Below are 72,089 nucleotides of genomic sequence, written 5' to 3' on the forward strand. Positions count from 1 at the left end.
GCTCCGTACAAGCGGTGTCTCTATTTCCTTATCTTGTACTTTCTCCCTAATATAGTGGCAATCCACTTCTATGTGTTTCGTTCTTTCATGAAACACCAGATTTGTTGCAATATGTTGAGCGGAGTTATTATCGCAATACATCTTCATAGGTTGATCGAGTTCGATGCTCTTGTCTCTAAGTAGTTGTTTGATCCATATTAATTCGTTTGTGGTGGATGTCATGGTTCGATATTCCGCCTTCACACTAGATCGAGCCACGATATTTTGTTTCTTACTTTCCCATGTGACTAGATACCCACCTACATGTAGAGAAATGATTGTTCCCTTTGATTAGGCTTAAACTGCGGAAAGACCGTAAAACAAAAAATTTACTTCTAACTCAAGCCAATGATTAAAAGAGGTTCATCAGAAAGACAACCGAAAGTTCATTTTCTAGTCTTTCCTTGACAAAACCATTTTAATCCTTTGAGGATCTACTCCCTGATTGATTTCTAAAAACTAAATCTATTTAACAATTAAATAAATTAAGATAACATTTATACTATGTTTCCAAATTTCAATTGAATAAGTCTGACTCGTCGCAGAGCACCAGACATCTAATGCCTTCATAGGTTATCCAACAGGAACAACCAGAGAGCGGATGTTTCTTTTGCCAGAAATATTCAACCCACCGTATTCGCAAAAACACTATTCATAGGGGGCATAAAAACACTATTCACAATTCATGGAAAAACTAATTCACAACAATATGCAAAAATAGAAATACTGCGACTTTTGCAAAAATACTATTCATAGTTCCCCGCAAAAATACTATTCAACAACTCACAAGAATATACGTGGATTACGTATAACTTTCTTTTCTAAACCAAAATACTATTTGGGAGCAAAAACACGAGAGAGAGAAAATAGATATTCGAATAGATCAGACACGAACTATCAGAAGTGAATTAGTAATTTTCTCTATCACCCCCACATGGCTATTTATAACCATTAGGGTTGGTTTTTCAAATTACCAAAAGACAAAAATGCCCTCGCCCCAATTTTAATTGATTAATTTGGGCTTTGACTTTGAGCTTTTAATTAAATTCTAAATATAATTAAGGCCTAACTTCAAATGGACTTTAAGCCCAAAGTATTAATTCATAATTAACATTTATAATCCATCTTATCTCCTCTATATTATGCACCTTAAATTGAATTGTCTATCCTGAAACTCCCACGGTTGAGATTGGTTGATTTAAATTCAGATTGAATCTGAACCCTTTAGTCAAATAATATGTTTTCCTTTGATTAAATACATCCTTGATATGTGTAGAAGTCTACATTTAGTTCAAATTAGTCCCGCCACATGTATAGCCACACGTATTACCACATGCATTTTCACTCTGAATCGTTGGATTTGAATCAAAAATCGTGCAGATTAAATCTAAGATTTGTAAAAAAATTCATTGGAGAGCTCGTGAACGGATGCGCCTCTCCCAGCGATCCCTTCTTCCCGAAGCAAACAAATCTCCGATACCTTCTTCTCAAAGGGAAAAAAACCCTAATCGCCTCAGCCATCTCTCTCTCATTACTCTTCGCCATCTCTCTCGCGCTCTTGCCTTAGCCCGCGCCCAGCCATCTCTCTTTCTCTCTCGCTCTATCAGTATTACTTCCCTCTCTGCGTTTGCTCCCTCTCTGCCTCCAAAATAGTTTGATTGGTTCGCAACCAATCGCATTTCCTCCCTCTCTGCCTTGATATTACCATGTCACCTCGCGCCTCTTCACAATCCCCTCGACATTCCCCAACTGCTCTCTGATTTTGATATCGATATAGTCTCTAAACCCTGAACCCTAAATTATTTTTTAAGATAACTGTTATAAGATTGAGATATGTTTTATTTTCTTTATATTTATTGTATATTATTAGTTCTTTTCTTCTCATAACTGTTACGTTACGAAATTTTTATAATTAATTTCAAATGAATTGAAAGCAAGAATCAAAAATCGTGCTAACAAAATAGGAGTTTAAAACCTTAATTAAGGTTCATCTAAGTAAGTAAGTTAAGTGTGAATCGAAACCGCGTTGAAATTTCGAGATTTTAAAACTTTATAGTGCCGAGTGCGGATGGGTTGACCTGCACTGCGGGTGGGTGCGTCCGCACTCATGAATTTTTGTGTTGAACTGAATTTTCTAAAATCTTCTAAGTACTGAGTGCGGATGGATTGACCCGCACTGCGGGTGGGTGCGTCCGCACTCATGAAATTCTATGTTATTCTGAAATTCTTCCAAGTACTGAATGCGGATGGATGGACCCGCACTGCGGATGGAATGCATCCGCATTAGGCTCGGACTTTTTCCTGAACTCTTGCCTAAGTCCCGAGTGCGGGTGAGTGACCCGCACTGCGGATGAGTGCATCCGCACTCAGAGATTTCTGTGTTAAATTTTCTGTTCTGAAAACCGACTAAGTGCTGAGTGCGGGTGAAGCCACCCGCACTGCGGATGGGTGCGTCCGCAGTCAGGGTGATTTTAACCCTAAAACTCAAATCCAATTTCTCTCTCTCCCACTTCATTCCTTTCCCCATTTTCAAGTGATTTTCACCCGAGAGAGAGAGAAAGAGCGAGAGAGTTTCCCGTTCCTCTCAAACCCCCGATTGTTGCGAGAAATCAAAACTGGAACCGAGTAAGCGCCCGTGAATCTCTCCCAACTCCCTGATTCGGTATTCTTTTCTCTCATTTTCACTTGCTAAACCTCAAATTTTCTCGATTTCTCAGATTCTCGTTTTAAACTCGAGATTTGTGTTCGAATTGCTCGAGGATTAGTTCCTCTACATTCCTTGCTTGTTTATTTGTCAATCTTTTCCCCGATTTCTTCCGATTTGTGGATTATGATTTCTAGGGTTTCGTGCCAAAACTGAAATTGGGCATAATCGTGAATTTATTTGCTTAACCCAACCAATTAGACTTGTAATCGGTAGGGTTGCCTCTTGATCTTGAATTGTTAGAACGTTTAACGGTTAATTTGAGGTTTTGACCAAATTAGGGTTTAACCAATCAGTATATCGAATTGTTACGAGAACCAAATTGGTGGACTAGTAAGTGAATTGTTACCCAATTGAGAGTTTGTATGGTCCCGAGGACCTAGATGAGATTGTGTGAGGTTTTAGAGAATTTTGGTGAGAAATAATGAACCGAACGAATTGGTACCAAAGGATAGGAGATTAGTTAAAGTATGAGCCCTAACACAACTCGATTAAACTCCTCGATCATGAACCAAGGTTAAAAACCTAGTATACGTGTAATATAGGTGTAGGCTCGGTCGAGCAAGACTTCGCGAGGCAATTCGAGACGTCCAATCCTTAATTAAGCGGTACGCTCGTCGTAACCAGGTGCGGGATTCTTGGACTTGTTTGATACTTTATTTTCAGGAATTAAACTGTTATTTGTTTGTCATGTTGAATCTCATTGATTGCATCATTGAATTGTGTAAAGCATTTGCATAGCCCAATCAAATTAAACTTGAATTGATATGACTTGAGTGATTTGCATGCCGGTATGGTTGTAGGTTATGTCGATCTATTATGATCTGATTTGATTGAAAGTCACCACGATTTGATATGTATGTGAATGGATTTACGAAGTTAAGCACTTGGATCCAATGAATTTGCAAAGTCGGGCTGTATGCTGGCTTTGATTCCCAAGATCCTAATGGCCTTAGGTGAACGGCCCTCGATGTTTCCCATTACCGGTTGGGACGAGGGAGGGTGATTATGTTATGATGTGTGAACTGGAATCGTGGGTGACTAGTGTGTAACGTCTATGGCTCGGTGGAATTCTCCTACGTGTTAATGTATTTGGAAGGTCAATTGAATATTACGAATATGGGAAACGATTCTAAAAAGGATTTTCTTTATGTGACTTGAACCAGACCTTAATAACTGTTAAGCCAAGCAATTGCAGATGGGTGTCAGATAAAGGGTCCAGCTCGGTTGGCCATCTGTAGGTGTCAGTAACCCTACAGATGTGGGTTTGATAAAGGGTCTAGCTCGAAAGAACATCTGTAATTGCTACAAGCCCTAATGAGTCGAGTTAAGCCAAAATATGTGTTGTGTTTGAAATTCATCTTGGAAATTCCGTAAACTGTGATTCATCTGCTTAATTGTTGTCGAGCATTGGCATTCTGTTATTTATGAATATATATATCTGTTTGAACTGTTGTGGTTTGGGTTTCATTGTTGAATATAGAGTTTGATTGCAAGTCCAATAATCTAAACTGTGGCAAATTTTGCACTGGGAATTTATTCTCACCCCCACCCTTCGGGTTACTTTACAGGTACTGGTGCGACTGATTCCAGAGATGCATGAGAGTAGTAGGCCTTAGTAGCTCACCACTTCATAACCCTAGATATATTTTGTTGTATAGATTTAGGGTAGGCCTTATGGTTGGTATCCGGATGTGATACTTTTGTCGTATTAATTTATGTCCAGACTGTGTACTCTGATTATATATCTATAAACTTGGTTTTATATTTAATTGTTTGGTTTGAATTGTTAATTGCCTTGTAAGCATACACGACGTTGTATGCTTACGACGGGGGACTGTTACGACCCATGGCCGCGGGGTGTGACAATAACTAAGGAGTAAAAACCAGTATGAATGCCTATTTACTGGTACACACAAATTTGTGCTACTGCACTCACACTATTACTATAATTTTATTTATGTAATTTGGCATAGTTCAAATCTTTTCTGGAACTCCTTTGATATTGGTTAATCTTATAAACTATTTTTTTGTTGTTATGTCTGATAGTATACCAAAATATTTTTCATATATATTTTAATTCGTGACATTTTTCAACTTGAACAGTATAGCGTATGTGGATCCACTAAATTGTCTCATATTTTTTTTGTAAACAATGTTCCGATTGATATGTCAGCAAATAATGTATTGGAAATTTTAAATTTTGTTCATCTTCTGTCACTTGCATTTTTGAATTGTTCAAATCAAATAAGCTTTACAAGCAATTAAATTGTGTGTTATACATGTCTTTTTCAGGAAAGCAGAAATAGAAGGAAGAGAAGATGCTGTCAAAGTTTGAGAAAACTCATCTGTAGGTATGTTTTCCTTCCCTTTCTAAGACTAGCTCCTATGGTAAATAGGTATATTTCATTAATGTATTTTCTTTTTCATAACTGTTGTGGTAAATATAGGAGAAGAATAAGTGCATTTTAATGTGGATTCCGAAGAGAAGCGTAGAAGGATGCTTGTCTTTCATATATCCAGTGGTTGTAAAAGAAAGCTTTTTTTTATCAGTTGCAAGAAGAGTCCCTAACGAACCAGAGCCAGCATGTAAATCCAGTTCGACATGTCACCACGGTACTTTGTTTTTATTAGTTTGTGACCACGGCATGTAAATTTGACATCTCGATCATTTCTTTATTAAAATATGGTTGTGCCCTAAGCTTGATGTTAATTGTGGGTTAAGACATTGAAGTTATGCTTTTATTAATATTCTTAAAATTAACTTCATTCCTTTTTTTTGTCAGGTCTCACTTGCTTCTGAAATCAAATATGATCCTCCCTCAAGATATTTCTATGTAATTAAGGTTAGTATTTGTTTCTAATGTAACTTCTCAATTTCTTTTTTTCTTTCTCGCCTTTTAGCATAAACAAAATGACTTCTTCTATATAAAATGCACGTGTAGTAGCGGAAATTTGTCATTGGTCCCAAACATCTCAATCTATATATATAGATTCTTGGTTTACTACTTGGCTATATTGAATTATAAAAGACTATTTCACCCCATAGCATAGCACTGATTGTGCTATGGGTCAAGATGTATGACCTGCAATAGCCGGTTGGAGCGCTACTGCATTTATTATTCAAATGCCAGTTTACCAAGGAGGTTTGGAGTCGCATCTCATTTATGTTAGATGACAGAATCATAAGGCAAGGCTCATCCTTTCAGGAGATATGGGACTTATCAAGTTCACAAAATCAAAGAAGTTCAGGGGTGCAGAAGCAAAATTGGACTGCCCAATTTATTTGTACATGTTCACCAGGAATGAATTGGGTACCAACATAATATGACTAAACAAGGTTGTAAAAAGACTTGAATCATCCTTCTTTTATTATAATGTTTGAGGGTTATTTTTGTTTTACAGTGAAATATAAATGGGTTATTTCCCAATAATTTGCATGGCTCAGGAATTTTTAGCATTAATTGCGATGCTCTCATGTTGTTATTGTGTTACTGGAAACCAATAGACCAGTACGATATTAGGTAACTTTGGTACCAGTGGAAACCCACTACTCGAAACTCACTACTGTCGCCATTATGTTTTATGCCTTGGATGCATCTATTATATTTGGGATTAACTTCAAACCCTCTCTTAAAAATATACAAATATGCATCAAACATGACTATGTAAAAGGATAAATGGAATTACAGCCCTGGCTAGATAATTTATAATACAACATACCGGCTAGATAACTTTAAATTGTGAGGTAACGACATCAGCATTTACAACAGTAAAAATTTATGTTAGTATTAGTGTTTTGCTTAGTAAATTAAGTGTTGTTCATGAATTCTGAGCACTGGTACAGATCGTTACCCATCTCTTTTATGTTCTGGTATGTTGTTTTGGTTTTTTCAAGGGCATTTATGTAATTTTCCAGCATTTTGCACAATTTTTCATTATTCTGCAACATTCCAGGGACTTTTATGTAAATTTCCAGTATTCTATACATCTCTGGGTGAATTCTAGTAAATAACAGGATTTGTAGTGGAAAATTTTGGGTCTGACAGTATTCAAGGACTGAACTGTGATAGAAAATAAATTTGTTTTAGAAAACAATCCCTGGATAGGGACCTTTTTGTGACAGGATGAAAACAAATGTAGAATAAGTCCTTTCTAATGGTAATGTCATGAAGATAATAGTTTTAAAATGAAGAAAAGTTTAGCAATATAATTTTAAAACACAATTTGAATTGAAGAAAATATTATTTTAAAGAATATTATTTAAAGAGAGAAAAGACAATTATACTTTGTAGGGCCTATAGTTTACAACTTAAATTTCAATTAATGCAAGAGAGAGTTTTAGATTGTTATGAGATGATTCAAAACAAAATACAGATGCATCTCAATGCAACTAAGATGAGTGATACGTCTATTTCATTCGTACCAGAGCCCAATTGCTATACTGGAAGTGCCATGTCTGAGCCCAATTCAACAATTCCACAGTTGCCAGTATATGCAAAATGTTTTGTAATATCTTTTTATTTTTAAGTGGAGTAAAATGTCTTTTTATTAGTCATTGTTTTTTTATTGTTATTTATTATTTGGATTTTTGATTTTTTTCGTTTGTGTTTTTTTTCATTTAAATATATATTTTTGTAATTCGATGTGAATGTCAAACAAAAATATTTTTTTATATTCTATTCAATCTTATAATGTCCCCGTTGCAACGCACGGGTACGATACTAGTATCTATATAATTGTTCTTAACAATTATATTTCTTGCGATTGTTGTTTCGGTAACTTTTATACAACGTGTCGTGCACGCTTATAAAGTTACTCTGTTTAAGCTTGTCATCTTTATGACATTTATATTAATTATATCATGTATAATTAATTATAAACTTTTTATTATTAATTATAACAAATTTATAATTAACCATAAGATTCTCTTATTACTTCATATGCGGTGTGACCTGGCAGGATCTGTGTTATATTGGTAAATAGAATTAAAATTGTTTTAACTTCTACAATATCATAAACGGCACCTGGCAGAATGCAATATGACCATCCAATTACACAGATGATCTTGTACTGTACAATATCATGATCCAGTAAACTATTTACTCGTGTTAATTCTTTCGTCTCATAGTTATCATATTAGTTTCAATATAGGTGTGTATCATCCTTACAAACTTAATCTTTTCTTGATCTTGAGTAGATTATCAAATATGATTACTCTTATAATCATACCGCATGCAGATAACCTTACTCTATCAAGGGGCCCTGTTCGCACAGAATATATGCTACAAAGTTTCAGTATAGCAAGCTATATCTTTTAAACCTTTGTTATACTCTGTCAAATCAGATAGCAAGTGCACTATCCTATCGATGAGTATGCTCAGGTATCGATCCACAGGGACGGAAGAAAATGACCGGACTCGTCTTAAAATTACTTGAGATTCTAGAAGTGAGAGAAATTGGTTTGGTTTGGTTCTTAACAATTCTAATGATTTATGACAAGTTTAAAAAGCAATAAAAGAGAATTAAAGTTGTTTCCAATTGATAAAAAGGTGTTTCCAGGGTTCAGATTTCATTTCTGTTCAGCCCCGAGGCATACGGCCCGTACGGATTCCCGTACGGCCCGTAGGGCACCCCGAGTTAATGCTGCAGCTACTGTTTTCTGTGTTGATACTAATGTTTAGGGTTTCTATCGACCAGATCTAGATACCTAACCTCAACTTTCGCATTTTGGCCTAGTACCCGATTACCGGACTCAAATACTTCCCTCTTAGATGCGTTAAACCTCAACTTTCGCATTTTGGCCTAATTTATCCAAGTTACTTGTTGGTTTACTAAAAGTATCCAAGGACTTTCGCCTCAAGGAAAGTTTCACCTTTCGGGTACTCCTTGGTTTCACCCTACTTCATATACTTTATTCGGTTGGATTAAATGTCATAGACTTGGCTCCTAACACTTAGATGTGCGCATTCATCTAACGGGATGACTAATCAATTCAAGCAAGCACAAATAAAGCAATCAAAATACTACTCAACAAGGTAAAAACAAAGCATTTAACACAAAATCCAAGTAGCATGCAAACAAAACCAAACTAGAAACTACATCTTAACCCTAGAAACAAAGTAAATTAGCTACTCATGTTCATAAAATAACACAAATAACAGAAAATAAAAGAGTTCATGACAAAACAGTGGAAAAATCCGAAGATCCGTTGCAAACTCGCGTTTTTCACTTCTCTTCCTCTTTTCCTTCTCGTGTCTTTTGCTCCAAGGAAGGTTGTCCAAGTTCCAGTTGTGAATCCCTCTTTTTTTGGTGTGTAATTCTCTCATTTAATGCCCCAGATCGCGTCTGCAGAGGCTTCCTTTTCGGCCTCCTTGATTTCAGCTGATTTCATATTCCAGCTGGATTTGCCTATTTAGCGTCGTACGGCCCGTAGGGGACCCCGTACGGGCCGTATGCCTGTGATTTGTCTTGGAGACTTTGTGTCTCTGTTGTGGAACCTTCTGTGTGGTTGGGCAGATCCTGTACGACCCGTAGGGAATATCATACGGGCCGTATGAAAAATTGTCAGATCCAGTTTTTTCGCCCTTTTTCTTGCAAAATACCAAACAAAACATAGCAGTACCACATTTCTTCGAAATACAAGTAAAAAGTCCACATTTATAGGCTTTAAAACACAGGTTTAAGTGCAAATTAGGGCTGTAAATTAGACATAATATGGAGATATCAGGCCCAGTGATACTATTACTCGTATAGTAATATGAGGGACAATAGTATTCTTGGTGAACATCTCTTCCTCCGCATAAGTCATGTATACTGAAATGCCACCGTTGTAGCTACCTTTTACGGACAACGTTAGACAACACTCACGAATATACACTTCTTATGTAGGAAAGACGAATACTTCATACTTTAGAACTTAACACTAAATAAAAACATTAATAATACGAACACAATTCCATTTAACGTTTCATTTAGGGTCTGTCAAATAGCATGTTTTCATGTATCTATGTGATTAAAATGATATCTTTTTGTCTATGGTCCGTAAAACTTAATTATTTTTTAATCCACATACTGACCTTTTAATGGTCAATTAGTGTTCCTGCTAATTGCCACGGTTAGAGACTATTAAGAGTATTTATCATCTATATTATGAAGTTTCACAATTCCAGTCATCAATCTATGGTATATGGATTTACACCTATGGTATAGATTTGTTGGATTGGACCACAGTCCACCTGTCTGTTTGATTAGATTTGCAAAATATATATTAATTGAATTTTACAGTTTTGTTGTCTTGAGATATTATGCAGGTTCATGACCATAAATAATATGATACATGCATCAAGGATGAATGAACAACTTCAATACATATCAAGGATGTAGTCATGAAGCACTGGGCATTGGACATCAGAAACATCATCCCAAAATTTGGAATAAATATTTGTAATATTTGTAAAACATACTTGAGATTGACCTAAGTAAGGCCTACCATTGTAATGGTCCAGTGATCATTACAACGGTCAATTAATCAGTCGCACGACGAATAAAATAATCTCATAACGTTAAAAGTAAGTTGGCACCCCCAAAAAGTCTAGTGGCCGACCGTGATGGGACCGTTATAACATAGATACTTTATTGATGAGTCAAAATCAGAGCTAATAATATTTATAATCCTAATTGTCTACTATACTAATAATTCGCAAGCTCACGAATTAGTTCGTATAGTATAGATCATGGTGTCGATCCGCATGGATGGTGTATTAAGAGATCTAATCGCAAATCAAGTCTAAGTTATCAATTCGTTTAGGTTAGTTGATTGTGTTTGATTGATTGTTTGTTGGTTGTTTGGTTGTAATGCTGAGTTACAATAGTGAAATAATAGTATATTAAGTGTTTAGAAGATGGGCTTCTAGGGATTCAGACATTATATCATTCAAACTCGTCTAATCTAGGTTCTGGATAACTTAGCAGTCGCATGCGGTTCTGTCACCATTCGCATGCTATTGCACAAACAGTACACGACTGGTTTCCACTCCAGTCGGAATCGCACACAGTTTGATCAGAACCGCACATGCCCTGTACTGGTATCAAATGCAATCTGAGAGTTGTCAATCCTGTTTTGGTGTTAGTCACTGGTATGCTATAATACCCTAATTGAGTAGGACTAGTAAAGGTACCTAAATAATTGCATGAAGATTAATGATAAGTCCTAATTACTAATAATAGAAAGGGTCAAGTTCACAATTACGTTCTTCCTATATGCCTTTTATAATAATAACAATTAATATTACTCCACTATTAGTTATAGAGTGTGATGTTTGTCTACTAAACTATATCCTCATAGGTTTCTAATTGAAGTTCTGATCACAATTGTCAACAATTATGTATATTCTACTTGGATCTAAGATAATTCTATCATTTGTCTATTGGTCAACCTCTCATGCATACCATGGAGTGTACATCTCAATGTGTATACGAAGTTTGTAGCAAAGTTAAGTAAGAATACAAATAGTAAATCTCAGAAAGAATTCAGATCATAAAGCAAATGATAAATATAAATAAACCTTAGATTAAACTCATAAGAATTCAATATTACATGTCTTCACCCTAGAAAAAGGGTTGCTTAGCCGCTCATGGCGGGTTCAACAACAAAAGAGACAAAAGACATAAAGAAATGAAGCAATAGAGAGAGATGGTATGAGAACACCTATGCTCTCTTCTCTCATGCACACCGTCTTCAAATCTGCCTCTTCCTTCTATTCTAATGAAGACTTTGCTATTTTACTAATCTATCATTTGTATAGCCTCCATGAGAGAAAACCCTAGTTCTAACCTAATTCTATATGCTCTCTGGTATGGAATGATTAATGGATATCCAAAGATATGTTCTCTAAGCATCAAGATGCTTATATAGGCCTTAGTTGGCAAGTTAGAGCTGTAACTGCTGTTATGGCAGTTTCTGCGTGCGGATGCCTAAGTCGTATGCGGTTTGGGTGTAAACCGCACGGAGGGCATAACTTCATGCACATCTTTTCTAGGTTGCATGCGGATGAGGGCATCAGAATCGATTGAGACATCGCAGACTGAGGTCGCACGATTGTGCATGCGGTTTCACATGTAGTTGTGCTCCATCCATGCGCGATCGAATGTGCGGTTTGGCTCATCCATGTGTGGCTGGGAAGGTGGTGGATATGGTGCAGATCTGCTTTGGCTTCGGTTGCTGCGGCCTGATCTTTGGGAGGACTCTTCATATGTTCTTCCCAGACTGTGTGAGGAGATTGTCATGGGCGCGATATCATCTTCTCCCTCATCGTTCCCAACTTGGTGGTGAGAGTTGTGATTAGCGGGGACATAGTGGTCAGTGTGGATGAGCTTGAAGTACTTGTTGGCCAAGAATAGGTAGTAGTTTAGATCACCCGTGTGCTGGTCAAAGGCCATCTTCACATGTTTGGTCCTGCTCAAGTAATATATGTTGAGACGGGTTTGTCCCAAGACTTCGCGCTCATGGCTCACATGGATGTTGAGGTATTTGCATATCATGGTCACGATCCCTCTAACGGCAATGACTCAGTCCATGCGTAAGTCGGTGGCTACCGCGAATAAGTGCTCCCGAACAAAGTATCCAATATTCGGTTGCCACATCCAAGTTATTTAATGATTGTTATTCAAAAAGAATTATCAATAAATGTATTAGAAGGATCACAATATTTTCTGTATTACCTAGAAGTGACTTTTGAACCGCGATCAATAACTCAGAACCCAAGCATTTTTATTTTTTTTCAATAACACACAAAGAAGTATGTTAATTTTTCTTACAAATGTGAAAAATCCGGGCTAAAAAATGTTGATCCGGATTATTTGTCGCAGTCTTTCTAATAAATCAAATTATATAACATTTCATCTATTTTCAAAGAAATATATTAAATATTTATAATATTTCAAAATAAAAAATAAATAAATTATAAATTTTTCTCTTAGAAAAAAAGACAAAAGCGCAAAATAATTTTTGCGAAAAGAGAGTTTTGAAAGAAAAAACGCAAATAATTTTTGCGGAAAGTGAGTTTTGGAAAAAAAACCGCAAAAAAAAATTGGTTTGGAATTCCAAAACCACAAATTTTTTTGCGGTTTAGATAGATTTCAAAATTACTCGAAAAGCTAGATAGTTTTTTAAATATTTTTTTTTTTTGGATATTAATAAAAATTTTGGTCGGGCAGAATTACAAAATGTACCCGCTGATGTCGAAAGATGTCAGCCAATCTTTAATTTTTCCACAAGTTTTTATCTAATTTTGTTTATAAATTGCATTTTTTATCGTAAAAGCTATTATCCAAAAATTGTATAATCCAAAGAGAAATTGATTCTATTGATTACAATTATACAAGATTAAATCTTTTTCTTTACTAGTTAAGTGCCCGTGCCTTGCAACGAGGAAACAAAAAATTTAGTTATCAAAACAGGGGAAAAAATTACAAATAAAAATTATAAGGACACAAGATGGCCATGTCTTTTCTTCGTTCCAGTTTCTTAGGTTTGAAACTTTTTTCATTTATAAGGACACAAGATGTGTCTAAATTACAAAAGTTAACTAAAACAGAAAATTATTTGAAAGTAACATATTATACATGGTAAAATTGAAGCCATCTTTGCAGTTGATCTTAATAAATTATCAATTTAAGATGGTTCCATGAAACTGAGCAACAATGCCTTTTGATGCAACCCAGTTGAGTCTCAATTTAGCCATACTTTTAAAATCAAGCACCTAAGTTAAAACAATGAGTGGAGAGAGAAGCATCGGGAAGGAAAAAAGGAGGTCCACGTGAGTGCGTATCCTCTGAGACATCTCAACTTTTGCGTGACCAACGTGTCCGGTGCCTATTCGATGATAACGCAGGAGTCTATATTATTTGTGCTTTGCGATTCGTGTAGAACGTATTTAAACGGTTGGGATTTTCCATAAAGTCATGCAAAGTTTGAGATATCTCAGAGGATACGAATTCGGTCCGGGCGAGAGAAAAAGGCGACACAATTTGCACGTGGCTTTTCATGTGGTTTTTTATGTAGCAAGTAACTGGTTAACTAAATTTATACTTTTATATATTTGGAAGCATGAAAGAGACATAAAATAAAAATTAGTTATTAATGGCTGAGATTGAGATTTACTTTTGATGAGCGGCTAAGATTTATTGGATGAACGGCTGCGATTCTTTCTGGATAGATAGGTGATTGGATCCCAAAAAAACCAACGTGGTATTATAGTAGTAGAGGATGTATTTCTCATCTCCGTGAAAATTTTGTCAACCAAACACAATTACAAATATATATATATATATATATAGAGAGAGAGAGAGAGAGAGAGAGAGGGAGAGATAGGCTAATATGCTTTCGGTAGCATATGGGCCGAAATACACACGGTCCAAATTTGAAATTCCAAAATTCAAAAAGTCGATCTGAACCATTCATCTTGTTCTCCATATTAATATGTGCTTGGAGACCAAATTTTACATTTTTCTGAATTTTTTTACTATTTATTAAGTCACTTTGAAAATTGCTGATCCAACGGTGGCTTAACAAAACAGTAAAACCGTTGGACCAACGATTTTCATAGTGGCTTAATAAATAGTAAAAAAAAATCAGAAAAATGTAAAATTTGGTCTCCAAGCACATATTAATATGGAGAACAAGATGAATGATTCAGATCGACTTTTTGGATTTTGAAATTTCAAATTTTGACCGTGTGTATTTCGGTCCATATGCTACCGAAAGCACATTAGTCTATCTCTATATATATATACTAGTATCATACCCGTGCGTTGCAACGGAGACATATTATAAGGAAAAAAATATATCAATGAATATAAAAATTATCCAAAAATTAAGACACATGTTAATAGAAAATTTATATGATTATGTATTTTTAATTAACTTTAATCGTGATCTCTGATAACAATTTGATGATGTGATGATTCTTTATTTTTTAAGTTCCAATGATATAAAATAATAGCTCGATTCAAATCTAAAATCAAATATCGTACAACAATTCAATATCGACATATAATATGATATCAAAAAATATAAATAAAAAGTATTATCGTGTATATGTATAAGATATATATTTATACACACATACATATTATAAGAGAAATATATATTCACACACACGTTGCAATTTATATTCTTCTTTGTTTCCAATTTATATTTTTCTTCTTCTTTAATTTGTTTCCAATTTAGAATACACACACACATTGATACATTATATATTAGAAATATATTATAAATTGCCCACAACAATATGTATAGAAACAAAAAAGAGAAATAAGGAAATATAAAAAAAATATTTTTCATTGTGATCCGTATAGAAACGAAGAAGAAGTAAGGAAACAAAGAAATAAGAAAATGAAAGGTGGAGTCTTCTCAATTGAAGAGGAGAAATATGGAAACAAATAAATATTTCGCTAAATTTCATAGTTATTCAATTTTAATTGTAACGTATCGTGTGACAGAACATGTGGTGAGTATGTTTTTAACTAAATTTAGACTTCTATATATAAAACAGATGCATTTAATCAAAAGAAGACAAATTATGTAATTGAAGGGCTGAGATCAAATCCGAAGTTTCACCTTTCAATCGTAGCCGTTAGAGGATCGGGCACCCAACGTGCTTAATAATAGAATGAAGATATATATAGGATTTGATCTCAGCCCTTCAATTACATAATTTGTCTTCTTTTGATTAAATGCATCTGTTTTATGTATATAAGTCTAAATTTAGTTAAAAACATACCCACCACATGTGCTGCCACACGATACGTTACAATTAAAGTTGAACAAATTCTGAAATTTAGCGATATTTTTATTTGTTTCGTTATTTCTTTGTTTCCATATTTCTCTTCTTCAATTGAGAAAACTCCACCTTCCATTTTCTTATTTCTTTGTTTCCTTCTTCTTTGTTTCTCTTTCTTTGTTTCTATATATATTGGTGTGGGCAATTTAGAATATATTTCCAATATATAATATATCAATGTGTGTGTGTGTGTGTGTGTATTCTATAAATTGGAAACAAATAAGAAGAATAATATAAATTGCAAACAAAGAATAATAGAAATTGGAACGTGTGTGTGAATATATATTTCTCTTATAATATATGTGTGTGTGTATATATATCATATACATACATACGATAACACTTTTTATTTATGTTTTTTGATATCATATTATATATTGATATTGAATTGTTGTATCATATTTAATATTAGATTCGAATCGAGCTATTATTTGATACCATTGGTACTTAAAAATAAAGAATCATCACATCATCAAATTGTTATCAGAGGTCACGATTAAAGTTAATTAAAAATACATAATCATATAAATTTTCTATTAATATGTGTTTTAATTTTTAAATAGTTATTAGTTTTATTGATATATTTGTTTCTTATAATATGTCCCGTTGCAATGCACGGGTTTGATACTAGTGTATATATATATATATATAGAGAGAGAGAGATAGGCTAATATCAAAACGTTTGCACCAACCCCTCCCGTGCAACCAAGTCATTTTCCGATTTTCAAAGTCCAAACGACCGATCCGAACCGTTAGATGTTTAATCCATATTGAAATGTGCTTGGAGACCAAATTTTACATTTTTTGCTATTTATTAAGATGGTTTGAAATCGCTGTTTTCCAGTGGTGCAGAATTTTAATAAAAACAGCGATTTTCAAACCATCTTAATAAATAGCAAAAAAATTCCAAAAAATGTAAAATTTGGTCTCCAATCACATTTCAATATAGATTAAACATCTAACGGTTCGGATCGGTCGTTTGGACTTTGCAAATCAGAAAATGACTTGGTTGCACGGGAGGGGTTGGTGCAAACGTTTTGATATTAGCCTCTCTCTCTCTCTCTCTCTCTCTCTCTCTCTCTCTCTCTCTCTATATATATATATATAGGTAAGGCTACGGTGCTACGGCTCAATATTCGAGTTTTCAAAATTCTAACGGTCAATCTGAACCGTTCATCTTGTTCTTCATATTAATATGTATTTAGAGATCAAATTTTATATTTTTTGAAATTTTTTACTATTTTTTATATAGATAGAAAATCTATCAAAATGCACCATTCATATATATATATATATATATATAGAGTTAGGCTGGGGTGCTATGGATAACATAGTGGCCTCCCGTGCTACGGCTCAATATTCAAGTTTTCAAAATCCAAACGGTCGATCCGAACCGTTCATCTTATTCTCCATATTAATATCTGCTTGGAGACCAAATTTTATAATTTTCTGAATTTTTTTACTATTTATTAAGCCACTTTGAAAATCGCTAATCCAACGGTTTTACTGTTTTGTGCAGCCACCGTTGGATCAACAATTTTGTAAAATACTTAATAAATAGTAAAAAAATTCAGAAAAATGTAAAATTTGGTCTCCAAGCAGATATTAATATGGAAAATAAGATGAACGGTTCGGATCGACCGTTTGGATTTTGAAAACTCGAATATTGAGCCGTAGCATAGAGGCCTCTATGCTATCCATAGCACCCCAGCCTAATTCTATATATATATATATATATATATATATAGAGTTGGGCTACGGTGCTATGCGTATATAGTGTCGTATGGTGCTATGCGTTTTTCAATCCTCAGATGGATCTCAAGATTCGTGCAAGAGTTATAGACGCTAATTAAAATTTAACAGATATAAACGGAGATTTCAATTCCGTCTCCGTTAACATTAATTGATGCCTGTCCCACCCCCACTCCCCGCAAAAGAAAAAGAAAACCCCCCCTCCCAGCAAAAGAAAAATAAAAACCCTGGCAACTCTCTCGCAACTCCTCCTAGCCGCTGTCTCTGTTTTCGTTGTTCTTTCCTGTCGCTCGCTCTCCGTCGCGGCCTTCTCTCTCTGAATAATGTACTGTTTAGCTCTCACACGGATAGCTCTTCTAGACTTCTACCCTTTGGATTCGTTGTCAGCGAACGAAAATGAAAAAAAGTTCGAACTGAATTTTGAAATCTTACCGATTTTGTTTTAAGAATTTTCAGAATATTACAATTAGCAAATTTAATGTGTTTCTTTTTCTTAGTTTTAATTGAGTCAGCGGCAGTATTAATTGATATTATATGCTAGGGCAGCGAGAGAAAGAGGGACTTTATTTAATCAGCGATAATAAAAACTTCTATCTCCGTTTCTCTCCGTTAAATCTAAATCAGCGACTAATTCTTGCACGGATCTCGAGGTCCATCTGAGGATTGAAAAATGCATAGCACCATACGACACTATATATGCATAGCACCGTAGCCCAACTCTCTCTCTCTCTCTCTCTCTCTATATATATATATCTATTCTATTATTAAGCACATTGGGTGTCCGATCCGCCAACGGCTACGATTGAGAGATGAAACTTCGGATTTGATCTCAGCTCTCCAATTACATATTTTATCTTCTTCTGATTAAATGCATTTGTTTTATGTATAGAAGTCTAAATTTAGTTAAAAACATACCCACCACATATGCTGCCACACGATATGTTACAATTAAAATTGAATAAATTCTGAAATTTAGCATATATTTATCCGTTTCCTTATTTTTTTTTGTTTCCATATTTCTCCTCTTCAATTAAGAAGACTCCACTTTCCATTTTCTTATTTATTGTTTCCTTACTTCTTCGTTTCTATACGGACCACAATGAAAATCATTTTTTTTATTTCCTTATTTCTCTTTCTTTGATTCTATACATATTGGTGTGGGCAATTTAGAATATATTTCTGATATATAATATATCAATGTGTGTGTGTGTGTTCTAAATTGGAAACAAAGAAGAATATAAATTGGAACGTGTGTGTAAATATATATTTTTCTTATAATATGTGTGTGTGTGTGTGTGTGTCCTATACATACACACGATAACACTTTTTATTTATGTTTTTTGATATCATATTATATGTTGATATTGAATTGTTGTATGATATTTGATTCGAATTGAGCTATTATTTGATATCATTGGTACTTAAAAATAAAAAATCATCACATCATCAAATTGTTTTTAGAGATCACGATTAAAGTTAATTAAAAATACATAATCATATAAATTTTCTATTAACATGTGTTTTAATTTTTAAATAATTATTATTTTCATTAATATATTTATTTCTTATAATATGTTCCCGTTGCAACGCACGGGTATAATACTAGTATATATATAAAATGATATCCTACTTTGCAAAGTAAAAGTCCCTCTGTGCTTTGCGTTTTGGTCTCATAGATTTTCTTAAAGATTCGTGCAAACTCAATCAGATCAGATTCAAAAATTCGCTGGAGTTTAAATTTTTTGAAACTGGAGCCTCCAGTTCAGTCTATTTCGGACCTCACCCCTCTCTCTCTCTCTCTCTCTCTCTCTCTCACGCGACACGAGACCCAGCGGAGGCGATTTCAAACCCTACTCTCTCGGCGCCACTCACCCAGCGCCCGACCCCTCTCTTTCTCTTTCACGAAATCTCTTCCCGACCCTCCTCTCACTTGTGCTCACTGTCAGATCGGAAGAGGAAACCCTAGATTCGGAAGAGGAAATTTTATTTAGGAGGTTTTGGCCTTGGAGAAAACATTGAAGAAAGATCAGCTTTGCTGGATGCTGTCACTGTGAGAATCACATCTTTTAATTTTGTTCTTTGTAAATTTTTAGTTTTCGTATGGACACCCCTCCTGACAGTTAGGGGCCTGAGTTATTATCAAAGAATGCTGCAATTGAACCTTTACTTCTATGTTCTTCTCGTCTTTTGTTTTAGGATATATTACCGGAGGAGAAGATCCACTTTGTGTCTAGACTTGGTCTACCAGGTACATATGCTATGCTTTTGCAATCTTGTATGTGCAAAACCGAAATTTTTTAACTTAAGTTAAACTGGCGACAAAATGAAAATTAAGTTCGCACTGCTGAAATCAAGAGACTTATGTGCTGAAATTGAGGTTGTTTTCAATGCTTGTTTGATTAATTTTATTTGATTTATGTTTGCAAGTTAAATTAGAGAGTTGACTCTAATATTTAATTTTGTCTTTTAAGGTCACAGAAAGCAAATCAAATCATTGCTATTGAACTTAATTTTCATTTTGTCGCAGAAAGCAAATCAAATCACAGAAAGCAAATAATTTGATTTTGTCGCCACTTTAAGATCACAGAGAGCAACTCAGCCAAACTGAACTTAATTTTTTTATTGGATCGTTTACAAAACCAAATCATTGCTATTGAAGTACCTGAATTTTGTCCTATTGCAATTTTAGAAGCTATTACCATTTACCAGTAAAGCACAGGTTTGAACTTTGTCACGTTATTGATTTAATATTAAAATTTTAAATGACAAAGTTGATTTGGTTATCTTGTTCTATTTCATAGGCTGACAACATGTGCATGTATTAGATATTGTAAGATTTAAAGCCCCTTTAGTATGAAACCTTTGATGTTCATTTATATTATCTTGACTTCTTGTTTATTTTAATTGATGATGTAATTTTATATTATGTTAAATTTTTTTTTTTGCAACATATTTATATAGTTATGCTTGCCAACCTCTAACAAAATTCCTAGCTTCGCCATTGACTACAGCCCGTCTCCCCACCGCGCGGCCCACCTTTTTGGCTCCAATGAAACCCTGATTTTGAGCGAGAGCTTCCCCTTTGCCACGGAACTGAAGGTTTCACTACCATGTGGCGAAGCGCTGCCAGCCGACGCTTCCAGTCCACCCTCTTCTCTCCTCTTACTGCAAACCGTGACTTAAACCATACCAGTATTCTGCCTACATTGAGTAATGGCATGCTCGATATCTACATGCGGCAGTCAGTTTTTCTTCTCTCCTCCCAAGTGCACTCGTCTGCCATTGGTGGGGTTGGTGATGTTACCTCTGTTGGAGGCTCTGCCATGGGAGGACAAGGGGCAGCCATTGGATCGGGTCGGGCAATCTCATCATTTCATGAGGTGTTTCGGCACTACGGGAGATGTTATTGGGAGCTCTCAAAAGCTAAGCTTAGGTGGGTGGTCTTACACATTGTGTACTACTTAATTCGCAGAAAACCATGATTATTCGATTCTTAGTGTAACAGGAAAATTGGTAACAGATCAAATTAGTTATTAAACTGAGCAAGCCAAGGAAAAAGTGAAACTGAGATCCAAATATCCAACCACTGTAATGATAATCGTCATTTGTTAGACCAATTTTGAATTGGCTTCTACGTAATATATTTCTTTCTGCTCAAAGGATGAATATGTGCTTTGTAGCATGCTAGTTGTTGCAACATCAGGAGCTGGTTATGTGCTTGGAAGTGGTGGTGCAGTTGATTTTGCAGGACTGTGTTGTACCTGTGCTGGTACCATGATGGTTGCAGCATCTGCGAGCACGCTGAACCAGGTATCTGGCTCTTTTGTCTGCCTCACTGTTTTCCCTTGGCGAAAAACCAGAAACCTAGCTTTAGTCCTTCAGAGTAGTTTATGTTTATGTTAATGATTTTCATTGGCACCAGAAAGTAAATTCTCAACTAGTTTACAAATACAATGCAACATTTTCAATGACTACATTTTCGCAACACTACCAATTTTCAGTATCATTTAAGACCTATATGATAGAGCAATTTATTTATTCTCTAATTTTCATACATTGAAATATACTGTTCTACTTCAACTTAACAAGTTTTATAGGAATAGTTTGATCTTTTTGGTTTATTTTTTCATGTGCTACTAGTGCATGGTGTAAGCAATATCAATTAGAAATAATTCTTATTAAATTTTATTTTGACTAATTATACCTTAATTTAGGTGTTTGAGAAAGAGAATGACACTAAAATGAAAAGAACGTGCAAACGCCCCCTTCCATCTGGCAGAATTTCTATCCCTCATGCTGCCATGTGGGCCTCCACTGTTGGTCTTGCAGGGACCAGTTTGTTGGCTTGGCAGGTTTAATTCTTTCTTATAAATAAATTGTTGATTCCCTCTAGGAACTTTTGCAAAAGTTACCTGGACTTACCATGAGTTTTAAAAGAGGCTCAGGTCCAGCAAAAATGTTATAATGATATCTACTAAAATGAACTATGGTACAAACATCGTCTTCTTTAGAAAGGGTATAATTTTGTTTGTCCACAAATTACAATAGAATTTGATGAAAAATTTAGAAACGAGGGACTTTTTTGGATAATCATTGGAAAAAGGATTGTGTGCAAAATTTCCACTGTTTAATATCTCATTACTCATGATCTATTTTTTTTTTAACATGGAGGACTTGAGCTAATATTTGCTAAATTTTTTTTTTTTTTTTTTGAGTAAGAATAGGAGATATTTGCTAAATATTGGCAACTTCATTGCAGACTAATAGCTTAGCAACTGGACTTGCAGCTTCTAATTTGTTTCTGTATGCTTTTGTGTACACTCCATTGAAACAAATACACCCAATTAATACTTGGGTTGGTGCAGTTGTAGGCGCCATTCCTCCACTTCTGGGGTATATGTTTTTAAATGTTTGTTTCCTATAGACTTTGTGTAAACCTTATATGAACTATAGCTCACCAAGGTGATTTACGAATTGAACTTATTGACACTGTCATATTGACTTTAAACAATGAATTTTAAACCATTAATTTTGATCTACTTGACAAGCCAAATGTGTTTGTTCCAACTTTTTTTTTTTTTATCAAGTTCATTTTGCATATAACAAGAGGTCAAAAAATGAATAAATTTGGTATAATCACTTTAGACAATTTTCAACCACTTGGTCTTATATAAAATAACATTGAAAAAAGGAAACTTTTGAACAAAAATGCTTGGCTTGTCAAGTAGATCAAGATCAAATGGTTAAAATTCATTTTTTGGAAGGTGATCTGACTGTGTTTTAAGTTTAAACTCATGAAACCCTTAAGTGAGCATAAGCTAATACCAGCCCATAGATTTTGCATTGGATATTCATCATTGAATCAGAGTGCTGAATTGCATGGAATTATTAATTTATTCCATGTGTGTTTATGCAACCATTCCCATTTTGTCTCAATCAACACTCATTTGTCCATTTCATTCTCTAATTTAGACTTTAGCTTTAAACTCCACTGGACAGTAAAACACAAAATATGCAGGGTTCTAACCAGTACATGGGTGAAGTTTCCCAACTGGCAATCTGGCATGATTTTAGCACATGTACCAACGGCTTGTATTGGTGCAAAGAACAAGTTTCAGATTATGTATTTGGAACTCCTTTTTTTCTTACATGGTTCTCCTGTAGGTGGGCTGCGGCTTCATCAAACATTTCAGTAGAAGCAATGATACTACCAGCTGCATTGTATTTTTGGCAGATACCCCATTTCATGGCTCTTGCCTACATGTGCCGTGATGACTATCTTGCTGGAGGGTATCCTTTTCTTTGTTGTTCGTTACATTTTTGAATATTTGATCAGCATGTTTCAATGTTTACCTTTCCTAATTCTATTTATTTGTTTTTTTGTGCTTCTTAGGTTTCGCATGTTTTCTTTTAATGATCCTTCTGGTTGGAGAACTGCACTGGTCTCCTTCAGAAATTGCCTCTACCTTCTTCCTTTGGGATGGTTAGCATATGAATGTACGTCTTTATAACTTTTGATATAGCACCTGAACAGACCATACCTCAACCGCTACTAACACTCTAGTACCAATTCAAAAGCAAGAACTAAAACAACTAGGCATAAGCTATACCTATTACAAAACAGCAACAACCTATTGCAAGAAAACATTGTTCAGAAAGCATGAAACACAAATACTGACAAGACCACAAAATAAGCATAACAGTCCCTGACAATCAGAAAATACCAAAACAGCCAACAAAGAAACCTAAATGTCTTCATCTTGTGCTGCAGCATCAATATAAGTGATCCTTGTGCCAGGAAGAGACTACATACTTTATAGAAGAAAAAAAAAAGAAATTCATTAAAATTTTAGATACCTCCTTTTTAAATACAAAAACAATATTTCAAACTTGAGTGTTAAACTGGATCAGAATCCTGCAGGGCTAGATACTTGCATAAATGTATGGATATAACAATTATTTTCCTAATGTGTTTTGCAAATAATTGCAGGGGGGTTAACTTCAGAGTGGTTTGTCTTAGAATCAACACTCCTAACACTTGGTATAGGCATAGCCTCCTTATTATTTGTCAATGAACGAACTACAAAAAATGCGAGAAGAATGTTTTACTCGAGTCTCCTCTACCTTCCTATTTTTATGTCTGGGTTGCTTCTGCACCGGTTACCAAGCAAACAACATAAAAATAACAATGCATTGGCTGAAATTGGACAGGATAGAAAAGAATTAATAATGTATAATGAAATTCAGAGAGAAGAAATCCAACAAAGGAAAATGAATGTGAGACGGGCACCTGTTGCATATGCATCCATCGCTCCTTTTCCTTTCTTACCAGCACCATTGTATTTCCCCCCTGATTCTTGAACAAATGAATTATGGTCTTTTTTCTTCTTCTTGTAGTTGTTTTTGTTTATTGCTTTTTGTAACCATACAGAAAGGCTTCTCAAGAAAGAGGCTGGAGAGACATTTTTGTCTCTGTAATAAAATGACTAAGATTTGGGATTTTCCTGGGACTGATGTAATGTTAAATATAAAATGAAAGGGAAAGACGTATTTGTTTTTGGAAGAATGGACTTGTATGTATAATTGTCATTTGTTGGCAAATGCCAATTGAACAATAGAAATGATTGAATTTCTTCATCAAAACATCACATGCAGCATCTTAAGCTTCAAGAAAATTTAGAGTTCACTCTAGTCTAATATAAAAATTGAGTTTAATTTATTATTCACATCTAGATCCGTTCCGTTCACCATTTAATGGGATTTTACATAGTCAGTCGACAGAAAAGAAGGGATACTGACACGCAGCTGGCTGGCCTGTTGCGGGTCAATATTTAGTCCTAAGAGAAGAGAAGGTAATCAGTATTTGGGCTCAGATTCAAATCATAATTGGAAAGGCCGATATAAAAATCTGGCCCTTTTTCTTTGTACAACTCTGTTAGGGTTTCTTTTTGCCTCCCCCCTTTATAAATGATCACCCTCCCTGACCCAGCCAGCCGCCGATCAATGGCTCGCATTTTAGGTAGGGTTTATGCTAATATTTTTGTCTCTCACCCCCTCGGAGCTTTATCTTTATCTTTATTTTATTATTTTTTGGTAATCTCTCTGTCGATCTTTTGTTGTTCTTGAAAAAATGTCGATGAAGAATGTTATTGGTGCTGTAGGCGGAAGAAAATCCGTCGATGGCGGTTACACATCCTCTAAGAAGTTCTGAGGCATCTCTTTCCCGAATTTGAATTTATTTAATTATTTATTTTTTATTCTGTAATCGAATCGAAGGGGCTGTGAAGTGATGAAAGAAAACATGTCTGTCAATCCACTGATTTTCTGTGATTACAAAACATGTTCCGACAGGCTCTGATCAATCCCCTTCCCTTCCCTTCCCTTCCATTTCTTTGTAATTTTTATTTCTCTAATTGAAGTAAAAGGAAAGGAGTGAAATGATGAAATAAAACATGTCTGTCAATCCACTGATTTTCTTTCTGTGATTACAAACCATGTTCCGACAGGCTCTGATCAATTCTCTTCCATATCAATATTTTAGTTGATTTTTTTTGGCATATTAGCAACCCAACCTTGTATTCATTTATTCCTGTATGAGATTATGTCAAATTTATGGCTAAGAAATCTTCGTTGAATTAAAACCCGAAATTTCGATATTGCAAGAAAATGAGTGTATAAACCTTAATATATGATTTGATCAATGAATAGTTAATACGCACAATTGGACCATGAAAATGTCTTTCCACAAGTGAGGCTTTCGCTGGTCCAACTTAGTCTCGTGTCTAAAGAAAGTGGGCCACAAAATAAGTGGGCTTGTTGCACTGGTAAATTATAGCTGGGCCCATAAGATGAATGGGTTTGTTGCACCCTAAATCCTAAAAATCCGATCTGCCAACGGTTATAATTGAAAGTTAAAATTTTAAATTTAATTTCAGTCATTTAATTACATAATCTGTCTTTTTTGATTAAATGCATCTGAATAATGTGTAAAAGTCTAAATTTAACTAAAAATATACTCGCTACACGTAACGCAACATGATGCATTACAATTATAATTAAATAAATTCTAAAATTTAGCAATATAACATATTTTCTTATTTCATTCATTTCTTATTTCTTCTTTTTCAATTTAGCGATATAATTATGTTTCTTTGTTTCTTTCATTTCTTATTTCTCTTCTATGTTTCTATAGCTATTGCTGTGAAAAATTTAGAAATATTATCAATTTTGTTTCTATACATATCAGGATATTTGATAACAAGTTATCTGACTTTTAGCGATTTTTTTCTTTGTTCCTTGTTTCTCCTCTTCAGATATCTACATGCATCTCTTGCATCTTTTATTTGTATGAGAATACATATTCTTTTGTTGTTAAATAATTATTTTTTATTAGTCTATTTTTCATGAAAATATGTTTATTTTGTATGAAATTTTTTTTTCTCTTATAATGTATTCCGTTGCAACACACTGGAATGATACTAGTATATATAGAGAGAGAGAGAGAGATGGGCTATGGTGAGTTGCGAAGTAAAGCAACTATTTTACTTCACGCTTATATTTTGCGATTTTAAAGTTCAAAGCGTCGATCCAAACCGTTCATCTTATTTTCTATATTGAAATGTGCTTGGAGACCAAATTTTACATTTTTTTAAATTTTTTTACTATTTATTAAGCAATTTTGAAAGTCGCTGATCTGATGGTTCAGAAAATTTTACTGTTCACAGCAAAACAGCAATTTTAAAAAATGCTTAATAAATAGTAAAAAAAATTTCAAAAAATGTAAAATTTGGTCAACCAACACATTTCAATATGGATTAAACATCTAATGTTTCGAATCGGTCGTTTGGACTTTCAAAATAAAAATATAGCGTGAAGTAGAAACGCGTTTTACTTCTCAACTCACCGTAGCTCATCTCTCTCTCTCTCTATATATATATATATATCTCCTCTATATTATACACCTTAAATTGAATTAGATGACAGAAAGTCTAACGATTGAGATTTATTGATCTAAAATCAGATTGAATCTGAACCATCTAAACAAATAATCTGTCTTCTTTTGATTAAATACACTATTTTTTCTGTGTAGAAGTCTAAATTTAGTGAAAATTATACCCGCCACACGTATTGTCACACATATTGTCACAGATATGCAAAAAATTTCACTGATCCGTAAAAAAAAAAATTCGCTGCGCCATCCCCTTATTCCCCTCCCCGACCATTTCTTCCCAAACGCAAAAAAAAAAAAACTAATTCGATTCCCGAAGGAGCCGTCCCCTGAGTCTTCCCGTCCCTGAGTCTTCCTGTCCCCTGAGTCTCCCCTCCCCGTCCCCTAAGTCTACCCGGTGTCTCTCCTCCCTGCGACCTCTCCGGACGCTGGCCGGCCACTTCCGATGCCCCCAGCCGCCCTCTCCTGCTAACCCTAGGTTTGTAATGCCTTTTTGTTTCTTTTTCTTCCTTTTCAGGAACTAATGGAAGTAAACTCAAAGCCATGCACTCCTACAAAAAGGTCAATCATCGAAACCTATGTTAAGCAAGGTATAGATAATATTCTTCTATCACTGTTTGCAGGAAATAAGACAATAATCAAATGTTTGCGTAGGTCGTCTGATGAAAATAAGGGATGATTTGGTTAGTGGATTTATTTTACCCATGTTTATACTTTCTACCTTGTAATTTGTGTTATTTTTCATTTGGTTCCAATACTGTAAGTAGATGTTTCCTTTAATTTGGTCTTTGGATTGCAATGTGAAATTCAGCTGAAGCATGAAGATAAGATTGCTCAGTGTGAGATGGACATTCAGACCATTAGAGATGGTACTTTTATAATTATCACTTTTCCCCTTTGTATTTTATATACATTTTTCTCAATCTTATGTTAAAATTGACAAGCATTTTACAGTCAGAACAAGAATTACAGTGTCAGTTGTATACATCTCTTTTTTTTTGTCAAGAGGTATTCAGAGGACTATCAGTTGTATACAGTGTCAGTTGTATACATCTCTTTTTTTGTATACAGTCTACATTGGTTGTATAAAATTTTTTCGCACTGCCAATTATATGTCACATTATCAAGAGGTACGTCATAACGAACAACAAAAGTCATGTTGAAACGGAAAGAGAAAATTGATGCCCCAGGAGTGTATACAAAAAATATAGTATACCGGGAGGTCTTGAGTGAGGTATAAGGTATGAACCATATTAATTCAACCATTCTAATTTTAATATATGTTTTCAAGAACAATTAATCTACTTTTTCATATTTTATTTCTTCATTTAACAAAAAAAAAAAAAATTTGAATAGGTGTGGGTATTGCATAAAGCTTGTACTGGAATATGAAAAGCTGGCCTCATACTACAATGAAGCAGAAACTGTCTTGATTGCTAAGGTTAGCTCTTTCTCTAATTTTAATTATTTTTATTAAGAGATGAAATTATGTTCATTAATTTTTAAAGAACAGTTTGATTCTGTAGCAGATTGTGCAAAAGAGGTGGCCGATATGCTCGAGGTCAGTAAGGTGCAACACCGCTCGGGCGCTCTTGGAGGTATGTTCATCGGATCTAGCTTTTTTGTTGTCAATTTTATTTCTGTTTTCTAATTTAATTTGATAACTTTTGTGTCCATTTTTAGCCTCATTCTTGACTCCACTGGTACCACCATCCAGTTGCAACAATTTGAAATAAAGTGGGCCAATACCAAAAAAATGGCATGTATATTTTGGGAAGCACATTATTCAGTTTCTATTTGTAGAATCCATTAGCTGGTATGGTATCAGTACTGATCATACTTGTGTATCATCATTAGTTGTGAGCTTGTCAATTTGCAGGAATAACAATTAATTTTGTCCTATCTGTTTTACAGGCATGAACAAATAATAGAAAGCTTGAAGAATTTGAACATGCGTACCTATATGTTGGCGAAGAACATTGTTGAGCCTGCTCAAGTGGCTGCACAAGCTTCAGCTGGTGCTCGGTAGGGAGTTGAGACCAGTAATTTATACAAATTCAGAATATGTTGAGCACAATAGTCAAGACTGATTCCTAAATCTTTTTTTTAGACATTATCTGTTTTAAATCTGTTTGCCTGTTTGGTTCATAAGATTCTCTTACCAAGTTTTGATCCATCTAAAGGTTGTATTTGGGTGTAGGATGTTTTCTTTTTGCTCTGATAATTATTTATTTTAGAGTTTTATTTTGTTCTTAAATTGAAGTATTGGCGCTGTTGCTCTTGGCGTATGTGTGATCTGACCTGCGCAATCAAAGATTATATTTAAGATCGAGAGGCTTCTGTTGTTTTATTATATTTGCGTTAATTACCATCTTTACGGTGATAATTCAAATAATCAAATTTGGAGTCCCAGTACTGAACTGAAAGTTCTCATTTTTATTAAGTGTAAATGCTGAAGTTGTGCGTTATTTTGGTTCAAATTATTAGTTATTTTACGCACATATTTTTCTTTAATATAATAAAGATAACATGTAAAATTTAGACAATTGATATAACTAAGAAAAAATGTAAATTTTACAATAAAACAGTATATTAAAACACGTTATTTGAAAATGTTTAGTTGATTAAGATTAAGTATGTTATATACGAGGAGAAAATATATTGATTGTAGACTACATTTCTTAATTTAAATTTGTAACCGATAGTTCAAAACTGCCTATTATAACTATACGGGAAATAAATCTGCTGTGATTTGCTACTCCAAATCAAACTGTTAAATTTTTTGAAATGCACGAATCTCACAAGCAGTTGATTTTTATGCACGAATCTCAAAATAAATGAACGGTTCAATTGAAATAGCAGGAGACCCTGCGATTCTTTGGAATCGCAGCAGATTTATTTCCAACAATGTGGATCAACTTTTGTATTCTCCAGCTAATATAAAAAATAAAATATAATTTTCTTGCGTTCTAACAAAATAATTCCCGCAATAATTTTTTTACTGCAATAAAAGTTGTTCTCAAGATAAGAAAAAAATACAGAGGAGGGTTCAAATGCACCCAAATTTTTGTGCACCCAAATGCATCTTATCTTTCAAATCATATTTATCCGTTTTCAAAATCTAAATAGTCAATCCGAACCGTTAGATGCGATCTATATATTAAGATGTGCTTGGAGACCAAATTTTACATTTTTTGGAATTTTTTTACTATTTATTAAACCACTTTGAAAATCGCTGATCCAATGGTTCAGAAAATGTAAAATCAGCGATTTTCAAAGCGGCTTAATAAATAGTAAAAAAATTCCAAAAAATGTAAAATTTGGTCTCCAAGCACATCTTAATATATAGATCGCATCTAACCATTCGGATTAACTATTCGGACTTTGAAAATGGAGAAAAATAATTTGAAATATAGAGTGCATTTGGATGCACAAAAATTTGGGTGTATTTGAACCCTATGAGTACATTGTTTGTTTCGAGTCATCTGATCGATATCAAAATATATTGAACACAATACATTTGCGAAGTACATTCCATTATTGAGTACAATGCATTATTTTTCACAACATATGATCATATTAAATGGCAAGCAGAAACAATTTTCTTTCTATTTTAACAAAGTTCGGTATAATTTTCATTTCAAATTCAAAAATCGAAACATATAATCACCAGCATAGCTGCAAAGCCCAATATTGACAAATATGTATATCAGAAGTATAAATATGACAAAATATATAGGGTGAAACAGTTCATATCACAGCGAAGAAAACCCCGATTTTTTATTTATAGGAAAATAAATCAATAAATATTGAAATAGAGGTAGGATTTCGTGAAATTTCAAAATATAGGAATTATGTGATACTTGTATTCATGGGTTGCCATTTTTTTAAAAGTAGTTTTCTATCATGTCAAATTCTATTTCAGACAATTATGTAATATCATTACTTTTTTAACAAAATAATTATTATTTTTATTGAAATATTTTTTTAATAAAAATATGTTTTTATTTTCTTATAATATATCCCGTTGCATCGCACGGACACGATACTAGTATATATATTATATAGGCTTATTTATATTCATGTGAAATTAAAGACATTAATTATTCTTCCAAAAGGTTAATCTTTCTAATATTTTTCTAAAAAAAGCAATATATATATATATAGAGGTAGGCTAATAAACAATCGATTGTTCCTAGCCTTCCGTGCAACCAAGTCGTTTTTCAATTTTTAAAGTCCAAATGATCGATCCAAACCGTTAGATGTGATCTCCATATTAAAATGTGCTAGGAGACCAAATTTTACATTTTTTGAAATTTTTTTACTATTTATTAAGCCACTTTGAAAATCGCTGATCCAACGGTAGCTTCAGATTTTACTGTTTGGTTAAGCCACCGTTGGATCAGCGATTTTCAAAGTGGCTTAATAAATAGTAAAAAAATTCCAAAAAATGTAAAATTTGGTCTCCTATCACATTTTAATATGGAGATCACATCTAACGGTTTGGATCGATCATTTGGACTTTAAAAATTGGAAAATGACTTGGTTGCACGGGAGGCTAGGAACAATCGATTGTTTATTAGCCTACCTCTATATATATATATATAGTAAGGCTTGGGTGCTATAGATAGCATAGAGGCCTACGGTGCTACGGCTTAATATTCGACTTTTTAAAATCCTAATGGTTGATCTGAACCGTTCATCTTGTTCTCCATATAATTAATAAGTGTTTGGAGACCAAATTTTACATTTTTTGGAAAATTTTTACTATTTTTTTAGATAGATAGAAAATCAAATATCTTAATGGTGCAGAATTTTTTAGATCAAGTGATTTTCTACCTAGCTAAAAAAATAGTAAAAAATTTCCAAAAAATATAAAATTTGGTCTCCAAACACATATTAATATATAGAACAAGATGAACGGTTCGGATTGACCGTTAGGTTTTCAAAAACTCGAATATTAAGCCGTAGCACCGTAGGCCTCTATGCTATCCATAGCACCCAAGCCTTACTCTATATATATATATGGACTTGGCTACGGTGCTATGGGTAGCTAAGAGGTCTCCCGTGCTACGGCTCAATATTCAACTTTTCAAAAGTCTAACGGTCGATCTGAACCGTTCATCTTGTTCTCCATATTAATATGTGCTTGGAGACCAAATTTTACATTTTTTGGAAAATTTTTACTATTTTTTTAGATTTATTGAAAATCGCTGTTTTTCAGACAAATCTGGACCATAAAAAACAACGATATTCAATAAATCTAAAAAAATAGTAAAAAATTTTCAAAAAATGTAAAATTTGGTCTCCAAGCACATATTAATATGGAGAACAAGATGAACGGTTCGGATCGACCGTTAGGATTTTAAAAAGTTAAATATTTAGCCGTAGCACGGGATGCCTCTTAGCTACCCATAGCATATTAGCCTAATCATATATATATATATATATATATTATACGGATTGAGGATCTACTTTGATGGTGGAGTCACGTCACGTGTATTTGGAATTTAGCAGTATATTAATATATATGTATTTAAATATAACGAATCTTCAAAGTTATTTTATTATCGTCCCAACAACTTATTATCAAATATTAAAAAACAATTGCAGCAAAAATTAAGATGAAGTAATCATGAGTCATGCATGATGAGATGTGGTTTTTCTTTCTAAATTTTCTAATGGCGTTTCCCACAATTAATTATAGCCCTAGCTAGATTTGTCATTTTTTAAAATACATGAGCTAGCATTTAATGGCTTAGAACAAATTCTTCAAGACGTCGTTGTTTTTAATTAATGTTACAAAAAATTTAAAAGAAATCAAAGAAATAAAATATGTCCTTTAAATTCCCAGTGGTAACTCTATTACGTACTATATATATAATATTGCTCATTAGTTTTTGTATTTACTAAAAACGAGAGAAAGCCATAACAAATTAATTATAGTATAATGAATAAAGAGATGAGCTACGGTGAGTTGCGAAGTAAAACGCATTTCTACTTCACACTGTATTTTTATTTTGAAAGTTCAAACGACCGATCCGAACCATTAAATTTTAATCCATATTGAAATGTGCTTGGAGACCAAATTTTTTTTATTTTTTAGAATTTGTTTACTATTTATTAAGCATTTTTGAAAATTGCTGTTTTGCTGTGAACAGTAAAAAATAGTAAAATTTTCTGGACCATCAGATCAGCGACTTTCAAAATTGCTTAATAAATAGTAAAAAAAATTTCAAAAAATATAAAATTTGGTCTCCAAACACATTTCAATACGAAAAATAAGATGAACGGTTTGAATCGACGTTTTGAAATTTAAAATCGCAAAATATGAGCATGAAGTAAAATAATTGTTTTACTTCGCAACTCACCATAATCCATCTCATGAATAAAAACACAAGTATTAGTATATATAAAATTAAAGAGGACACATACGGTAGGTGATGACAGAAAAATAGAGAGCACATAGGAGACAAGATGCTATGTCTGGACATATATGCAACTCATCCTCTGTGCTCTCTATCTTCTGTCAACAACATATATGCACCCCTCTCCTCCTAATTAAAAAAAATATATATAACTTTAATTAATTTTTGACGACTCGGATAGGCATAGCAAATCCAAACATCAAACATGTATGATTCCGAGAGCAAACTGAAAGCCTTCATTGAGAGCAAACCAGCTGGCCAGAAAGTGCCTCTGTGTGTGTGTGTGTGTGTGTGTGTGTGGTGGCAAAGGATGAAATGCATTTGCACCTCTATTTATAGAGAAATTAAGAAGTGTTGGAAAGCGTCAAATATTGTACAGTGGAAGCACATGATGAAAAATAACTGCTAGCTAGCTAGCATTGAGCTATTCCCTTTTAATGATGGAATTGGAGCACTATGAAGAGGCCCACTTCCAATTTGGGAAATTTAGTTCTTTCATTCGCTCTATTTTATTCTCTATTCTATTAAAAATAATTAAATTACACAAATATATGCAGTGGTAGAACTCACATTCAAAAATAGTTAATGCAAGTAGCTAGTTAGGTCATCTAGATACTTTAGTTGTGGATCAGTAGGACACACTCGGTATTATATTATATTATATTATATTATATTATATATGTTGTAGTGTTTCTCCAATTAACGTTCTCGATCAAAAGCTAGCTGGACACAAAGCGGCCATTTTTATTAATACCCCAAAAGAAAAAGTTAATTTTAAAAATAATCCCGCATTTTATTTTTTTTCAAAAATGACCTAACCGCCTGGCCCACGGGCGGTCTCCCTGGGGACCAAACCCCCCCTCCCCCCCCCCCCACGGGCGGTCTGGTCATTTTTTTTTTAAGAGATCTTAGTATTTTGTGAAGAAAAACTTTTCTTGTTTAGAGTGTATGCCAAAAAATTTAAGACATTTGATAAATTTATGAAGTGATGTCATAACTCTTTATAACTTTGATTTTATTTGTCAGTTAGATATCACAAGTCTAAATATAACACTAATGAAGGAGTTAGCCTTTATTCAAAAATCCTAACGATCGATCCGAATCGTTCATCTTGTTCTCCATATTAATATGTGTTTGGAGACCAAATTTTACATTTTTTGGAATTTTTTTACTATTTCTTTAGATCTATTGAAAATCGTTGTTTTTGTTATGGTCCAGATTTGCTGAAAACAGTGATTTTCAATAAATCTAAAAAAATAGTAAAAAAATTCCAAAAAATGTAAAATTTGAAAAACCAAACACATATTAATATGGATAACAAGATGAACGGTTCGGATCGACCGTTAGGATTTTGAAAAATCGAATATTGAGCCGTTGCATGGAGGCCCTCTATGCTATGCATAGCATGCTAGCATATTCCCATATATACATATACATATACACATATACATATATACATATACATATATACAAAAAATAAGACATTTGATAAATTTATGAAGTGATGTCGTAACTCTTTATGGTACTAAAACAATAGTTTAGAGCTACTAAAATATGTTCAAATTCAAATTAAATCTCTGTCCATGAATAAAGCACCCTAGACTGACCACTACTGGTAAATCAGCAAGTATGGATTGATACAGGGACCAAACTGAAAAATGCGTGCACCAGTAGGTAGAGCATTCAAAAATACACATAATTGACACAAATTTTAATTTATTTGGATTTTTCTACAGTTAGTTATGAATTTCCAAAATTCAACTTTCGAAAAAACTTTAAACATCCATAACTTTGGCTAGGAAAGTCGGATTTGGACGTACGAGCACTTTTCGGAAAGGAGAGGACGAGACGAATCTGATTTTGCCTAAGCAAACCTCAAGCATCGTTGTATCGGGAGCATCAAAATTTCAAAAAAACGTCGTTTAGTGCCTCAAAAACTCCATTTAAGTTTTCGTACGACGGTAGGCATTAAAAACAGCGATTTTCAAACCATCTTAATAAATAGTAAAAAAATTCAAACAATATAATACATGTATATATATGTATATTACATATATAATAGAGATAGGCTAATGTGCTTTCGGTATCATATGGGTCAAAATACACACGATCCAAATTTGAAATTTCAAAATTCAAAAAGTCGATCTGAACCGTTCATCTTGTTCTCCATATTAATATGTGCTTGGAGACCAAATTTTATATTTTTCTGTGTATATGTATATGTGTATATGTGTATATGTATATATGTGTGTATGTGTGTGTGTGTGTGTGTGTGTGTGTGTGTGTGTGTGTGTGTGTGTGTGTGTGTGTGTGTGTGTGTGTGTGTGTGTGTGTGTGTGTGTATTATAAAAACCGAAAAAAGAGAAAAAGATGTATATGTGTATGTATGTATGTGTACATGTATATGTATGTGTATATGTGTATATGTGTATATGTATATATGTATATATGTATATGTATATGTATATATGTATAATGTATATTATAAAAATCGAAAAAAGAGAAAAAGATCAACAAGCTGTCAGAGCTTGAAAATTTTTGAATAAAGGCTAAGTCCTTCATTAGTGTTATATTTAGACTTATGATATCTAACTGACAAATAAAATCAAAGTTATAAAGAGTTACGACATCACTTCATAAATTTATCAAATGTCTTAAATTTTTTGTCATACACTCTAAACAAGAAAAGTTTTTCTTCACAAAATACTAAGATCTCTTAAAAAAAAAAAAAAAAATGAAAAATGACCAGACCGCCCGGGGGGGGGGGCGGTTTGGTCTTCTAGGAGACCGCCCGTGGGCCAGGCGGTTAGGTCATTTTTGAAAAAAAATAAAATGCGGGGTTATTTTTAAAATTAACTTTTTCTTTTGGAGTATTAATAAAAATGGCCGGACACAAAGATAGCAAGACGACATATATATTTTAGAAGAACTAAAAAGAAATCTCCAAAATTAAGTTGCTTTTCGTGCTGAGATAATTATGATCTTCATTTTTTTTTTTCTTATTACGATTCTTCATTAATTTCTAGCAGAATAATTTATAAAAAATAATTGAAATTTGAAAGGCTGAAGTTTCATCTGTCTGCCTAAAATAAAATATATGGCTAGAAACGTTACACATGTACATTACCCGATTTGACGATAGATCTGGTACATATATTAATTTATGGACCATAGGTACTTAGGAAATAATTGAAATTTGAAAGGCTGAAGTTTCATCTGTCTGCCTAAAATAAAATATATGGCTAGAAACGTTACACATGTACATTACCCGATTTGACGACAGATCTGGTACATATATTAATTTATGGACCATAGGTACTTAGGTAGGTAGGTAGGTAGGTAGGTTGATAGGTTGAGTATGAATAAAAATGTTTGTGATTTTTTTATCAGTCGGGCAGAGGTAATTAAACAAATCATTATATATAATTAATTAAAATAAGGCTAACAATAAAAAAAAAAAATTCATAGGTTTCTTGTTGTATATAAGATAGAGCATCAGTCGAATTCATACAATTTAAGTATTGTTTGATGTGAAAGACTTGTGAATTCATACAATATAAGATAGAGCATCATGTTACTCACGTTACATTTGATTACAGTGTGACTAACATAGCATAGCATGATTATATTTTTTTTATAGTTTTAATCACGAGACTATAAAATGTAAAACTTTGACTTGATGAAGAGACTACACAACGCGAGTTAGGACATGCACTCAGCATTACATTAGTTTTTCAGAGTTAGGACTCACGTTAATATTTGCAATACAAATTTATTAAAAAAAAAAAAAAAAAAGTTCGTTGGTATTTGTCAACCCAAGAAGCCCGGCCCATTAGGCCCAGCCCAAATATTCGGATCTAATTTCTATTTTCGAGGTGGTCTCATAGTAAGGTACCGCCGGTGATTTAAAAATGTTACTGGTGTAGGGGCTGATACGCCTATTTGAAGTGAGGACGAAATTGTACAATTCAATGTTCTTTCCAGGTAAAAAACTACTACTGCTGAAAGCTTTTTTGAGTTACATGTATTTGGTGCATGCAATATGTTTGACGAAATGCCTGAATGACAGTCTCTTCTCTTCTCTTCTCTTCTATTTGGTGCATGCATGCAACATCCTCTCCTTAACAGTAATTGTTTGGAAATTGTTTTATCTTACTAAAAATGCAGAGGCTGCAATCCTTGAGCACATTTTTCCAATCTAATTTTTTTTGTCCCGGTATGAGGCTGAAGCACCTGGCACTATCAAATTAGCACTAAAAGATGAGTATGATAATTGATGCATTACAGAAATAAAAACTGATTTATTTATTGTACCTCCCTTTCATAAAAGTTGAATACAATGCATTTTAGAAATAAAACTGATTTATCAGACCTCCCTTTCCTTTCCTTTCCTTTCCTTTCGTACTAATTAAGGGCCATAAAATTAAATAATACCTCCCATTTTAAACAAAGACCCTGCCCTTTAAGTAATATATACTCCCACCCCCGACAAGGCAACAACTGATGTAAATATACAAGCAACAAGTTCTATAGGAAAGTAAAATCTAATTTCTCTACTCTAGCTTTTCAACACCCAATTGATCCATAAGATCTGTTTATAAACCCTATATATATATTTAACACAAGCACTACTAAAGTAAAGTATGTATACTGTTCTATTCTTCCTCAGAAATGGAAGAGATTACAAGTCCTCGTGTAGAAACAAACGGCATGGGAGGCATTTCCAAATTTTGCAATTCACCAATAAGCAGCATGTTCACTACTCTCATCATCGATGGGCGGTCAATAGGATTCCATTGTATGCACCAGAAAGCCACAATAATTAGCTTTCTTGCAATCTCTGCTTCAGCAGTGGTAATCTGCATCCCTAGCTCTAACTCCTCCCCAAGGACCAACCGGTTATACACCAACTCAGGGAAATAAACATCACTATGGTTTTTCAAATCAGGATCCTGACTCTTGGTACCACCTATCAACTCTAGTAACAACATCCCAAAGCTATAAACATCAGATTTGTAAGATACGGTTCCAAAGTTTCTTGAAAAAACCTCAGGTGCAATGTAACCCATGGTACCTCTTGCTGCTGTCATAGTAATTGCACTTATGTCCTTGGAACATAACTTTGCAAGCCCAAAATCTGCAATTTTGGGATTCAAGTTCTCATCAAGCAAAATATTGTGAGGCTTGATGTCGAAGTGAAGAATCCGCTCATTGCATCCTTGGTGCAAATACTCAATTCCACGTGCAATTCCAATTGAAATTTGAAGCAACTTCTCCATTTTCAATGGTTGACCGTTTTTCCGTAAAATAATGTACTTCTCTAATGAATCGTTTGGCATGAACTCGTATACCAGTGCACGTCTGGTACCCTCCGAACAAAATCCCACGAGGCGGACAATGTTGACATGGTGAATTCTTCCTATTGTTGCCACTTCATTTATGAAATCTTCACCGGCACCTTTGGATCCCTCGAGAATTTTGATAGCAACAGGTAATCCACTTGGCAGCTCACCTTTATAAACACTTCCGAACCCACCCTGGCCTAATTTATCTTTGAAGTGCTTTGTTATCTTCTTGACTTCCTTAAAAGTGTACCTTGTGGGCTTTGTGATTCTATACGTTGCGAGGAATCGTTCAATCCTTATACGGGTCTCTCTTTCTTTATCAGCTTTTCTCGATAGGTAGAATAATGTTGCCAGTATGGTTAAGATAAGCACAAAAACTACAGAAGAAATAGCTGAAATGGCTCTGACATTAACAACTGCAAAATTAAACATTGAGATAATGGTAGTTAGAAAATCTAATACTCATATTGAACACATGGACACATGGACAATAGCGGATTCACAATGCAGTGAGGAAGAAACCTTAAAAATTTAATTAGATTATTACCATGAGGCTTGCAGAATGCTTCATTTCTTGCCAAGTTGTACCCACACTGTCTTCTGCTTTTCTCGCACCCTAGGCAATATTGTGTGATATTTGTTTGAGACCACTTCAATGTCACCAATCTCCTCACCAGAAAATCATCAACAGTGACATTCCAAGTTGTAGACCTATCACTGTTCTCATCAACATAACTTGTTTGCAAAATGTTTATGCCACTCTGTAGCACCATACAAGTCGAGGGTATCTTATCCATCGACTCATCAGCAGACACGACATAGATGTACTTGCCTGAACTGCTAAGGCACGACACAGGTCCGGTCAATAAGTCTCCCGCATTCAGTGTGAACATTTTCGGGCATGTTATTATACTAACTGTATCGATCATCGAAGAGTATAAGAGAGTTGTTACATTCATCATGGTTTGGTTTGTGATCAGTAGGCAACTAGGCCACGAGTTACCGAGTTTTACAGTTACATACCCGTACTTGTAAGTTATGGTTTGTACTATTGCTGTGCCCAAATTAGGGAGGGTAAGTATGGTATCGTTGTCTGGCGAGCATGTTAGCTCCATCCCATGTACACCACAGGATTTTGAACTTGTATTGATCCGGAAAGGGAATCGGATTTCGGGACCAGATTCACTGCATCTAGATGACGGGCATATGTTGAAAAACCGGGTGTCATGTTTCTTAGAGATGGCAATTTGGATATGGGATTGGAGAAGGATGAGAAGAAAGAGAAGGATTGGAAGCATGGCCGTATACATGTGTTGTGAAATTAAGTGAGAATGAGTTGTTGGTGAGTAATGGAAGAGCTGAAGAATTAACTAGTCATAGATTGCCATTGGTTGACCGATAAGTCAGCTGACAACTGATTCAATTAGATATTTTCTTCTCACCAGGAAACTTCCACATAATATATAATTAATAATTAATCGGTTTGTGTCACATTCACAGTCAATTTGCTTAACGCGTATTCAAACTATACCCATCCTAGCTATTTATGATTGAAGAATTTCTAACTGATAAATTAAATAAATAATTTGTACGTTCTAACCATCAATTTTCACGTTATAATGAAAATAGTATATTTATTTGTGTCATATTCAGGGTCAACAGACTCGAGCCTATCTACAAACATATCTTCTTATTTTTTTTTTTTCTGAAAAAGGTTTATCTTTTTGCTTTATATTAATATTTACTTGGTCTATATATCTTATCTTATCTTATCTATGCATGCCCCCACTTCCCATACATCCATCACTTTCCTACTAGAGTAGATATACATTTTTCCGGGAATAACTCTATTTAAAAGTTAAAGGATACCAGGCTACCAGCACGCCAGACAGCACATACTCCACATGTGGATAATTTGTGGCCATGTTGATGTTATGCTAAATATTTAATTCCTGATTTGCTAAAGATCGAGTGGATGTTCATGTTTCATTGACGAATTAAAGGACAATTTATAAAAGAAAAATATAACAAAGGGAGTGATTAAGTGAGATTTGTTTATAAGCAGAATATTCGAAAAAAAATTAGCTAGGGAACCCTTCCTTCCGTTCAAAATTGTTAAATTTTGAACTCAATAATTGATACTGTATAATCAATTCAATCAATCATTGATACAGTGATACTTCATAAAACAATGTTAAATTTTGAACTTTTCATTTTTTTTTTCTAAGAAAAAAATAAACACTGAATTCCGCCTCATTTATCCAAGACAAGAGGCCTAAACGATATTGATTAGAAAGCAAAACCTACCATCAGATTGATCACATCCAAGGCCCAAGCCCATATGTTTACAACTGGGCCTGAAATCGATTAAACTGATTACTTCACTGGTTTCTCTTTCCACCTTTATGTTCAAAATAAACTTTATTTATAGACCCACCTCACAAAAAAAATTACGCACAGTGCTATATTTATTATTATTTTCTTTTGATGTAAAGCCGTAGACGATTTTATTTATATAAAAAGGTTGCAAAAAACTGTCAGATAGAATTAGACAACAAGTGTCTTAGAAAGCATACAGCTGTAAATAAATTAAAAATAGCTGTAAATAAACTAAAAATATACAAAGCTATGTGAGATACAATTTGATTATCATTGCTTGATAGAAATGATATGAGCCTACTGATTATTTGCTCTGTGCACAAAGTTTGTTATGCTGGCCGACTTCATCGTCGAAGGCACTAAATCAAACTGAAATGTGAACTTAATCTAACCGGAACGGGAATTGTTACCACGCAAAAGTTCCAATGAAGGCACTGAATAAGACTGGACCAGGAACAGAATAAATCAGACTGGAACAGTCACCACGCAGAGATTCAAATAGAGAGCCGTCAGTAGAGGAGCCGGAAAGAACGAAGGGAGAAGGGGAGGAGAAAAAGAGAGAACATAACAAACAAAAACACAAACCAAAACAGACAACAATATATAAACTAAGTATCTATATATACAGCTCGTTTCACCTACTCTTCCATTACCAAAGAGGAGAAGAATAGTTTAAGAGAAAAAAAAACCGCTTGTCGAATAAAACTTCCAGAAAGTCAAAGAAAAGAGCAGTGAGCAGATCCATTAGATTCTTTTTGTCTATGATTTAAGAAAGATAACATAAGCATATCTTTAGTTTTCATGAAACCAAGCTTCGGTAATGTGATTCTTGAATCTTAAAAATAATATATTTTTAATTTTAAATTTCTGGATGGAATTAACAATTCTTCGTCACGTTATATTGGGGCAATTGCCTTCTAATTTTTTCCACAAGCAAAACATATTATTAAACAATTTAGAGGAGAAATTTTTCTCCACAAGCAAAACATGTCATTAAATGATTTAGAGGAGAAATAATATATAAAGTAACAAAATTGAAAAGGATATAATTAAATGATTAAAATAAGAATATTTTCTACATGATGAAAATTATTTTAACATTGGAAATTTCTCTATAGATTATTTTTCTATACAAAAGTTCTAGATATATTCTTTATTTTCTCTCCAGATCAAAAAAAATATGTTTGTTTCTATCAATACAATATCTGTTATTCATTTATTCACAAATATGGGTGTAGATTTTAACAGTCTTTTGACTCAAAGGAGCAAAGAAGTGAGAGAAAAAAATTATTTGGACCATTATGTTCAAATTTAAGAAAGGAAACTAATATTTTACTTCCTTAATGGACACCTCATTAATTGAATATAATCAATTGTTGGTTTTTTTCTTAATTGATGTCAATCCTACATGGTTTTTTTTTTTTTTCTAATTAAGAAATAAAAACAGAAAAAAAAAATATGCTTTAAATTTCGTGCATTATTTTTCTTCTTCGATGGAGAGTCAATTCTTAATTTCCAAATCTCTAAACAAGACAAGAGTAATTTTAAATGTTTAGTCAATTTTAACAAACTTTGTGAAAAATAAAGTTAGCTCTTTGATAAAAAAAATTATAGTATTAATGAAGACAACAATTTTGATATTTGAAAATGGTTTATAAAATTTATTTTTTCTTTATTTATTTATATAATCTTTTGTATAATAGATGGATATTAATGAGTCGGAAATTTCATTCAAACAAGAGATCGGAAAACTTCAATTAATCAATTTCAAGTACGAAATTAACGAAGATCTACTCAATATTGTTAGAGCATTTTACTCGGCTAAATGACATGCATTATCTATCTATGGCTCAAAGCCAAAGAAATATGTTCGTTTACAATGTGATAGAGATGGTAAATATCATGATGCATGGGGTGCGCCTTTAGATAAAAGAAAAAAGACAATAGAGACACATCGGATCAATGATAAATGTTACTATTATACTTAATTTAAATGAATTTCTTATTTCTTATTTTTTAAAGTTTATAGTTTTATTGTTTTTTTCATCTGAAACTCTATTCGAATTTTTGTTATTTTATGAATGTTACTACGTTATAAATTGTAATATCTATAATTTGTGTCATTCTGAAATTATATATTTTTTGCCACGCTCTCTTTTTGTTATTATAAAGACCATCTTATTGATTTTAAAGTTCAATAGCTGACCATTCTTTTATGAGATAAATCTGTAGATGCATAAAATAAATAAATACATAATAGATATACTTAGTTACACAACAAATTGATAATAGACTCACAACAAAAGAAGACAAATTATGCGATTGGAGGGTTGATATTCAATTCAAAAATTCATATTTTAATATCAACCGTTGGCGGATCAGGACAACTACGTGTATAATATAAGAATGAAGATTTAGTTATGTTGTCGTTTTCTATGTTGCTTAATTATATAGTCTATTAGTAAAATAGTTAGAATGAATAAATTGATAATTTTTTTTTTAAATCTTGCCAGAGGCTAGCAAGTGTTATAAATTGATAATTTATAGATATATTAAAGAGTGAGTCTATGGTACTATACATATTACGATTTGGCACCGTGTTACGACTCTATATTTGAGTTTTCAAATCCTAACGGTCAATCCGAACCATTCATCTTGTTCTACATATTAATATGTGTTTGGAGACCAAATTTTACATTTTTTGAAATTTTTTTACTATTTTTTTAGATTTACTGAAAATCACTGTTTTTGGATGGTCCAAAATTTTCAGATCAAGTGATTTTCTATATATCTAAAAAAAATAGTAAAAAAATTTCAAAAAATGTAAAATTTGGTCTCCAAACACATATTAATATGGAGAACAAGATGAACGGTTCGGATCGACTGTTAGGATTTGAAAACTCGAATATAGAGCCGTAGCACGGTAACAACCGTGATATGCATAGTACCATAGACTCACTCTATATTAAATATATATTTTTTTTAGAATTATATTGAATTGTGAAATTAATGCACTTCATAACTTGTTGTAAATTTATTGGTGGTACTTCGCATCGTAAATTTAATGTTGGCTAATATTAAAACATTTGTTCCAGAGCCGTGGTGCAACCAATTGGTTTTCTAGTTTTTAAAATTCAAACCATTAGATGTAATCTCTATATAAAAATATACTTGGAGACCAAATTTTATATTTCTTGGATATATTTTTTACTATTTATTAAGTCAGTTTTAAAATCGGTGATTTTAATAAACAGTGACAAGTTTCTAAATAATTGAAAACAACGATTTTAAAATTGTCTTAACAAATAGTAAAAATTTCAGAAAAATGTAAAATTTAGTCTCCAAACACATTTTAACATAGATTGAATATTGAACGATTTGGATCAACTATTTAAACTTTAAAAATGTAAAAACCAAAGTATTTGTTCCACAGCCTAGGAATAAAAGTTTCGATATTAGCCAACCTATATATATATAGAGAGGAGGGTTCAAATGCCTCCATGTTTTTGTGCCTCCATCATGCCTCCATCTCTCTCTATCATTTTCAAAGTTCAAACAGTCGATCCGAACCGCTCAACCTAACCTCCATACTAAAATATGTTTGGAGACCAAATTTTATATTTTTACGAATTTTTTTACTATTTTTTTAGATAGTGTTACGTTACGAAATTTTAACAATTAATTTTTAATGATTTAAAGGCAAGAATAAAAAAAAATTGTGCTAACAAAATGGAAGTTAAAACCATAATTAAGGTTCCTCTAATTAAGTAAGTTAAGTGTGAATCGAAACCGCGTCGAAATTTCGAGAATTTGAGACTTTATAAGCTCAGTGCATCCGCACTGGTGGTGACTACAGGTGACTAACCCGCACTGACTTCTGTTTTCCTTAAATTGCCTTTGAAATTTTTGTGAGTGCGGGTGAGGCCGCACTCATGAAGTTTCTGTGTTGAACTGAAATTCCTGAAATTGGCTAAGTACTGAGTGCGGGTGGGTGCGTCCGCATTATGCTCGGACTTTTTCTGAAATTTTGTCAAAAATCTACTAAGTTCTGACTGCGGGTGATTTCTGTGTTAAAATTCATTTCTGAAAACTGACTAAGTGCTGAGTGCGGGTGAAGTGACCCGCACTGCGGGTGGAGGACCCGTACCGACACCAGTTTTTCTTCTGGAAAGTGCTGGAAAGATCAGCTAAGTGCTGAGTGCGTCCGCACTCAGGTCCAGTGCAGGTGAGTGATCCGCACTGGATGAATCTGAGGGTTTATTTGCATAAATCCTACTCTCTCTCTCTCTCTCTCCCACTTCATTCCTTTATCATTTTAAGTGAAATTTCTGCCAAGAGAGAGGAAAAAGAGCGAGAGAGTTTCCCGTCTATCTCAAACCCCCGATTGTTACGAGAAATCGAAACTAGAACCGAGTAAGCGCCCGTGAATCTCTCCCAACTCCCTGATTCGGTATTCTTTTCTCTCATTTTCACTTGCTAAACCTTGAATTTTCTCGATTTCTCAGATTCTCGTTTTAAACTCGAGATTTGTGTTCGAATTGCTCGAGGATTAGTTCCTCTACACTCCTTGCTTGTTTATTTGTCAATCTTTTTCCCGATTTCTTCCGATTTGTTGATTTTGGATTTCTAGGGTTTCGTGCCAAAATTGAAACTGGGCATAATCGTGAATTGATTTGCTTAACCCAACCAATTATACTTGTAATCGGTAGGGTTGCCTCCTGATCTTGAATTTCTAGAACGATTAACGATTAATTTGAGGTTTTGACCAAATTAGGGTTTAACCAAACGGTAAACTGAATTGTTACGAGAACCAAATTGGTGAACTAGTAAGTGAATAGTTACCCAATTGAGAGTTTGTATGGTCCAGAGGACCTAGATGAGATTGTGTGCGGTTTTAGAGAATTTTGGTAAGAAAAGAGGAATCAAAGGAATCGGTACCAAAGCATAAGAATTGATTAAGGAATACATAAGCCCTAGAAGTAACTCGAGTAAACCTCTCGATCGTGAACCAATGTTAAACCTAGTATACGTGTAATATAGGTGTAGGCTCGGTCGAGCAAGACGTTGCGAGGCACTTCGAGACGTCCGATCCTTAAATTAAGCGGTACGCTCGTCGTATTCAGGTGCGGGATTCTTGGACTTGTTTGATACTTTACTTTTAGGAATTAAACTGTTTATTCATTTGTCATGTTGAATGCTTAATTGTTGCATATTTTGAAATTCATGATGTATATTGATGCTTGCATAAATGAGAATGATTTGAACTGTTCGGTTAAGTTTAATTGGCATGTTGGTATGGTTATTATTTGATTAGTTCTATTAATTGTTCTTGATGTGAATAAATCTTCCAGGCCGACCTGTTTAGGTGGCTGGATAAGGTGACGGTGACCTATCCGTTGACCTGTGTTTATGAATTTGCCAGACCGACCTGTTTAGGTGGCTGGATAAGGTGACACTGCTGACTTATGCGTTGACCTGTTATGAATTTGCCAGACCGACCTGTTTAGGTGGCTGGATAAGGTGACGCTGCTGACTTATGCGTTGACCTGTGATGAATTTGTCAGACCGACCTGTTTAGGTGGCTGGATAAGGTGACGGTGACCGATCCGTTGACCTGTTTAATGAATTGTGCAAGGCTGATAGCTAATTGTGATTCTATTTGAATGAAATTGCAAAGTTGAGCGGTATGGCTGACTTTGATTCCGTGTGATTGCATTTTTGTCAAAGTTGACCTCTATAGGTGACTTTTAACCAGACCTTAGGAAATGGTTAAGCCAAACAGCTACAGATGGGTGTCAGATAAAGGGTCCAGCTCGGTTGGCCATCTGTAGGTGTCAGTAACCCTACAGATGTGGGTTTGAGAAAAGGTCCAGCTCGAAAGAACATTTGTAGTTGCTACAAGCCCTAATGAATCGAGTTAAGCCAAATATATGTTGTGTTTGAAATTCATCTTGGAAATTTCGTGAACTGTATTTCAGGTTGATTATTTGTTGTCAAACATTGGCATTCTGTTATTTATGATTATATATATCTGTTTGCATTGTTATTGTTTGGGTTTCATTTTTGAATATGGAGTTTGATTGCAAGTCCAATAATCTAAACTGTGGCAAATTTCGCACTGAGAATTTATTCTCACCCCCACCCTCCGGGTTATTTTTACAGGTACGGGTGCGATTGATTCCGGAGAGGCACGCGAATAGTGGGCCTTATAGTTTACCTTCACTTGAACCTAGTTATGTTTTGTTGTGTAGTTTAGGGTAGGCCTCGTGGTTGGTATCCGGATGAGATACTTTCGTTGTATTATAATCTGACCAGACTGTGTACTCTGATTTGTGTATATATAAACTTGGTTTATATTGTTTGGTTTTGAATTGTTGAGTATAATTTGAATAGCCTTGTAAGTATATACGGCGTTGTATGCTTACGGCGGGAGACAGTTACGACCCGTGGCCGCGGGGTGTGACAGATAGGTACAAAATACTGTTTTTAGATGGTTCAGATTTACTGATTTTGTACCTATCTAAAAAAATAGTAAAAAAATTCCTAAAAATATAAAATTTGGTCTCCAAACATATTTTAGTATGGAGGTTAGGTTGAGCGGTTCGGATCGACTGTTTGAACTTTGAAAATGATAGAGAGAGATGGAGGCATGATGGATGCACAAAAACATGGAGGCATTTGAACCCTCCTCATATATATATATATATATATAGGAATATGCTAGCATGCTATGCATAGCATAGAGCCCCTCCATGCAACGGCTCGGATTTCGAGTTTTCAAAATCCTAACGGTCGATCCGAACCGTTCATCTTGTTCTCCATATTAATATGTGTTTGGGGACCAAATTTTACATTTTTTTGAATTTTTTTACTATTTCTTTAGATTTATTGAAAATCGCTGTTTTTTTATGGTCCAGATTTGCTGAAAACAGCGATTTTCAATAAATCTAAAGAAATAGTAAAAAAATTCCAAAAAATGTAAAATTTGGTCTCCAAACACATATTAATATGGAGAACAAGATGAACGGTTCGGATCAACCGTTAGAAATTTGAAAACTCAAAATCCAAGCCGTTGCATGGAGGGGTTCTATGCTATGCATAGCATGCTAGCATATTCCTATATATATATATATATATATATATATATATATATGAGTTGGGCTACGGTGAGTTGCGAAGTAAAGCGACTATTTTACTTCACGCTCATATTTTGCAATTTTAAAGTTCAAAATGTCGATCCGAACCGCTCAACATGATCTCCATATTGAAATGTGCTTGGAAACCAAATTTTATATTTTTTGGAATTTTTTTATTATTTATTAAGCCACTTTGAAAATCACCGATCTAGCGATCGAGAAATTTTTACTGTTTTTACTGTTCACCCGGATTTTCAGATTTTCAAAGTAGCTTAATAAATAGCAAAAAAATTCCAAAAAATATAAAATTTAGTTTCCAATCATATTTTAATATAGATTAAACATCTAACGATTTGGATCGGCTATTTGAATATTGAAAATGAAGATATTGCGTGAAGTAAAAACGTGTTTTACTTCGCAACTCACCGTAGCCTTACTATATATATATATAAATAAAAATACTGTTCTATAAGACATATTTTTGAAAGTTCGGAAAATTAGTTATTAAGCCCCCACATTCTTTTTACCTACCTCTGTCATATAATTTTAGCTTCATTAATTTATCCTGTAGTTACATCAATATATAATTAGGTAACTTTCAAAAAAAATATAATAAGGTAATTTGCATTTTCATTTAGACACACCCCAAATATCCTCATCTAATTAGGTACACATCCCGTAATTCCCGGTATAACTTTACAATGAGGATTAAAGTGAAAACTTCCTCTCAAGTACGTATTAATAGTTTTCGAGTGTGCCCGCGTGCGGGCATCTCCATTCTATTATTAAGCACGTTGGATGTCCGATTCGCCAATGGCTATGATTGAAAGATAAAACTTCGAATTTGATCTCAGCCCTCCAATTACATAATTTGTCTTAGTTTGATTAAATGCATCTGTTTTATGTATAGAAGTCTACATTTAGTTAAAAAACATACTAACTACATGTGCTGCCACACGATACGTTACAATTAAAATTGAACAAATTCTGAAATTTAGCGATATATTTATTTGTTTCCTTATTTCTTTGTTTCCATATATCTCTTCTTCAATTGAAAAGACTCCACCTTTCATTTTCTTATTTCTTTGTTTCCTTACTTCTTCTTCGTTTCTATACGGATCACAATGAAATTTTTATTTTTTTTATTTTCTTATTTATCTTTCTTTGTTTCTATACATATTGGTGTGGGCAATTTAGAATATATTTTAAATATAGAATAAATCTAGAGAAGGGATCAAGTTACAACAATTTTTGAGTTACAACAAGTTACAACAATCATTTTCTACATTTTCAAAGTCCAAATCATCGATCCAAACCGTTAGATGTGATCTCTACAATAAAATGTTCTTGGAGACCAAATTTTACATTTTTTGGAAATTTTTTACTATTTATTAAGATGGGTACAAAATTCAATGGTTTGAATTTGACTAGTTTTTGTACCCATCTTAATAAATAGTAAAAAAATTCCAAAAAATGTAAAATTTGGTCTCCAAGCACATTTTATAGTAGAGATCACATCTAACGGTTTGGATCGACGATTTGGACTTTGAAAATGTAAAAAATGCTTGTTGTAACTCAAAAATTGTTGTAACTTGATCCCTCATCATATATCAATGTGTGTGTGTGTGTGTATTCTAAATTGGAAACAAAGAAGAAGAAGAATATAAATTGAAAACAAAAATGAATATAAATTGGAACTGTGTGTGAATATATATTTCTCTTATAATATGTGTGTGTGTGTGTGTGTGTATATCATATACATACACACAATAATACTTTTTATTTATGTTTTTTGATATCATATTATATGTCGATATTGAATTGTTTGTATGATATTTGATATTAGATTCGAATCGAGCTATTATTTGATATAATTGGTACTTAAAAATAAAGAATCATCACATCATCAAATTGTTATCAGATATCACGATTAAAGTTAATTAAAAATACAGAATCATATAAATTTTTTATTAACATGTGTCTTGATTTTTGGTAATTCTTATTTTTTATTAATATATTTGTCTCTTATAATATGTCTCCGTTGCAACACACGGGTATGATACTAGTATGTATATATATATATAGAGAGAGAGAGAGTGTGGCTAATATCAAAACGTTTGCACCACGCCTCCCGTGTAACTAAGTCATTTTCTGATTTTCAAAGTCCAAATGATCGATCCGAACCGTTAGATGTGATCTCCATATTAAAATGTGCTTGGAGACCAAATTTTACATTTTTTTTTGAATTTTTTTACTATTTATTAACCCACTTTGAAAATCGCTGATCCAACGGTAGCTTCTGATTTTACTATTTGGTTAAGCCACCGTTGGATCAGCTTCTTTCAAAGTGGCTTAATAAATAGTAAAAAAAAATTCCAAAAAATGTAAAAATTGGTCTCCAAGCACATTTTAATTTGGAGATCACATCTAACGGTTCGGATCGGTCATTTGGACTTTAAAAATTGGAAAATGACTTGGTTGCACGGGAGGCGTGGTGAAAACGTTTTAATATTAGTCACACACACACACACTCTCTCTCTCTCTCTCTCTCTATATATATATATATATAGGAATATGCTAGCATGCTCTGTGTAGCATAGAGGGCCTCCGTGTAACGGCTCAATATTCGACTTTTTAAAATCCTAACGGTCGATCTGAACCGTTCATCTTGTTCTTCATATTAATATGTGTTTGGAGACCAAATTTTACATTTTTTGTAATTTTTTTTACTTTTTTTTTAAGATTTATTGAAAATCATTGTTTTCAGCAAATCTGGACCATAAAAAAACAGTGATTTTCAATAAATCTAAAAAAATAGTAAAAAAAATTCTAAAAAATGTAAAATTTAGTCTCCAAACACATATTAATATGGAGAACAAGATGAACGGTTCGGATCGACCGTTAGGATTTTGAAAAGTTGAATATTGAGCCGTTGCATGGAAGCCCTCTATGCTACACATAGCATGCTGGCAGGTTCCTATATATATAAACCGTTAGGATTTTGAAAAGTCGAATATTTAGCCGTTGCACGAAACCCTCTATGCTACGCATAACATGCTAGCAGGTTCCTATATATATATATATATATGCTAATATGCTTTCGGTAGCATATGGGCCGAAATACACATGGTCGAAATTTGAAATTTCAAAATTCAAAAAGTCGATCTGAACCGTTCATCTTGTTCTCCATATTAATATGTGCTTACAGACCAAATTTTACATTTTTCTGAATTTTTTTACTATTTATTAAGTCACTTTGAAAATTGCTGATCCAACGATGGCTTAACAAAACAGTAAAACCGTTGGATCACCGATTTTCAAAGTGGCTTAATAAATAGTAAAAAAATTCAGAAAAATGTAAAATTTGGTATCCAAGCACATATTAATATGGAGAACAAGATGAACGGTTCAGATCAACTTTTTAGATTTTGAAATTTCAAATTTTGACCGTGTGTATTTCGGCCCATATGCTACCGAAAGCACATTAGTCTATCTATATATATACAGGAACCTGCTAGCATGCTATGCATAGCATAGAGGGCCTCCGTGCAACGGCTCAATATTTGACTTTTTAAAATCCTAACGGTCGATCCAAACCGTTCATCTTGTTCTTCATATTAATATGTGTTTGGAGACCAAATTTTACATTTTTTGGAATTTTTTTACTATTTTTTTAGATTTATTGAAAATTGCTATCTGGACCATAAAAAAACAGCGATTTTCAATAAATAGTAAAAAAATAGTAAAAAAATTCCAAAAAATTTAAAATTTGGTCTCCAAACACATATTAATATGGAGAACTAGATGAACGGTTTGGATTGACCGTTAGAATTTTGAAAAGTCGAATATTGAGCCGTTGCACGGAGGCCCTCTATGCTACGCATAGCATGCTATCATATTCATATATATATATATGAGTAAGGCTACCATACATTGCAATGTATAGACATTTTTGTGCATTGGACTATAAATCACTGAGTACAAAGTCCAAATAACCGATCCAAACCGTTCATTTTTTTCTCCATATTAATATGTGCTTGGAGACCAAATTTTATATTGTTTGAAATTTTTTTACTCTTTATTAAGCCACTTTGAAAATCGCTGATCCAACGGTGCCTTTTGATTTTACTGTTAGCGTTGGATAAGGGATTTTCAAAGTGGTTTAATAAATAGTAAAATATTTCCAAAAAAATGTAAAATTTGGTCTCCAAAGACATATTAATATGGAGAACAATATGAATGGTTTGGATTGGTTATTTGGACTTTGAACTCGGTGATTTATAGTCCAATGCACAAAAATGTCTATACATTGCAATGTATGGTAGCCTTACTCTCTCTCTCTCTCTCTCTCTCTCTCTATATATATATATATATATATATATATATATATATACGAGGAGGGATCCAATTACACCATTTTTTGTAACACCGGGTTACACTCTATATTTTTGAAGTCCAAACAGTCGATCCAAACCGTTCAACATAATGGATATGTTAAAATGTGTTTGCATATCAAATTTTACATGTTTTTTAAATTTTTTACTATTTATTAATAGGGGAATTTCATATATATACAACTCAAAAAATGTTAAATTACATATTTACCATCCAAATTTCTATAATTACATATTTACCATCTAAAAATCGAATAACTCTAATATTTATCCAATATGACTTCAATATATATCAAATATACTCAAAATTCAAATTATTTATGTGTAATATGTTATACTAAGTGCACCGCTAATCGCTCTAAAAACTGAAAATAAATGTGATTAAAAGTAAATAGATGAGTTTAGGGAAAGTTGACACGTGGGGTGATAACGGAGTTTGACAAATCAAAGGCCTACGTCTCCGGGGCATTGCAACCTCTTCTAGGTACGCCTTTGTTAGATGTGTTCTAAAAGTTATCTTATGTTGATAACTTTTACATGTTATGTTTATGAATTGGATGCTACATGCATTTTGTTCCATGAAATTTATGTTTATCTATAGAAGTGTTCAAGAAGATGCTCTTGGTCTTGAACCATAGAACTATATATGATGATAAACATAAATATCTAAAATGTTCACAAACTTGGTTATTAGCATGGAACACTAATATACCATGATAAGTTTGTCATGTTGATTAAAGTACATTGTAGTTCTATAAATGTTGATAAAGGCTTATCGTTTAATAACATGAGTATATGAAATGTTTCATATATTGAATAGACCTAACAAATGAAAATATTATATGGGTTATGTTAGTGTCATTAATATTTTCATTGTGTCTCGAAATTCTAAGATATGATATGTATTTCTTTTTCACATGAGAAGTATATAATGTAATTAGTATTAAAAGCTGTTTATCATAAGTGGTGATAAAAATATTAGTTCCTTGTATATAACTTGTACGGGAGAAAGTTATATGTCAATAGTATCATTGCCCCTCATTTATAATGAGTGATGATATTTTATGGGCCCCTTGGTAAAGTAGAATTATAATGCATGCAATATAACTGAAGTACAGTTATATATTTATAATTTACTTAAGAGACCAAGAAACGAATATAATACAGAGATGACACAGTCCGACTTTGTATATTATTCATGATATCATGTGGCAAGGAATGGACACAAGTAATGTTATTCGTAACGTTACTTTAAAGGATCATGTATTGTAAAAATGATATTTTACATCTATGTTATTTGGGTAACTATAATGTATAGCTAGAATACCGCTTATAGTTTATGGTAATAAAATGTTTTATGTCATTGCCAACATAACACAGATCCTCCATATAGGTCACACCAATTGAACGAGAAACAAGAAGGATATTTTATTTATATGATGTATATTGTTTCATATGACATGAAATAATATACATGTGATAAATAAATATCATGACTGCTTAGAACGAAGATAAATTTATGAGAAGTGTGCATGTATATTATTTGGTATAATATGGTGCATATTATATAGTATAATATACATGACACATAAATATAATAATGTGCAAAACATTGTTATAACATAAGTTTATTAAAACCCAAAATTAATATGAGTTAAGGCTGGTACTGTAGCAGCGGCTAGAGTTGGCTATTTTAATAAGGAGAATTATACTAAGAAGGTTACACAATGGAAACCCTAGTATATTTGTATATAAGGAGATGTAGAGAATGTATTCATTATGTAAGCAAGAAAGTAATTTTCAGAAAATTTATTTCCTTCTCTTTCTCTCTCTCCTAGCCGCCACCCCTCTTCCTCTCATATTATTGGTTTCTCTAATGAAAAAAAAATATTAGAAGAACAAGAAGGGTTATTAACTAGGTTCTAAGCTTAGATTAGATTAAGATCTCTAGCAAGGTCTTTCTAATTCTTGTTTAGTTCAAGGTGAACACTAGGAGGTCGTTTCGACAAACGAAGGTATCCAAGAGATCTAGAAGAGAATTCGACTTCTCTCTATTTACCAAATTGACATTTGGTAGAGGTATATCTAAATCACATTTAGTAAATAGATTTGTGATGAATGAATGAGTAGATATCCATGTGCATATGAATTGCTTGAATAAAATTAGCATAATAAAGTAGATCCGTAGATGCTTGTAAGAAGGTTAAAATTTTTGAATTTATTGCCTTGCCGCATCATGAAATCCTTTAGCCTTTCTATACTCAATGAGAAAGGATTACAACTTGTGAACTGGTGAGCCCTTACAAAGCAACGGGAAGTCACACGACCAACTAGAGTAGAGATTGAAGTCTCAAAGTTTAGATCTTCAAGAGAAACACTATAAATCTCACTCTAACCTAATCTAACTCAAGATTAGTGAAGTCGGTTTGAGGTTGTTTGAGAGACATTAAAGTTTTAAGCTCAATCAACAATGGAGGACTTTAACTCACATAAAATCGCTTTTTAGAAAGTTAGGGTTAGCTGTGTTGGCTTGGGAAAGAAACCCCAAGCCCTATTTATAGAGACAGCACCAAAGGTGCTTTTTGGTTTAAAACGTTACAGACGTTTGTTAAAACCGTTAGTATAATAATCTAGAAGTTAATAATACGATAATTTATCATAAAGCTTTATTCATGAATTGAATGTTTATTTATATATCATTTTGTTGCCTTGAGTATTATTGTATTATGGATCATTTCGAGTTCATGACTAGAATTGTGAAACTCCATAATTAAGATGATATATACTCTTAAGAAGTCACTAACCGAGGTAATTAGCAGGAACACTAATTAACCGTTACTAAGTTAGTATGTGGATTAAAAGATGATTAAGTTTTACAAACCATTGACACGAGATGTCATTTTAATCACATAGATACATGTTCTAGGAACATGATATTTGACAGACCCCGAATGAAACATTATACGGAATTGTGTTCATGTCATTAATGCTTTCATTCAGTGTTAAGTTCTAAAGTATGAGGTATTCATCTTTCCTACTAAGAAATGTATATGTGTGATTGTTATCAAACACTGTCGGTAAAATGCAGTTATAACGGTAGCTCTTCGGTATACATGGCTTAGCTGAGGTAGTGATGGTTTACCAAAAGTACTATTGTCCCTCGTATCTCTATACGAGCTATAGCATCACTGGGCCCCTTGATAGAGTAAGATTATCAGCGCGCGGTATGATTACAAGAGTGATCATATTTGATAATCTGCTCAAGATCAAGAAAAGATTAAGTTTACAAGGATGACACACACCTATCTTGAAACTAATCTGATAGCTATGTGACAAAAGAACTGACACAAGTAAATTGTTTACTGGATCGTGATATTGTACTGTACAGCATCATCTGTGTAATTGGATGGTCATGATGCGTTTTGCCAGATGCCTCTCATGATTATAGAAGTTAAAACAGTTTTAATTCTATTTACCAACATAACACAGATCCTATTGGGTCACACCGTATAGGAGTTAATCGGAGAATCTTATTGTGATTGATTATAAATTGGTTATGATCAATAGTAAGATAGTTATAATTAATTATATGTGTTATAATTAAATTATAAATGTCATATAAGATGACAAGCAGAAACAAAGGTTAATTTATAAACGTACACGTTACGTTGTATAAAAGTTACCGAACAACAACCAAAAATAAATATAATTGTACATGACAATTATATATATATTTGATTTGGATTTTAATTGTTAATTATGGATTTGAATTATGGGTTTAAAGCCCAAAAATAATCAAAGCCTTAATTAAAATTAAAAGCCCAAAGTCAAAGCCCAATTTATAAAGCCTTTTACTAATCATGACACACTACCTTCCACACTCTTCTACATGCTTCTACACCCTAAGGTGTCATGCAAGGTGGCATGGAATGAAAGGTGGCATGGCATTTTGGTAAATAGGCCGAACTTGAGGGGTATTTTGGTCATTGACGAACCTCCTCAAAAGTCTATAAATAGAGGGGTACATGGAGATAGAAAATTACTAATTCACGTGTTATCGGATTGTCTGATCAGTTCGTTAATTATATTTTCTCTCTTTCTCAATTTACGGTTTGTTGTTTAATATTCACGAGATCGGTGAATAGTGTTTCTGCAGAAAACTGCGGTTTACGATATTTCTGGCAAAAGAAATAAACCGCTTTCTGGTTAGTCCTGGTGGATAACCTATAGAGGCACCATACGTTTGGTGCTCCGAGGAGAATCATTCCCGTGATGTAGCTCTACTCGCTCGGTCTGCATTCCAACTGTGATTCGAAAACAAGGTATAAATATGTTATATTAATCTATTTAATTGGTAAGTAGATTAATGTTTTAGAAATCAATCATGGAGTAGATCTGTAAAATGATTAAATTGGGTTTTGATGCCAAAGGAATACTGAAGGTGGGCCGTCTTGGAAAGTTTCCTGACATACCCCGTTTAATCATTGGCTTAAGTTAGAAGTAAAATTTTTGTTTTACGTTCTTTCCGCAGCTTAAGCCTAAACGGGTTTTGGTTACCCCGAAAACCCAACAAAAACGTTACAATGTTTTAGCTCAGTTTGAATTTAGGATTGTTTTTTTTTTTTCTGTGAGATCGATCGAAACGTTACCAATGTTTATAAAATGTTACGTAACGATTTGCACTGTAAAAACTTGCTCAAAAACATGATTTTTGAAACTTGGAATTTAATTAAAATGTTACAACGTTTTCAACAAATGTTATGACGTTTTATGATATTTCCTGAGTTTTGATCAAGTCATCAGTGTTTCTTTACAGGCTAAATCGTTATAACATTTTACAAACGTTACCAAAGTTTGTATCCTGTTGAAACAACATCAAACACACTTTACCAACTTTAAAATATTACAGATTAAATTCTTGATAAATGTCTTTATGATTTTTTCAGTTCAAGCCATCTACTTTACCATTCCAATTGACTTGAACTTGCATTGATCTAAAATAGAAGAAATCGTAACATTCAATTGTATGTTTTCTAAATTAGTCAAATAGATGAAAAAAATTATTGCTACAACCAACAATCTCTCTCTTTTGACGATTTGCAAAACATACAATGCGAGTAACTATCCTTAGTGCTAGTGCATTTATTTGATCCAAATTTAACTCGAAACCCCTGCCATTTCTCGAGAACATAAACATTATAATTTTAATTGAACTTTTGACCAATTATCAAACAACCTCTTAAATCTAAGCTTGATCCCAAAACTCAATTTCTAATTCCAAAAAACATGTTTCTCGTGTGTGAACTCTTGATCAATTTAATCCTCTAACATAAAAATATATATGTAGCGACATCCTACTTCTAAAGTTTTTTTTGAAAAAAATACCAGACAGTGGCTGTCAGGTTTGTTTATAAAAAACAAGGTTACAGGGTCCCTAGTTCTACTACAATTACATCTTCCTTTCCCGTTAAGGTTCACAGTTTGCATATAGAACAAACCACACAGCTACAACCAAAGACCCTGTCAACACTGCTAGCAAAAGAATTCAGCTTTTAAATAAAAATAAAAGGATTTGTCTAAACATCTATTAGACACAGTGCTTCTCCCACAACGTCCCTTCCCTGATAATCCATTGCGCCACCACGTCAATTGGGACTTGTTTTTCCTCAAAAATCACAGCATTTCTCTGCCTCCAGATAGCCCAACAGACACATGAGAAGAAAATCTGCCATCTGTTCCTTGCTCCGGTGGATTGATTGAAGTACGCGTGGGATTTGCTTAGAGCTTCTTGTACCGAAAACTCCTCCCACCTTATTCTGTGTCCAAGGTACCTGCAAATGCGATCCCAGATTTGGACGGCATGTGTGCAGTGTAGAAATAGATGTTGATCTGTCTCCAAAACTCCCTCATTGCACATGATGCAGGTTGCAAATTTGTTGACATCCTACTTCTAAAGTTATGTACTATTATTGTGTCTTTATTTTACTGTTCTCGGAAATTCCAAATCGCTTAGACCTTAATTACATATCATCCTTAAATCTTTTAAAATTTTCCAACAGTCTCCTATTGATGGACCCCAAACAGAATTTTTGTCACTTTGCAACTAAGTGGGTCCAAATACTTGTGTGTTTAAATAATTCGTTATCCAAATACAACTTTCGTTAATTGTGTAGCGGTTAACAGTTTCCTAAAATACGATTAGTTATAAAAATTGTCAATCATCATACCAATTGACTTCTAAATAACTACAAACAGTCATCTCGACTCAATACGTCCGATAAAATTTTCTCCACAATCAAGTTGATTTTGTGAACTTAAATCAAATTTTAATTGAATAGATTCCCTTAGGTTTACCTAAACCTATCTAACATGAACTGATCCAAATTAATCTAGATCCCTTAAATTCTCGAGAAGGTGACATTGTATATATATTCCGCTTGAAATTAAGCCTGATCGTTTGATAATATGTCGTGTTCATCTAATCTCAATCATAAATTTGATACCTAAGTCGAAAGCTCATTTCTGACACCTGAACCCTCGTATAACTATTGATCGCCTTAAAGAAGTTTTGACCTAGTTCCTAATTGACTCATTCAAATTTCAACTTTATTGCTCGTCTAGAGTCTCTCAAATCCCCTTCATTCTTACACCATCCATTAAGTCCTATCAAAGTCTCTGAAGGACCTTTTCTCGCTAGGACCCAAAAGAAAGTATGCAATTACTTTGAAGTTGGATGATCCATTTAATCATTTTTCCTTCATTACCTAAATTCGACCGAAATTATTCCTCTTATATTGGGAACCTTCTCTCTCGTTATCGACTCCCCAAAATTCAGGTAACTCTGCGAAATCTGTTTTATGATTAGACCATATGATTTCTATCCCATTTCAACTTTGTTCACTATACTCGATATACCCTCAACAACTCTTTGAATCAGACTAAGTTTAATCTATCAAAATAAATTTTTATTATGATTGATTCCCTATTAATCTTACCTAAGCTAGATACCTTGATTAAGTTTAGTCTTATTCGCATCTCTGATCATTTCCAAAGAATTGAATCATCTAGTTTCAAATTGATTGAAGGACAACCATTGCTTAATCCTAAAGACGCCTCAAATTTTAATTATTATTCCTCTTACTGGAATCCTTGACTTGCTATCGATCCTTTCAAAATCCTAATTGATCACCGGGTACTCAAGTATATCTGAGCTAATAGTGCTCAACTGGAGTTCTTAATTTAAGGACCAACATATTCTTAAATATTAATTTAAAAATTTACCAATTTGTTGTATACTTTAAAACCCGCTTGGACTTCACTTCTCAAGGCAAATTTGGAACCCGGGACTGACAACATGAGCCTTACCTGTACTGTCCAACTCATCCAATGTAACCTAATAACATCAGAGAAAGCAATGTACAATTACCTTATAAACTCTGCCGATAGGGCGTCAAAGTAATGCAACAAAAATTAAGACGGGAACTTGGACGTGTCTGAGTGCCATTGGACCTTACTAACAAATTTCCAAGAGCTACCTGAATTTATTTGTCCGGATCGGATAGCCTTTTTGTTTCGAGACGAAACAATTTATTAGGGGTAGAATATTGTTATATTTCAAAATTTTAAACATGATTAATTTGTTAAATTGACTATTGCGCTTAAATAAATCTTTATTAAATTAATGATCGTTCATATTTTATCTGACTAATTAAAATAAATCTAAAATTTCGAATATAAATGAATTGTGAAATTATGTATACTAAAATTTAGAAATAAAATAAAAAATTTCGTATAAAGAAATAAATAAACCGTGTTCTGATTTATAATATAGAAATACAAATTTTTCGTGCACAATATTATAAAATATTATAAATCTCGTTCATTTATGAATTGTAGAAGCTAATTAAATAGAGATATAAATATATATAAAATTTATATCGAATTATTCAGATTCTAAATTGAAATATAAACGTTCAAAGTATTCATACGAATTTAATTGCTAAATTTTACGAAACTTCCATTTGAATTTATAAAAGAAATTTAATATTCAAAAGAGACTTTATATTAATGAACAAAATTTTGTGCTATTCAATTTGCTTCCCATCGGAATTAATTCGCACCATCTATAAAACCTATGATTGATTGTTTCATTTGAAAAATCTCAACCGTTCAAACCTTGCCGCACTAATCTCAAAGCATCCTTTTTATTAATTGGAGATGAATTGGCATTAACCCAATTGAAAGAAGAATTCGGATCCGGCAGCCTCACGCAAGACAGAGGCAAAGCCCGCTCTTCTCTCGAGCGCACATCCTCTTCGATGCCTGACTCCCCGACCCCACTACCTTCCCTCTCCCTATCTCGTTTCCTTCCTGGAGAAGGAAAAAGAGGCGAGCCTCTTATGAAACTTTGCCGTTCCCGCTCTCTCTTGCTGTTCCGTCTGGTGTCAGAACACTACGCCGAATTTATTGCCGAAATTTTTATTAATAGGAAATATATTAAATAAATATCGAGATTAGAGAACGCTTTTGCGTTTTATTCAGATATACGAAAACCGTTATGGTTTATCACGGCCTCTGGCCGTTATGGCTTATCACGGCCAGAGTTAGCACCTAATTAACAAGCTTAACCATTCTAACTGAACCATGAAAAAAACGGAAAAAAAAACCCTGTCCGTGATAGATTGGAACGGCCAAAGGAAAAAAAAAATCTCTGTCCGTGATGAACAGTAACGGTCAGGTCCGAAAAAAAAAAATTTGTTTTAACCTATGGCCGTGATGGGTTATCACGGCCAGCCCTTTTTCTTTTTTTTCTTTCTTTATTTCTGTCTCTGGCCGTGATAGATAGTAACGGCCAGGGTTTTTTTTCCGGTTTATTTCTTGCGCGGTTCAGTTAGAATGGTAATGATTAATTAAGTGTTAATGCTGGCCGTGATAAGCCAGAACGGCCAGAGGCCGTGATAAACCATAACGGTTTCCCTATATTTCGATAAAACACAAAAGCGTTCTCTAATCTCGATATTTATTTATTATATTTCCTATTAATAAAAATTTCGGGAATTTATTGTGAAACGGCAAAAGTCACCGCTGTCTTTCCGTCGTCAGCCGGCCGTACTGCTTATTGCGTGTGATTTTTCATTTTTTTTCGGGTATATAAACTCCCTCTGTCTCTCTCTTTGATTTTTCTGGTTCTCTCTTGCTCATGTGTTGAGACTTTTGCTTGATTCTCTCTATTCTTGCTCTCTTCCTCTGTTTTGTTGAGAATTTGAAATCCTAAAAATCTAGGGTTTCTTGTGAGTTGTTCTGGTGTTGTGCTTGTTGATTCTTGGTGCTCGTTGTTGATTTCTGGTGCTTGCTGTTAAATTCCGGTGCTTGATTTTAGACGGCCGAGGCGAGACTTTTAGACTTGGAACTGGCCGTTTTCTTTACTGTGTCACCTCTGTGATTTTTGCCCTCTCTTTCGGTTAGTATTAGCACTTCTCGATTTATCTTGACTCGTGTAGAATTTGAATTGTGGCTTGCTCGGGTTGTTGATTTTCTCGGCAAGCCAATGCACGTGGCTGTGCTTTTCTTGTTATGTTATGGTTCTGTTGTTGGCTGTTGCCTTGACCTGTTGCCTTGTTGTGTTTGTTCTGTTCTGTTTTGCTGGCCTGCTTGTTGTTTGGCTGGGTGCTTTGCCCTCTGACCTGGTGCTTGTTTCTGTTTTGCTGGTCTTGTTGGCTTGCTTTCCTGTGTGTGCTTGGTTGCCTTGTTGTGGTGCTGCGATACTGGTATGGTGTTGATATGTTTTTACCAGTACTTGAATTGACAGGGACCAATTTGCAAATATTTGTATTTTGGGGCTGTTTTGGAAAATTGTAGGCCCTTGTGTGATTATAAGAATTATAAGGACTTAAATGTAAAAATATGATTTTTGAATGTGATGGCCGGCCATATGTGAAAATGATTATAAATGGGTCTTGAATTGAATTGTTTGTAAATAGGCCTTGGATTGAATTGATTATATGTACACGTGAATAATTAGACCAAGTTCGATCCGAAAATGATTATTTTTATTATGCATGGAACTCAAATGGGCTTGGCTTGGAAATAAAATAAAAATTTTAAATACACAACCCGTAAATAAATAAAAGTTTGTGTTACAAAGTTTTAAATTCAAAATACAAGTATAAAAGCTTTTAATTTATAACGTAGTATTTTATTCTATACATATTTTAAATACTACTTATCCTAATAACCAAAATAATAATTATCCAACTTATTTTTATCTATAAATAAAGGGAAAATTGTGAAAATGCCATCCCAAACTTTGAAATTGTAAAAATTCCACTCCAAACTTCATTAATTTGTAATTTTTCCACTCCAAATATTTATTGACTAAAATACCCTCCCATCACAGTATAATAAAAACTTAAGTTTAGAGAAGAGAGTTTGTAGGGTTCTGTTCGTAAGGTACTGTGTAGTTTCGTAGCATCAGAGAGCTAAGTTGATTCATATAGAAAGAGAGAGAAAATTGCACTAATTTTGGAGCGTTAGTGTTCGTTGCTCACTGGGGAATTTCTTCAAGAATCTTCAAGGCACAATTTTTGAGTTGGTGTAATTAATGGATATGAGGTGATGGGTAGATGCAAGTCAGGGAGTAGAGAGGCATGTGAGGGATTGGGTAATTAATGGATATGAAGTCAGGGAGTAGAGAGGCGTGGGAGGGGTTTGGGTTTAGACAAATGTCATGTCTCTCCTTAGAAATCGCCATTAAAGAAGGCAGAGTTTCCTCCATTTGACCAAATATGACCCGTTAGCTAAAATGATTGATAGTTGTAAAGTGTCACAGTGTCAGCTTCCAATAAGAATAATATGCGTTAGAGGGGGATGAGAGGTCGAGGGAGAAAGAGGTGGGAACTGGGTGGGAGAAGAGAGGTTTGGTGATGGGAGGGTATTTTAGTCAATAAATATTTGGAGTGGCAAAATTACAAATTAATGAAATTTGGAGTGACATTTTTACAATTTCAAAGTTCGGAATGGCATTTTCACAATTTGAAGGTTATGGAGTGGCATTTTCACAATTTTCCCATAAATAAATTAGTAGAGCTAGGAATTTGAATTTATTTTATAATTTAGATTTCTAAAACCGAACTACAACGGCTAGATTAATTGTAACTAAATTAAATTGAATCAAATTAATTTAGAGAGTCAGAAATAAAGTTAATTAGGTAGACCATGTTATTTTACCGAAACTCACGAATAATTATTTTTATGAATAATCCGATATTGAATTTTTACAATCAATATATCCTCAAATTAAAGTATTAAAACTATAAATTAAGTTAGATTAAAATTAGAATAGTTTAAATGAAAGTAAATGGTTAAGATCTGACAAATCGATTCACTCAGACTGACTAAATCGAAAACTTTTATAAAATCAAAATAATCAATAATCTAACCTACACAATAATTGGGGCGAGGGTTAGAGTATGTTAGAGTAGACTCTGTACGAGCCCGATCATTGGGCTGATATGACTGACCCGCAGTTCGGAGCATACGCGGAGCACGCTGACTTTGCTGAGGGTTAGCCACAGAGATTCCAGCCCTACAGGTGTGGGATATCTGAATTATTTTCTTTCGTGGGCGTACTCTTACCAGTCGATCCATCTGACCTGACATCCGCACTTTATTTTAAGTAGATGCATTAAAACTATAGAGCATGTTTATCCTTTCTACACTGTAGGTAGAATTGCATAAACCCTGAAAAACCTAAATTTACTGTATTTTAGGAGTAGAATAATTAAATAATATTATAAATATATTATTAGAATATTAGGTTATTAGTTGTCTCCTTCTCGTGGAAGACAATATATTATTATTATTATTTTACGTGCATACACATGCATTGGTGAGAGCTGAGCAGAGCCGAGTGACTTCGTTCCGTCTTGGTGTCACTTGGCATGGGATGGCCCGACAGCCACTGAACCGAGGGTCACTTGATCCTTGGATGGCTTTAGGATTTATATTATATGTATAAACTTTGATTATGTATCCTTTTCGATCATTTTACTATTTGACGTGAGCAGTTCTGATCTCGAGTTCTGTGGCACGATACGATTCTGGATTTATTCCTTCCCTACATTAGGAGCTACTTTGCCTAGAACGGGATTCTAAGCCAGGTAGTGTTGGGTAGAATCTTGTGCGGGATTTCAAGACCAACGAGTCTTGGGTAGAATCTTGTACGGGGTTCCAGCACCGGTTTGGGTAGAATCCATGTGTGGTGTCCTATTGGTCTGGCCGGACGATAGAGTTCTCTCCTGCTCATGAGGGAAGAGATTAACAATTTTACGACTTGCATTGTATGATTTCTCCTATTGGATATGTTTGGGTGATGAATCGTTAGGCGAGATGACACACCGGATACACCGGATTTTGATATAACCATCGGCTAGTGTGCTATTATCTTGTGGGCAATGCTCGATATCACTAGGCAACGTATATCATTGCACTCTGATCACAGTCCTTGGATTATATTGTTTGGATCTTTTGATCCTATTGGCACGGCACGGGGTGATTTACTTTATCCATATTATTATTATTATTATTATTATTATTATTATTATTATTATTATTATTATTATTATTATTATTATTATTATTATTATTATTATTATTATTATTATTATTATTGTATTTGAGCACACAATGCAAGGAGTACTGGATTCCGACTTGATTTATATCCGATATTACACCTTGATTTTATTTTGGATTTATTTCGCATGTTGGCATAATAGAATAATCGCATCATGGCATCATTCAAAAGTATTATAAATTATATTAGATATTAATATAGGTTCACACATGTGCATATTTTAATTGTATTCATTTTATAAATAAAAGTGCTTTGACCGTAGAGGATCCCTGAGGGGATAATTCTGGGTCACATACTGGGCGATTCGTCGCTTACCCACAAGTTGTTTCGTGGGTTTTAGGTACAGGTTCTGGCGGTCCGCAGCAGGAGATGTCAGGAGCTGTCCCCGAGGGCCACACCACTTGACCTAGTTAGGGTTAGGCTTTTGATTAGATTTACGAGTCTCGTATTTCCTGTGTTATATATACGGGCTCGATAGATCATGTATCCCCTTCTATAGATGGTGTTATTTGGATTCGAGATGGATCGAATTATATATTATGTATGTGTATGTTTATTTATTTGCTATGTGACTGATGCTTGATATTTATATTATTTTGCTTCCGCTGCGGTTTGATTTATTATTTATGATTTGCCTTGCGTGCTTAATGATTACTTAAGCATGAGGCGAGGTTGATCACACCTAAATCCAGAATTCCTGGTTTGGAGTGTGACACACACACATATAACAATTCAATTCATGCATCACTTAGAATTAAACCTAATTATCTAATACACATGCAATTCAACAACATATTTCACATATCAAAACATAAACATGCAAGCATTCGACAATTTTGCATTTTAACCCCTAAAAATAATCCACAATTCATAAATTTAACAAGAAAGCAAATAAAATCAATTCAAGCTACAATTCAACTTAAACAATTCAAGCAAATTAAACAAGTCCAAATTAAATATGCATGAGAGAAATAAGTTCATAGCAACCAAATTAGTAAAGTTTTAGTTTGAGAAATTAAAGAGAATTCGATATAACTAAACGTCGTCGTCTCGATTGCCCTCATCTTCTTCATTGACCTCCTCTTCTTCATTTTCATCATTTTGGATCTCTTCCTCATTGGGATTCTCTTTTTCCTCAACAATCTCCTCTTCTTGAACATTTTCTGTAACATTAGCGTCTTGTTGCGGTGGAGCTGCCGGGCTACATGAAGGACCGTATTGCTTTACGAATCGGGCCGAGAGGCTTGATTGAGCCTTATCAAGCACTTTAATGGCCCATGAGTTTCATAGCACTTGTGATCGTATTTGTTTTTGTCCCTTCTTGAGATCACGAAATTCTTGTTGGGTCTCCACCCGGTGAACATGCATTTGTTGACATAATCACATCATTTGCTCATTGAGACCTTGTGGTGGAATGAATTGACCCACTTGAGGCATAGCTTGAGGTTGGGATTCATAGACCGGTAGGGCTTATACCGGTGGTTCTTGTTTCGAGTTCTCTTGTTCCATGTCATTTCGATCCCAGTATTGATTTGGTAAGACATCTTCCTTATTTATCCAATCATTTATATCCTATTTATCGGGTTTGTAAATTGGTAAATCCGAGTTTGAGTAAGAGAGAGTCCAACCCAATTTGGGTAGTAGGTCAACCAAATTTATCGGTATGATGAGTTGTTGGTCCTCGGGAATGATAATCCCATTTAGGCGAATTATCTTGCAAATGAGATGTGCGCAGAGCAACCGAGACACTTTGTTTATGTAGGAACTCCTCATGTCTTTAAGGACTATAAACGGTATATTGAACTGTTTGTCATCCAATTGGATAAGATGACTGTTCACACAAAAGTATGCTACAAAGTTTCAGTACAGTGAACTGTACCTTTTAAATCTTAAATACACTTTTGAGTCAGATTGCAAGTGCACAATCCTATCACGTAGTATATTGTCGGGTATTGATCACAGGGACGGTTCAGATTTAAACTGGACTCTACTTGATTTAATTAGGTACTAGAAGTGTGAAAATGTTAGTTTTGTTTGTTTAATTTTCTAAGTTCAATTGTAAGAATTAAATGACAGAAAGTAAAAATTAGTTTTTATCAATAAAAAGAAAGCGTTTTCAGGGTTTCAGATTTCATCTTCAACTCTGCCTCTTGGTTTCTAACGCGACCCGCGTCAGACCTCGAGTGAACACAGCATGGTTTTGTTTCTGCATTGTTTCTTTGTATAAGGTTCTACTGATCGTACCTAATGTTCCTAAACCTCAACTTTCGTTTGTTGGCTTAATAAACTTGGTAACAGAGATGCAATTTTACATTCTTAGGTTTTCGACTCTAAACTCTCGTCTACAGTATTCAACCTAAGTTATTTGTTTGGTTTACTAAAGGTATCCACCATCTCTCGATGGATGAAAAGTTTCACCTCTCGGTTACTATTTGGTTTCGCCTTACAGCTCTAAAACCCACCTCATGTACTTAGTCTGGTTGAAAGAAACATCAAGGCCAAATTACTAGAAAGATGTGTACAGCATCTAACAGTAGACAACAAGAATCATTCAATCAAGCTCGACAAAACAATTAAAATAATACTCAAACAAAATAAACACAAATATCAACACAGATTCAAACAACCTGCATATGAAACAGAGTATCCAACTACATCTTAACTCTAGAAACTAAATAAACTACTCAGACATGATCAAAAATCAAATAAAACAAGTGATGAAAACAGAGTTCATAATGAAATGATAAAACCCAATGAAGACAAGCTTTCTGCCGAGCCTCCTCCTTCCAAACCCTCGAAACAAAGTGGAGAATAATGGTGGTTGTGTAAAGATCGCTTCCAAAGAGGAGAGATATCGCTTCCTCCTACTGCCTCCCCCTTATTTATAGCTATTTTGTGACTTGGGGAGCAAGCAATCAAGGATGGAAGGTGAATCAATCAAGATCTCATGAAATATGGCAATAAATTCAGCTGATGCCTCTCTAAACTGATTTTTGTGATTTGCACATTATAAATTCTGATTTATAACCTTTCTAGAATTGTAGATCTCATTTTCCTCTTTCCAGTAAGTTTTTATTTGCCTAAAACGGAGTTCGTATGACCAAGATATGATCAAAATACGAAAAGATGTCGAAAACTGGAATTTCCATATATGCGCAGCCGCCCTGTGTGCTTTTTGCGCGACCCGCGTCCTGCCTCTGTTTATGCTGTGAGCAAAACTTCAAATGAGCATAACTCATTATCCGTAACTCCGTTTTCAGTGTTCTACCACTTTTCAGAAAGCTTGCGAGAAGATCTATAATTTGCTCCATTTTCTAAAATTTAAATAGACTTTGGCAGTAACTTGATTCGTGGTATAATTCTTCACTAAACTAAATTAAATTAACCTAAATTTATGAAAATTGGTCAAGTTATTGATATAAAACCCAGGCAAAAGTATACATATTCATGGACATCAATGACGAAGGTAGTACATGGAACCCCACTCAATGTTGGTTTTGAGGGTTGCTTTAGGGATAAGGATGTTGTTGATGAAGGTAAAAAGCAACCGGTGTAGGGATGGAAGAGATGATACATATAGAGGTGCCCCACCCCTATTGTTATGATCAAACCAATTCTTGTAGTGATCAGCGATATCAATGGCCAAAGTGGTCCAACTCCTTAAAAGGTAGGTCTCTTCACCATCATTCGGCACATCAAGCCAATTGGCAACCTTCTCAAGAGTGAGTGTAATTTTTTCCCACCCACGTATGAGGATAAAAGGAATGGGTTATCGGAGAAGTTGAGGTTTGCATAGAAGGTACGGATAAGAATTTCGGTATATGACTCACAACACCTTAGAAAACGGGTCCCAACTCCAATGATTGATAGTGAACTTATCAAAGTAATGACAATCCGTAATTTGCCTTGAATGAAATAAACCCATGAAATTGTCATATGCCTCTACATTCTGGAATAGGTATTTGTTGGTTCGGTTCATTCTAAAATCGGGTTGTATCGAATCACCACTACTTTGACCCGATTCAAATCACCATTACTTTGACCAGATTCAGTTCAAGATCTCTTTGATTTACTGGTACTATCACGGGAAGCACAAACTTTCTTTGGTGCCATTGAAATAGAAAGAAGTTTCATATTTTACCAATTAACGGAAGAAGTACAAATCCGAGAAGAGATTGGCACTAGAAGCACAGTGGTGAAGCCAGATCGTCGATTGAACGGTCGGATCGCCGGATTTGAGCGTAGGATTTTGGCTAGGGTTTTGGAGATGAAAGATAAGAAAGAGAGAATGGAGATTTTGAGAGAAAATTCGGGTAGAGAGAAAAGATGAGAGAAGAATGGGCTAAAGAACTCTTGAAATGGTGGAGTATCTTGGCCGGAGTAGTGAGAGAGAGATAGAGAGAGTGGCAAAGTAGAGAGAAAAAGAGATCTGAGAAGGCGTGAAGGAGAGAAAGAGGAAGGGACGGGTCAGATTTGAATATAAGCCCTTTTCACCTAAAACGTTACAGATGTTTGTAAAACGTTACCAACGTTTTTCCCAATTTATGCCTGTTTTACTCAAAATGTTACCAACGATTGTAAAATGTTGCGTAACGTTTTGCACTGACTCCAAACGATCATTTTGCCAAAAATTCTAATTCTCAGGATTTGAGAAATTGACTTAAAACATTACCAACGTTTATAAAACGTTACCAACGTTTATAAAATGTTACCACGTTTTAAATTAATATTAATGTCAGAAATTTAACCTTGTCAGGAGTCTAAGAATATATATAAAACGTTATAACATTTTTGTCCAAGAATGAACTCATAAATTTGGCTAAGTTTCAGATGCATTAATTATTTGAATCGTTACAATGTTTTCAGAAACGTTATAACATTTTAGACAGAGATTCAGAATTTTCATACGAATTGGCAAGAATCATTACAATGATTTCCATAAACGTTACATCATTTTGTACATAGATAATCAGACTTGAAAATTTTAAATTTTCACAAGTATTTTCTTGTATATGATTCTGAAACGTTACAATGTTTTATGGAAATGTTATAACATTTTGTGTGTGAATGACATACTTAGAAACTTCGAATTTTCACAGGTTTCTGTACATATTTGAGAATGAAACGTTACCAACGATTTTCAGAAACGTTACAATGATTTATACATAAATAATATGACTTAGAAAATTTTAAATTTTCACAAGTATTTTCTCGTATATGATTCTGAAATGTTATAACGTTTTCTGAAAACATTATAACATTTTGTATGTGAATGACATACTTAGAAACTTCAAATTTTTACAATGTACATAATTGAAAATGAAACATGACAATGATTTTCATAAACATTATAACGTTTTGTATAGAATTAATCTGACTTAGAAATTTCATATATTCACAAGGGTAAATATATTGAATTTATTTTCTCTCATTAATCATCCAAACACAAAAAAGTTAAATATATTGAATTTATTTTTTGCATGTAGAAGGGTAAATATGATATTATGAATTTTAGAGAGAAAACATATAATTTCAAAGATTTTAAGGGGTATATTTGTGTGTCAGTAGCTAACCCACAGGACAGGGACATGAGCACTTGCATTTTAAAAAAATAAATAAACAACTAATCCGCCTATGGGCAAGCAATAAGACGCCTGCCCATTCCACTCCACAGGCTTTGTAATTGTAGTTTGCACAGCCTGGCTCAACTGAGCTCCACCGTTATTAAATTCCTTGCATCTTGGCTTGCCTTACCTTGCCTTGGTCACCAAAATTTATAGGGAAATTTTTTTTATGCCACCTCAAAACTTGAAAATTACCAAATTGCCATCTCAAAACTTGAAATTATCAAATTGCCACTCTAAAATGTCTAACATTATCAAATTGTCCTCTTTATACAGCTGGTATATATATATGAATAAAATTATTTTGAAAAGTACTGTATAAAAAAACGTAATTTCGTATTTCCAATTTTACCCTTCCTTCAATTAACAGAGAAAACATGAAATTGGGTTCTCCAGTCCCTCTCTCTCCCTCCCGTACCCAAGCACCCTTCTTTTGTTTCTCTCGCTCTCTCTTTTTATCTCGCTGAGCACAACAACGAGGGTGGAAACCCTCGTTGAGCACCCTCTATCGTCTCGCTGAGTAGTACAACGAAGGTGCAAACCCTAGCCCCGAGCACCCCGCCACGGAGCCTCCTTCCTCCGCCTGCTTGTCTCTCATCAGATAGCTTTGTGCGAACATGGGACTTGAGATGTATAGATAAAGACAAGCTGAAGTCTATTAGGGAAGTATCACACAATAGAGCCGTGCATTCAGCCTATTTGTCACCAACTGGGAATGACATAGTTTCAACTAGGTATGCTTGTAATATGAATTTTTGTAGCAGATAAAATTACCAATGTCCGATTCAAAATGTTAGGTTTCCAGTTTTGAGTAAATTGGAATGAAGTGATTTACTTGAGCTAAAAAGATAAAGAGTAATTTAGTTACACATTTGGTGATTAAACCAACAAGTATTTGTAGAAAGAGAACAAGGGTTGAGACACCAAGAGTAGGTTGAAAGTGGGTTGAGATTGGTATTTTGTTGTGTTTCTATTTTGTTAGAATGCTATTGTCTGAAAATGCTATTGTCTGAGAATGCTATTGTCTGAGAATGTTGTTTTACAAGCTTTTGGTATATTTCTCATGTTTATCATTGTTCTCTGTTATGTATATTTCAGATCGTTTAATCATGCAAGTTTTGCAAATATTTTTGCTTTGCTTGTGGTCACTATGAGGAAAATGGTACTATTCTTTGCTTTATTATTTTAATCATGCAATTGAATCAAGCACATTTGTTTATTATTTTATACTGCTTGCTTTTAATTTTTATCATGTGTATGTTAAAAATGGTCCTGTTTGTTTGGGTATGATTTTTCTAGTTTATGAAATCTAAAGGCATGTTAGCTGCATCTTGGTTCCTTCAAATTTTCAAAGAAATCTCAAC

At 33.8% G+C, this 72,089-nt stretch overlaps 2 protein-coding genes, 1 long non-coding RNA gene and 3 other non-coding genes across 8 annotated transcripts; 5 read left to right on the top strand and 1 right to left on the bottom strand.

The window, feature by feature from the left end:
* Positions 1-19,134: 19,134 nt before the first annotated feature.
* COX10 (cytochrome c oxidase 10) lies at positions 19,135-24,350 on the top strand. Of its 3 annotated transcripts, none has more exons than XM_078321003.1 (9): positions 19,135-19,390; positions 19,537-19,588; positions 20,302-20,773; positions 21,021-21,150; positions 21,555-21,692; positions 22,100-22,233; positions 23,005-23,130; positions 23,234-23,337; positions 23,831-24,350. In XM_078321003.1, exons 3-9 carry the CDS (start codon positions 20,451-20,453, stop codon positions 24,199-24,201), a joined length of 1,326 nt encoding a protein of 441 aa, XP_078177129.1. In that variant the 5' UTR covers positions 19,135-19,390; positions 19,537-19,588; positions 20,302-20,450; the 3' UTR covers positions 24,202-24,350. The 3 variants fall into 3 exon arrangements, with proteins under 3 accessions (XP_078177129.1, XP_078177131.1, XP_078177130.1); XM_078321005.1 differs by having other exon boundaries at positions 20,334-20,773; XM_078321004.1 differs by having other exon boundaries at positions 20,352-20,773.
* A 621-nt stretch (positions 24,351-24,971) lies between these two features.
* On the top strand, positions 24,972-25,055 carry LOC144572065 (small nucleolar RNA U61). The gene has a single exon (XR_013517668.1). It is a non-coding gene; the product is annotated as a small nucleolar RNA U61 (small nucleolar RNA).
* Positions 25,056-25,121: 66 nt separating this feature from the next.
* On the top strand, positions 25,122-25,202 carry LOC144572061 (small nucleolar RNA snoR14). Its single transcript, XR_013517665.1, has one exon. It is a non-coding gene; the product is annotated as a small nucleolar RNA snoR14 (small nucleolar RNA).
* A 70-nt stretch (positions 25,203-25,272) lies between these two features.
* LOC144572062 (small nucleolar RNA snoR14) lies at positions 25,273-25,357 on the top strand. Its single transcript, XR_013517666.1, has one exon. It is a non-coding gene; the product is annotated as a small nucleolar RNA snoR14 (small nucleolar RNA).
* A 2,597-nt stretch (positions 25,358-27,954) lies between these two features.
* Positions 27,955-28,639, top strand: LOC144571360 (uncharacterized). Its single transcript, XR_013517492.1, has 3 exons — positions 27,955-28,029; positions 28,145-28,229; positions 28,318-28,639. It is a non-coding gene; the product is annotated as an uncharacterized LOC144571360 (long non-coding RNA).
* Positions 28,640-37,560: 8,921 nt separating this feature from the next.
* On the bottom strand, positions 37,561-39,911 carry LOC144571752 (rust resistance kinase Lr10-like). The gene is made up of 2 exons (XM_078321122.1): positions 39,109-39,911; positions 37,561-38,977 (listed from the first exon to the last, which is right to left on the bottom strand). Exons 1-2 carry the CDS (start codon positions 39,869-39,871, stop codon positions 37,872-37,874), a joined length of 1,869 nt encoding a protein of 622 aa, XP_078177248.1. The 5' UTR covers positions 39,872-39,911; the 3' UTR covers positions 37,561-37,871.
* Between the last annotated feature and the right edge of the window lie 32,178 nt (positions 39,912-72,089).

This window comes from Carex rostrata, chromosome 19 (genome assembly GCF_964058835.1).
Source record: "Carex rostrata chromosome 19, lpCarRost1.2, whole genome shotgun sequence".
NCBI classification, from domain to species: Eukaryota; Viridiplantae; Streptophyta; class Magnoliopsida; order Poales; family Cyperaceae; genus Carex; species Carex rostrata.

Bases quoted from the DNA above. Each gene is read 5' to 3' on its own strand.
- COX10 (XM_078321003.1), top strand. From the start codon at position 20,451: ATGTGGCGAAGCGCTGCCAGCCGACGCTTCCAGTCCACCCTCTTCTCT. The intron at 21,151-21,554 runs GTATCTGGCTCT...ACCTTAATTTAG, and splicing joins CTGCGAGCACGCTGAACCAG to GTGTTTGAGAAAGAGAATGA. The intron at 23,131-23,233 runs GTATCCTTTTCT...TGTGCTTCTTAG, and splicing joins GATGACTATCTTGCTGGAGG to GTTTCGCATGTTTTCTTTTA.
- LOC144571752 (XM_078321122.1), bottom strand. From the start codon at position 39,871: ATGTATACGGCCATGCTTCCAATCCTTCTCTTTCTTCTCATCCTTCTC. The intron at 38,978-39,108 runs GTAATAATCTAA...TTAATTTTGCAG, and splicing joins AGCATTCTGCAAGCCTCATG to TTGTTAATGTCAGAGCCATT.